Source organism: Acartia tonsa, chromosome 12 (genome assembly GCF_053477335.1).
Source record: "Acartia tonsa isolate MP-2025a chromosome 12, ASM5347733v1, whole genome shotgun sequence".
NCBI lineage: Eukaryota > Metazoa > Arthropoda > Copepoda > Calanoida > Acartiidae > Acartia > Acartia tonsa.
The window spans coordinates 16,521,309-16,585,101 of record NC_137271.1 but is presented as its reverse complement, the minus strand read 5'-3'; the positions used below and the strand labels follow the sequence as shown (position 1 = coordinate 16,585,101).

Genomic DNA, 63,793 nt, shown 5'->3' with positions numbered 1-63,793 from the left:
TGTAGAAATATTTTTATGTACAAAAATATTTTTTAAAGTAAATACTTCACACTTCATCAACATGTAAAAGTGCAGGGAGTTATCAATGGATGATAGATTTATCTTACCCCCAAAAACTGTAATTGTTAGGTTAATAGTGATCAAATCCCAATGTTGATAAACATAGTTCTCCCATCTGTAGATTATTATCTTTTGTAGAAAAGTTTAGACACTGCGCTGTTTGTTCCCACTAATCATCTTTGCTAAAAGGTACTCATTGCCAACGAAGGAGAAACGCTATTTTAAAAACTTTGAATACCTGTGCCCTTCCTCATTGTATATTAAGTAAATGGTTATGTGCCTATACTTTTGTATAACCCTTGTCTGTTTATCCTAATAATTTGGGCCTATTTACATGCCAAGGCATTCCACTTATCATGTTTTAGCATAATAAGCAGTAGAAGGGACCATTTAAGACTTAAGGACTGAGACTTGAACCAGATCTTAAAGATGCTGATGATGCACACATACAATCACACACACGGTCCCCAGAGAGGGACATTGGGCTGTTGATTACACTAGTCTTCAAAGTTTTAAAATAACGTTTTCTTATTCATTGCCTCAATAATTTTGGGGGCCTTTATTGAACTTTGATTGCTTGGTTCACTAATTGTAACCGACAGAAGGGTTAATTTTGTTTATCAGCATGGGGGATGTACATCAATTGATTGGCCATTGTCTTATCCCCTTAGATTCCTGCACGGACCCACACACACACACAAACACACACACACATACACATACATACTCACATAATATTCAGACCTAATAGTGCGAAATGTCACAATGCCTTAGAGCTTTTGATACAGTTTAATCCAATATAATAGCACATGGATAATTATTCTGGAAAAAAAAGGATAAATTTTACAACAATATGCCTTATTATTCTATGTATAACCATTTCAAAAAACAATTGTGTAGGAATGGGACAATCAGATAGGATATAGTTGGCCAAAAAGCTTAAAGTTATTTTAACTCCAAATTATTTCTCATTCTTAAAGGAATCATCTGACAAGGTTTGAAAACAATAGGACGATATGATTTTAGATGAAATGCGCATAGTATGGAGAATAAAAGTACTGCCTAATATATGTGCTAGATAAAAATTAATACATGCTCTTATATAATAAGAGGGGTATAAATGAATGTAGAATATATGCGCATATTTTGACAGTGGAAAATTTTTGCCAATTTATGTTGCCTTTTCCTTTCTAATTCACTGGCCAGTTCATTCATCCAGTAGAAGGAGAAGGGATGGAGTAAAGGGGTGGAAGGCAAATGCGTTATTTTTAGCCCGCTGCATGTTTCACTTTATTAGAGAGCATGAAAACCTGGTGTAAGATCCAAATATATAATTTAGCTATTGGAGGATAAAAACATAGAATTAAGTTTTTCTGTAGATTCATTATCTCAATTCATGATGTACTGAAGTTTTGAGATTAAATTAGCCTCATTATTAGACATTTTACCATACAGTTAACAAGTAAATAAACTAACAAGGCATTTTTGAAAACCAAGGACATTATGTTAGCACAGCATTGAAAGTTAAAAATAGCTTGCATGAAAAAAACAGTAAACTGTTATTAAATATGAAAACATGTAATTTTTAAATTGACATATTAATTAAAAGGAGTAAATATGTCGTCAGTTTAGGTTGCTAATATGTACCTCATTTATTGTTCAGTTGGTTCATCTAGTAGGAATGAAGGGGATTGGTCGTAAAGGGGGTGTTTGAAATACATGGGGGTTATCGTTATTTTATCCAGCTGCGAGTATCACTTTTTTAGAGTATAAAAAAGCTGGTGCAACATTCAAGTGATAATATATCGATTAAAATATTACAAACTAGGAAACATTTTTTAAGGGATAAATAAAATAGAAAAATTTAACCTCTCCCTAATTTCAAGTACATTTGTCATGGTACACCTTGAAACATTAGGGGAGATTAATTTACTCTCAATTAACCTATCCCTATATATTACATCCAATGCCCCGTTACTTAAGCTAGACATAAGGGCAAAAATAACATTAATACGATGCTGTTAGAATGTACCCAAATATAATATTTTTAATAGCGAAGCTATTCTAAAATCACCATAAAAACGAATATTTTAAAATGTCTGATTTCTGTCGGGAAGGTCTCGTGTTCTCGAGTCTTGAACACATCGCGTCATACAAATGACTTAGCGCAACATCAGTATGAAGAGTATGCCTTGGCCCGTTAACAGGTGCACCCCACATTACCATGCACATTTAGGACCTCAAGCCAAAGGTTATGCAGTAAAATGGTCTTTAGATAATCATAAAATATAAGTATATTAAGTAAGTTATAATAAGGTCTATTTTTTAACATTTTTTGAAAAACATTAAATTTAAAACATCGCATCCGAAAAACGGATTTTCATTGTATTATTATCCTTCCCTCACATTCATAAGGAAACAGACAAATTTTATGTTATTTAAATCATATAATGTTTGTAAGTTTTTGTTCAAAATGGGGATAGAACTTAGTAAGGTTCTTTCCCTCTTTCCTTCTTATACATCGATCGAGCACTGAAACCCCCTTTTCTCTTATTTAAAAGTAAGAAAAGTGGGAGTTTTGGAATAGGGGAGCCCTAACCCTGCGGGGCTTTTACCTGTGGAGCATATGCGAAGTACCCAATATAACCTAACCTAACCTGACCTAAAGTAATGAACAAACCAACGAAAAACTAACCCTCCCCATTATTTTAATTTTTTTCAAAATAAGGCAGGGGGTTTCTGTGCTCGACAAGGCTCTTTGAGAAAAATTGACATTAAAATGACTGAATTTAAATCTCTGTTCCTTCAAACACACAATCTTCAAATAAACATAATTTGTTTAAATCGAAGGTGGGGGGGGAGAGGACAATGGAGCTAAAATAAATCTACATCCTTTCTTCAGCAATAAAAATAAAATAGCATAAAATCATTCTGGAAATAATGTGAATCTTTCCTAATATAGAGAATAAAATCAGTAGTTAGCGAGATATTAACGAACAAATAAAAAGACTACTTTTTATAAAATCCTGAAAAAATTATATTGCAGTCTTTAAACTATGGAAGGGAGGAGACATTGGGCTGTTTATTACAATAATCCTCAAAGTTTTATAAAAAAAAAAACTTTTCATCTTCGTTATGTTACCAAGTTTGGAGGCGTTTATTAAATTTTGATTGGTTGGTTCATTATTTGAGTGTACAAACAATTCAACCACTAATTAAAATATTCAGAAGGGTAAATTTTGTGTATAATAATCATTATTGGGGATCTACATTTATTTATCGGACATTGCCTTATCTCTTTAGATCCCTGGTTCGAATTGAATTCACCAATTTTAACATTTCAAAAACCTACGTCCTACATACCCTCTTTTGAAGAAATGGCTCGCTATAAAATTAGCAAACAGGAATCTTTAACGGTGCATAACCTATTCTAAAAGTGTCTTTAATGTATTTAAAAAAAACAGAGGGTCGTGTATTCTTTTTAAAAATCAACCAGAAAAAAATAATAACAATACCAAAGTTGTATATAAAAAAAAACTGGTATTAATTTTTATTATTCTCAATAATAAGATACGATACATGAGTTTTCAGTATAGATTCGATCCAGTTTTAATCTAGCTGATAATAATCAGTTTCGAAACCATACTGAAAAACTTTTTGTATGACCGTTTGTACTATCTATTCAAAAAGCTAATTACTTATCTTTGATATTCCTTTTTCAACCTTTTTCTAAAAACCTTTCCCTAGCATAAATACACTGTATAAAAATCGATTTATTATTGCTTGGATGTTGCACCAGATTTTCAATCACTCTAATAAAGTGATGCTCGCGTCTGAGAAAATAACGATACCCCCCTCAATCTTTCTTTACCCCATCCTCCCCCTCCTACTGCATGGACGAACTTACAAATAAATGAGGTTCATGATGGCAAGCTAAATTGACGATAAATTTTCCGCTGTCAATATATCCATGTATATACTATATCCATTTGTATAACCTTTTGTCTGGCTATGAATTCATTAAATATCTGCCAAAAATCTGAGGTGGATTCTTTAAAAAAAATTTGCCCCACTAATCGCTTATTGGAGCAAAATTGTTTTCGAAAAAAATCCTCCAAAATCACATTAAAAATCTACAAAAATTAAATAAAATCTTATGTTCATAACCCTTCTATGATTTTGTTTAATTTTTGTAGATTTTTAATGTGATTTTGGTGGATTTTTTACCGAAATAATTTTGCCCCACTAAGCGATTAGTGGGGCAAATTTTTTTTTAAGAATCCACCTCTGGTTCCATTCAGGGATACCAAGGGATAAGACAATGGACGTAGATTTATGTACATCCCCAATGATGATAAACAAAATTAATCCTACTTTAGATTGATAATATTGGTTAAAAAGTTTAAACGCTTCTAAAAAGAACCAACCAATCAGTATTAAATAAAAGTATCTAACGATTTGAAATCTACAAATGAGAGACAGTGCTTATAATTCACTGGGTATAAATATGATTTAAAGTCAATTGACTTTTCCCTCCCTGGGTTCCCTGTTTTTAGATTGGTAGAAAAATAATAAGATAAAATGATATGTAAGAAGATAAATTAAATAATAAAACTAAAGCTTTAATTTTATGATAAAACAAGAATATGAAAATAAAGGTAAAAAGACGAATAAAATCTGAAAAAAGTTAAACCTTTCAGTAAGAGTAATCCTAATATAGACAAATAGAAAGACATAAAAATAGATAGATAAATAAATGAATAAATTGAAACATCTGCCAAAAATTGTGTATCTTTACATTATCCAATGCACTTATTGCCGGCGCAACTACTATCATGAAGGGGCCTTTTTTTTAAATAAAACATTAAAAGGAAAACTTTTATTCATCCTATTCTATTTTTTAGTATTCGTTAGGTTACAAACTTTCGAGACTTTTAATGAATTTTTATTAATTGGTTCACTAAGGTGAGTGTCCAGACGTTTTAACCATTAATCGTAATCTACAGTAAGGTAAATTTATGTATTATTAATGGAGATGTACATTAATTCATCGGCCATTATCTTATCCCCTAAATCCCTGCTTAACAAAATCTTAATTCTAAGAAAAAAGTATTTTCTTAGTTGATCTTTAGAATGGGTTGAGTTAAGGAAATGACATAGCTTCTTTGTTTATGATTAATTAATCGATTGATTCATTCAGTCATTGATAAATAGATAGATAGATAGATAGATAGATTAGAGAGCCAGACAGTTATTACCTATAAACAGACAAATAAAGAAGAAAAAGGATATTAGGTTTGAATATTATGTTTCTACAATTTCGTGATTATCAAAAGATGTAAATACAGCAATTAATTTCACCAAGTTTTATACCTATGATAATAAGGTTTGGAAACCCACCCTAGAAAAGCATTTTTGAGACCTATCACCTTTTCATCTCCCACGACTCGAACCCTTCTCCTAAATATTGTACAAGAATTAAAAATATTGCTGTTTTATGCTTATTTAGGTAACATCAAAATTAAAGTCTTGGTTTTTGGTTGGAAAAACAATTTTCATGGTTTATACAGAATTTACAATATACAGGCAAATAACGCAAAAAAAATATTACTAAATTGGAATGCTAAATATGACTACTTGCATCTAGGGGCTCTTTAATAGAATGGGAGGAATATTGCCTTAATCCATCTAAAGACTTTAATTAAAAATTGGAAGAGCCTAAAACACCCCAAGCTTACTTTAATTTCTTTAATTCGATTCAGTGTCTAGCATGATGAATGAAAGACAAACAAAAACTTTCTACTTCATATAATAGTACACCATTTTTTTATTGCTAAAGTTTGGATATGTACAAATCATGGAAATAAAATTCGTTGATTTTGTTTATATGTTTAATGTTTACCAATTTCCTGTATTACCATAATAGCTTTTGATAGTGCACCTTTTCTAAAGTTAGTATAGTCCTAAAAATACTTTATATCCACCAATTCTTTTTAGTAGCGGTTACGCCCCTAGCATCTAGGTGATATGTATAATAAGGATAAGGAAGAAGTGGAAAATGTCCTAAAGCTCTTTACATACCTACATTTGAAAATAGAATATCCTAATTTCATCAACCAAAGTGATATCTTACAGCACAAACATAATAACGTTAGAAGTAGCTATTGTTATTGGTAGGGTGAATTTACCTTTCCCCGAAATAACTAAAAACCTTTCCTTGTCCTACAAATAGCTTTACTGTAAAGAAGCACAATATCGGGTTATCAGACAGACATCATGTTACTTTAATATAAAAGTTTTTTTTTCAAAATGCATGTCTAAATCCCAAATCAATTGAAAAAGAACAATAAATAGATTTTAAAATTTGAGACACGACTTTTGGTTTTATATTGGCATAATTTGAGGGTGGCCTGACCATTGTAGAAAAATCAATCATTATTTCCTTTATCTATCTATCTATCTAGTTTTGGTATCATCTATCTATTATTTACTGCCCTTTTGGCTTCTAGGGGCACTTGTGGTATGGGTGGGAGAGTCTATCCGCCCCTCTACTTTTAAGTAAAAAATTTTCTGAGGCGATTTATTTGGTATGGTGTTGGTACCCTCCCCTAAAATAGGTATAAAACTTCCCAGGATCTATAAGAAGCTACTTTGTAAAGGAGAACCATATCGGTACAGCAGTTGGTACGATCCTTTGGTACACACAGAGACACACAGATAGACCTCCTGTTCCTTTTAAATAAGGTTTTATGTGCAACATTTTGGTACGAAAGGTCGGATATTTCCTAGTCTGCAGAGGTTTTAAGATTTCGGTAAATTTTGTTTGTGTTATCCATTGAGGAAGATAATTAAACGTTTAGCACATCAATCTATGCGAATTTAATTACATAGAGCAACCCCCCCCCCTTCCTCTACATATATGGATAGGGGTATAAGTAAATAAAATAAAGATATCTAAAACTTCTTGATTAATGCTGTGATACTTACTTATTTACAATACAAAGTAGAATGATGTTGTCCGTCCGTCCGTCCGCCCGTCCGTCCGTCTGAAGCTTAAGATCTCGGTAACCACTGAACCGATTTGATTCTACTCTTCAGAGTATATACCTACTGGTCCTGTGGTGGTTTTAGGCTATTTTCTTGGGGGGTGGGACACCCCCAACCCCCCCCAAAAACAAAAAAAAATCCCCCCCCCCCCCTATTATTTTTTTCTATTGCAGAAGATTTTCTTGGTCCTTTTTTTGCAGGAGATTTCCTTGGTCCTTTTACGAATTTCACCTTAATTTCTTTGATCACCTCTTGGGGCAAAGCCCCTAGAGGCTAGGGGCGAAACCGCTAGTTGTTTAATAATTGAATCATTCTATCGACATTTTGGCTATAGAATATACGTGGATAATATGACAGGGGAAAATTGCTGTCAATATAGGTTGCTAACATAAACATCATATATTGGTCAGTTCATTCATCCAGTATGGTATGGGGGATCGTTAATTTAGCCAACTACAAGTTTTACTTTAGTTTATGATAATCTGGTGTAAGATCCTAGCGTTCCATGTCTACATGCCCATATTGTCTTTTTTTTGTCGAATGTGTCATTAGCTAAAGTGGTTATAACTGAATTATTATGGACATCGATATTCTAAAGATTTTAAAGCTATGTAACGATTCCAAACTAGTTTTGATTGGAGTAAATTAAAACTCAGTCTTACCATTGCAGAATGAGTAGTTCTTCCTTTATCCCATCAAATCTCACAACTAAACATTTGGCCGAAAAAAAATTAACATGTTGATAATTTTCATAGATTAGTCTTGGTTCATTTAGATAGGAGGGGTCATCTTGTTTGGTTGGATAGATAGATACACACTGATTCAGAAAAACAAGGATGATATCCTCGCATAGTTAGTAAATTAAAAGTTTTATAGACAAAGTGTACCAATGGGACATAGAAATTTGAAAGTAATATTTCGGTTGACAACTGTTATCTAAGTTTTGATGCAATTAGGCAAAAAAAACTAATAACTTTTTAAAGATTTATTTTAGAATTTATTGTAGGTATAGATAGATAAATAGACATATTTATTTAGTAGTGAAGCTATTCTATAATCACATTATGTCCGTCCGTCATTCGCTCAAATTTTAGTCTTTTTATTATTAATAAATAGACTTTATATTTTCAAAATATTTTTTTAAATTATGCATTTATTATTATGCCATCTTAAAAACTGTTATTCCTGCGCTACTTATGGACACATGTACCCAGGGATTTAAGGGATAAGACAATGACCGATAAATTAATGTACACCCCCAATGATAATGCATAAATTTACCCCTTCTGTATTATTTTAATTTGTGGTTGAAATGGATGGACACTAAACATAATGAACCAACTAATCAAAATTCCATAAAAGTCCCCAAAGTTGTTAAGCAAATAAATAAGAAAACATTATCATAAATCTTTGGGGACTAGTGTGATAAATAGCCCACCACTCCCTTCCCTTCATGCATGTACCATTGTTGTAATTACACTAGTTCCGAAAGTTTTATATTAAAGTTTAATTTTCAACTTAAGAACTTTGTGAACTTTAGTGAATATTTATTAGTTGATTCATTTAGTTGAGTGATGAAACGTTTTAACCACTAATTTTAATCTACAGAAGGGATAATTCTGTTTATGAACATTGGGGGATGTACATCAATTTAACGGCCAATGTCTTATCCCTTTAGATTCCTACTTTGTTGTATAGTTGATAGTAAACAAAATAATGCCACGTCTCGCGGTCGTATATAGCGGTCATGCGTCATATTGGATGGTGACGCAAATTTCAGATCTCGGTTTCCGCTGTTTGATTCACTATTTTTCTTCATAGGATAAAAGCGATGCTTGCAAGATTATTTAATTCGCTATAATATAAAGATAAATTTTTCTCAAATCGCGAAATCTGGGATCTGAAATTTGCGTCACCCTTCCAACCTGAAAGTGGGAAAACCTGACCAGGAACTTTGAAAGTTATCTTTTAAATTTGTAGAGACATTAACGCATAGATGAACTAACATCTGATTAAAACAGTTCACATAATGCGTCTATTTTGTTTTAAATAATATTTTATCTTAATTTTTGTCTTCTCTGTCTTAAATTTTAAGTAAGTTAACAAGAACAACAAGGCCCACACGTAGCGAATTTAATAAATTTAAATTCAATATGAATGTCAATATATGTCCATTTCTTTATTTAGTTTAAATATATTCTTTTAATTTGAAAATCTGTTAATATATTATACAGAAACTCTAGGGGCACTTGAGGAGGTGTGGGGTTTAGGGGGTGTTATTTTTTTGGAGGGAGGGATTTTTTAGGGGAGATTCCTCGTGGGAGGTTGGTCGTACCCTCCCCCAAATTACTTATAAACAAGGACCTAAGAGAAGCGACATTAGCGGTTAGCGAGATCCTTTGGTACAGACACATAGGCACAGATCCTGTTATTTTTATATAAGGATATATGTATGTACACAGCACTGGTTGACTTATTTAGTCGGACGTATAAGCTTTAAAGTTATAGAGTATCCTCGCAACTAAAAATGGAATTACACGCCTAATTTCATTTAATACGCCAAATACACGATCGATTGGTTTTCGTATAAAACTACAACATTTTATCTTTAATCGCCGTCCAAAAAAGGAATTTCAATTTCAAATAAGTGCTTAAAACAGCCTAAAACCTGTTAATTTATACATATATCATCAACTTAACATGTAGTCCTAATATCATTATTAGAATTAACATAGTTCGATACAAATTGTCAATTTAGCTTGCTAACATGGAACTCGTTTATTGGTCAGTTGGATATTCATCCAATAGAGGGGGGAGTTGATGGGGTAAAGGGAGTGGAAGGGAAAATAGTTATTTTAGCCCTCTGCAAGTTTCACTGTAGTGAATAACATGAAAATCTGGTGCAAGATCCTTGAATCAATATATCCATTAATACGTCACCTACAACCACTTTTAACAAAGGCAATACTGTCGACATCACATATTAAAATATTATATCAGCAAGCCATTATTAAAGCTTCCATTAAATTGTATTCTTATACTTTCTACTGTTTGTAAGATCTTACTGTTGAATGGGCCGGATATCCGGTTTGGCCGGATATCAGGCCATTTTCGATATCCGGCCGGTTACCGGATATTGAAACTATCTGGATACCGTATTTCCGGCTGATTTTTACTGCCGGATATCCGGTAATTTACCGGATATCGAGCGTTGGTTAGATATCCGGCCGGATACCAGATATTGAAACTATCCGGATTCCGGATATCCGGTATCCGGCCAAAAAAGTATCCGGCCCAATCCTACTTACTGGGCAATCATTCGAACATTCAGCTACTTTAATATATTGAATATGCTGAAAGGAATAAACATGCAACACTTTACAAGGAATTGATACAATTTTGGAGAGATGAGATATATTACTTCATACATGGGGATCTAAAGGGATAAGACAATTGCCGATTAACTGATGTACATCCCCCATGATGATACGCAAAATTACCCCTTCAGTAGATTACAATAAGTTATTGAAACGTTTGGACACTCAACCTAACGAACAAACCAATAAAATTTCAATAACAGTTCCCAAAGTTTTTAATTCAACGAATAAGAAAACCATATTATAAAACCTTTGGAATAGTGTAATAAACAGCTTAATGTCCCATTCCCCCCCCCCCCCATAATTATCTATCTATACTAGAGAGGGAGGGGATATTAGACTGGAAATTATGCTGGTACCCAAAGTTTAAAACTACTTTATCTTATTCTATGGCTCAAAAACTTTGGGTACTTTTATAAAATTTGATTGATTGGTTCCATATAAAGTGTCTAAACTTTTCCACCAATAGTTTCAATCTACAGAGAAGTAATTTTGTTTTTCATCATTGGGGATGTACATCAACTTATCTTTCTATTTATCCATCCAAATATTAATCAATTTGAATTGAATTTAACCGATGACTTTAAATTCCTAATGATATTCAAAACATCTCCTAACAAAATATCAAGACATATCAAAAATTGTTAGTGGTAAAAATACTTTCATACAAGGCTCAAACTTTTTGATATATTCTTAAAGGCGAAGATCTTTTCGTGAATTTATACATGTTAGAATTGTCCTATCGATTTCAACTTTGCATCATTATTCCCATAACAGTTTGGTACTGTTTAGGAAGCGTAGCAACTGTAAATTGTTTAGACTTATAAATTAATTATCTGCTTATTAAGTTCTGACACTCTTCAAGAATTGTTGTTCGTTTGTACTTCCTTCTGATTTTAGAGCTTCGCTTTTATGTATGTTGTCATCCTTGTTTAATCTAGAATAAGACTCACAAATATTTATGGGGAAGGGGTTGAAAGCTTCAAAATCGAATTATAAAGACAAATAAACAAAAAGTTCAAGCTTAATTTTACAAAGAATATTCTTTTCTCGTATTCATTCGAATCCGGTGGATAGGAACCGGTTCTCATCCATACGAAAAAAACTATGTCTAGCACCGAATTATATCCAGCTTTCTACGAATATAAAAATGTACAATCAATATCCGCGGAAAGCCGTTTACAATACGATACGAGAAATAACTATTAAATTTTATTACTATCAATCCATCTTTTTAAAATTCAACATTCTGAACAGGGTTCTTAAGGGAAAAGACAATAGACAATAAAAAGATATAACTTCGGCCGTGGAAAGCTGTCGGTAATATGATGCGATAAATAATAGTTATTTCTCGCATCTTAGCATAAACGGCTTTCCGCGGATATAGAATGTACAATTATGAGATTAAAACTGGTTTTAATCTTATAATTGTACATTTTTATATTCGTAGAAAGCTGGATATAATACGTTGCTAGACATAGTTTTTCTTATGGATGAGAACCGGTTCCTATCCACCGGATTCGAATGAATACGAGAAATATTATTTCATCTTTGTGCGTTATGGCTGTTTTCGGTTTTGTTTAAGTAAAACTTAATAAATCATACTGTGCTATATTTATTGTGCTTTTAATTAATCAAAATAGAAATTAGTTAAAACAAGAACATGTATGTCAAAAGTACTAAAAGCAAAACAGAAAAATGCAATTTTTATATCAAATGAAGGAAACTTATAAATGAGTTTAACCTGGTTATTAAGGGTACTCTTTTTGATTAAAAATAAAAACTAGTAAAAAAGAAAGAAAGAAATTTTTTTTTCAAGTATAAACCTCCTTTAAATATTCTATTATTTTTGTATGAGGTTAAGAATCTCTAAGAATACTTTTTCGAATTAGTTGTTCTTTTCTAGAAGGCTTTATAGATGTCTTGGGGTGGTTTTAGGCTATTTTTCTGACCTCACCCGCCAAACCCTAGATGCTACAGTACAGGCACAGGAACTAGTATATAAAAAAGGAGTATCTTCGCTATTTGAATTATGTAATACAAATTTTGCTACTTTAATCATAAATTACTATATTTATATGTAGATAAATGGACAGGTTCTTGCACATGTCCAGTAATTATCCTATTATATTAAGTTTAAGATTTTTTGTCTGAAGATTAAAATCACAATAACATCTGAACCAATTGGGAAGCTTATCATATGTACTGTAATGTTTTTCACATTTAATCTTGGATTCGTTTTAAGCTATTTTTAGCCCATCTCTACCCCTTTGAATACAAAGCCCCTGAAAGCTAGAGGCATAGCTGCCAGTATCTTCATGAATTATTTAGCTGATATTTTTTAAAAAGTATTCTACATATTTTAATCTATGTTAAAAAGTGAGAAGGTAAAACTAATGATAATGACCTTTTTATGATGATTATTATTTCACACTGCGATGCTTTCAACTAAACATTTAAATTAACAAAAATAACAACAAGGATGACAACATTCATAAATAACGAAGTTGATTACCACAATTGAAAAAATAAAGTCCAAAAAGTTAGAAAATATATTTAGAATTTGATAATTAAAAATGATGATTTATTATAAAAAGTACTAATTTGTTTTCTGTGTTTTGTCATTAAATAGCATGCTGTGCTCGCTATCAACACACAAGTACTAGTATGTTTTTAAGAAGCTTATTTGGTCGTGAAAAAGTTTATGAAAAATAGTCCTATTTTTAGATGACATATACCATTGCTAATTTTACTAATTAAACTAAATTAAAGCAATTATAACTAATAAGTTGAACTCCTTTATGCTTTTAATGATTACCAGTGGCTGTGCCCATTACCTCGAGTAGTGACTTTACGTTTCCAATGAAAACTAAAATGTATTAGAATCATTGACACTGTATCGTATAAATAGCCAAAAAGCTGCCCATGACCATTAAATGACATATATTCTGGTTATTGCCGTTTTGATATCTTACATTATTGCCTGTCTTTTTTTGCTCTGTTAAATTAGCCATTAACACTATTATTGAATCATGGATCCTAAGGGACAAGACAATGGACGATAAACTGGTGTAAATCAATGATGATTAAATTTATCCTTTCTATACTAGATTTAATAGGTATAGTCCCTTTCGTGGCAACGCTCCTTAAGGGGCGATTCTTCGTTATGGGGGGCTCTAACTTTACGGGGCCAATTGCCTAACCATGTGGGGCAATCACCTAAACCAATATAACCTGAAAATAACCTATCAAAAGTCATTTAAAAATACGACGAATCGCCCCTTAAGGGGCGTTGCCACGAAAGGGACTATTCCCGATTTAATCAAATAATCAAGATTTGATAATTAGTGTCCAAAGTTGTTAAGCCAGCGAATGAGAGGATGTGTAAGGGATGTACATAACCTTTGATTATAATAAAAGAGTATGCCTCCTCAAGTTCTGTAGATGAAAATTATAAAAAATATTTGATACTGTTAGTTTAAACCATTTAATCTAGATGTAATAAAAGGTTTAAAGCCAACGATTGAGAAAGACATAATAAGTGAACTTATCAACGCAATGTACATTATTATAGTTTGCCGTTAAACTGTTTTTAAAGGTATATTATAGAGTAGCTGCCCTTTAGTAGTAATATGTATTCCTTACAAATTTGAATTACAGAATCACTTATAGTCAGGCATATAAGGATAGGTAAGTTAAATTAAGCTTCCTCTTAATTCTTATATGGGAATTATTCATTTGAAATGTTGAAATGTTTTTGGGAAGGGTTGGAATGAATACTATTTTTCAATTATGGCTTCAAAACCGATAATATCCGCTAGATTAGAACCGGTTTTCATTCATACTTAAAAATCATGTATATCATCGTATTCCTAACAATTTTCCCCCCCAAAAAAATAATACCGGTTTTTATTTTTATATCTGCGGAAAGCTGTCTATAATACGATGCGATAAACTACTATTCCCCATTAATTTTGTTGACTATAATTAGAAATAGAAATATCTTCCATTACCCAATCCCTAATCTCTGCTTATACTACAAATCAGAATATAAATTACTTGAAACCAGTTGAAATCAAACAAAGCAATACATTTTTAGGTCTCTTTAAAACAGTAAAAAATAACTTTTAGGAAAATAAGGGCGAGGGGATTTTTTGGTCAAAAAATTTACTTTTCTTTAGTTTTAGAAGAAAAGCTTTTTTCTTCAATTTATCTATCAGGCAAAAATTACAAATATTCTTAAAGCACTGGATGATTGAATATTACGATGGATTTATTATTACTTGGATCTTACACAAGATTTTCTTGTTCTCTAATAATGTGAAACTTTTGACGAGCTAAATTAACGATCCATCCCTTTCCCCCCTTTATCCTATCCCCTCCTATTATCGGAACGAACTAACTAATAAACGATGCCCATCTTAGCAAACCAATTTTTTTCCTGTCATAATATCCACGTAAGTCTACATAAATAATATTACACGGGCTGTCTGGCCTCATAACATGTAGAGTTGTTTCGCTTTTGATAGAATAAAAAAATTTGCTACAATTATATTTTACCATTTTTGCACGATCAGAATATTTTGCACTTAAATTCAATCAATGCAATAATAAAAAAGGAAAGTGACAAATATTAGAGTAAAAAATAAAGCTCATTTATTGGTTAGTTAGTTCATCCAGTAGGAGGGGAGGGGAATGGGTAAAGGGTTAGGATGGGGAGTATCGTTATTCTGGCCAGGTGCGAGCATCACTTTATCAGAGTACATGAAAATCTAGTGCAACATCAAAGTTAAAATTTAATAGAAGGATAGAACAAAATTCTTTTTTTGAGGGGTGGGTAGGGATTATAACCTCTCCCCTTACCAATTACATGAAACTCACCAGAAAGAATCTTAACCTACCCTCCCCCCCCCCCCCCGCCCCTAAACAAATAAATTAGAAGGGGGGGGGGGGGGGGGTATAAACATCATCAAACTCAAAATCATGATACATTTTCAAGAATACTATTTCTTATTTAAGCAATGCAAATCAATACAAAATAAATTATCTATTTATCAATATTGTTGATATAAAAGAAGGTTTTGCTTAGATCAATAACAAAGTAAAGGGTTTAATAAACAGTATTGATCGCATCGTATTATAGACACTTTCAGCGGATAGTAAACGATGAATTATAGAATTAATTTCGGTTTTGTTAGCCCCGAAGGGCCGGAGGCCCGATCTAAAAAAACTGGTATTTTTATTATTTTTTTTTCTTCATTTTACTATTCGTAGAAAATTTGTCTGGCCAAAACCACGTCATAACTAAAGCCGTTGTAAGTTGTAATATACATACTGCTGCTATGTAAGATGCGCGACATTAATAGAAAGATTACGGGTAATGCTTTTTGGCCCAAAATAGGCACAACTCATTAAAGTGCACAGTTATGACATTCAGACAGAGGTTGTGCAATCAAAGAGTTGGGATGCTGTGAGTATTGGTGCAAAAAATATGACGTAACAAAAAAATTAGCCAATGAGAGTCCACTATAAATTTTACCATTGGTCAATAACGGCCTCTCATTGGCTAATTTTTTTTGTTCCGTCATATTTTTTGCACCAATACTCACAGCATCAAGAGTTGGTTGTCTGCAATAGTTGGGATGTTAGTGTGCCTTGAGACCTACCAAAAAATGTCCGTCCCAAGAGATTTTAATTAGAGGTATACAGAATGTATCACTTCTACGGATAACTTAATTCATAGAGTAGCTTTGATACTACAAATGATATTTGGCTGGTGTAGTGACAAATAAAAACCCTGTCATTAATTTCACTTGGCTTGTGGTGCGCCATTTTCAGTTTAACAGGAGACAATTGAGAATATCTTTTCTCGTATTCATTCGAATCCGGTGGATAGGAACCGGTTCTCATCCATAAGAAAAAACTATGTCTAGCATCGTATTATATCCAGTTTTCTACGAATATAGAAATGTACAATCATGAGATTAAAACCAGTTTTTTTAGCCTGTGCCTTCGGCACCTCGGGGCTAAAAAACTAGTTTTGATCTCATAATTGTACTTTCTATATCCGCTGAAAGCGGTTTATAATACGATGAAAGAAATAACTATTCCAGTATGTCTTCGAAACAGATTAATTTCTACTGGATTAAAACCGGTTTTTATATGAATTAAGAAATAAAAATAAAAAATAATCCCAGTTTTGTAGAACCAGGACTTTGGCCCCCTCGGGGCCAAAAAACCTGAAATTAATTTTATGATTTGATAAGCACTGTCCAAATTTTAAAGAAAAATTTACTTTTGTTTACTACTTACAGAATGGTTAAAACGAACTTATTTCTAGACATAATTGATTTTGCTAAAGTCTCAAATAGCTCCTTGAAGAATAAAGACTATAAAACAACAGCCAAATGCACAAAGTAGTAAAGAGTAAATACTCTTGTCTATCTCACATATGCTCTTACAGTGTTTTTACGTTTTAGTTGATTTTTTTAGTAAATATAAAATAAAATACCCAGTTATTTACCTTTTTGGGTCGGAATTATACTTTGATTTTAAGATATCATCTAGAGAACCTAAGAGCATTATCTGCTTATTATGGTATGTGATACTTTAACACCAACTAATGGATATTAGGTCAACATTGAACAGACAACCAACTCTTTGATTGCACGACCATTGTCTGGAGATACTAAGTGTGAGTGGTAATGAATTGCGCCTGTTCATGGGCCGAGACACTCTCATACTCTTACTGTTAATGTCACGCACCAGACATAGAGGCAGTAGGCACAATTAGAATGACGCAGCTCGAACCACAAACATTGTATTGAATCCCTTTTTTAATATAACTATTGAACTTCTTCTATGTTGGCCTAAAAACAAAAACACTTAAATTGAAAAAGCTCGCAAGGTCGAAAGGATTTATCTCAGCTAGCCACTTATGCTTGGGGTGGCGATAGGTATTAAAGAACTAGAGTTGGCTCGATATAATTATCTCCCTATTGGCTAGTTTTCTATATGCATATCTATTTCTCAATAAATCTATTTTCCTCACCCGGCATTACTATCTAAAAGAAAGTAAATATTTAATAATCTAAATGATCTTAAAAAGATCTTTTAAATTATATTTTTTTCTTTACATTACCATCACCTAAGGGTTAATGATGATGATTACAATTTTAGTTTAATATTTGAACACACAAAGTGTCGCCACAATCGAATTCTTTTAAAACAGAGTTTTCTTAAATTTATTATATTATAAATTTAAATTTTCTTTTTCATGATTAGAAATTAATTACATTGATATAACGTAAATAGCAACATGAAATTAAAAAAAAGGAATTTATTTTTAATAAAGTAAAATAATGGGTCTTATCGTTCTGGGCAATGAGAGTTTATTATGGATTACTGGAGCACTATGAGTTTTAAACAAATATTCCTTGGAAAACTTGAGCTCGTTTATAGACATTTATTTCCTATATAGATCTGACATGGATCTTGAAGCAATTAAGCAGGCCGTTTTGTACATGTTAAAAATTGGAAGATTTCATTAATTAAAAGTTATCGCTAAAAAATACTTAGTAATTAATAAGTGATGTTTTAACTTTAACAGACAAACGACCGGACGTCCTAAAAAAAGGGTTGATTTAAGCTGATGGACAAAAAAATTATATGAAAACTTGGATTTTATACAAGATTTTTTTATGTACTCTGTTAAAGTGAAACTCACAGCTGGCTAAAAAACGATATCCCCATCCACCTTCTTTATCCCATTCCATCACGCCGGATGAACGAACCGACCAATAAATGAGGTACTTATTAGCAACTTACATTGGCGACAAATTTTATTCTGTCAATATATCTACGTATATATTGACAAGAAATAACCTTAAATAAGACATAGAAATGGATGTAGAATAAGTGTGGATATTATGACAGGGGAAAAATTGTCATCAATTTAGCTTGCTAACACGAAGCTTGTTTATTGGTCAGTTTGTCTATCCAGAAGAAGGGAGAAGATGTGGTAACGGGGGTGAAAGGGAGTAATCATTATTTTAGCCCGCTGCAAGTTTCACTTAGATAACGTGAAAATCTAGTGTAAAATCCAAATAATAACAAGCTTTAAAAAAATGCAAATGTAATTTAGAAATTTGATCCATACCCTTCCAGCGTCTTAATTGATATATGACTGCTTTTAGATGCTCTTTCATTTTTTAGGAAACAGGGATGGAGCAATTGAGGATAAATTTGCATTCCCATATAAACGACCCCTTAAATAGTGGATGTAAATATTTATTTATTTCCCGGAGGTAGTCATTTATTTCCCGGAGGTAGTCATTTTTAGAAGATTTTTAATTTTTTTTGGAAGATTTTAGAATTTTTATTAATTACTAAAAGAAACTTAGTATCAGGGATATAAATGATCATAGCCGGGAAATAAATGAAAATTAAAAACCAAAATTAAACCACATTTTAGCATAAAAAAAATGAGTTTTTTGTTTAAATGAGAATGATATTCCTGTCCAGTTTTTTGTTTAGGAATGAATATTTCTTACCCTCGTGAATAAATGATGACCTATTGGTTTAATTTTGGTTTTTAATTTTCATTTATTTCCTAACCAACGAGTTAGCGGCATTCTTTGCGCTAGTACCCAAAGTCAGTCAGAAACTGCTAAATTCTTGCACATTCCCTTTAAGCCAGTATCCAAAGTCTGAGACTCCTAAAAATTGAATATTGGATCGATTGTCCCCTCCCTTACTCCCTGGGTTTATTTGGGTTATGTAAGCAAAAGGAGGATAATCTAATTTTTTCTAGTGTTTTTCGGATGACGAGACAATTGTCGATAAAGAGAGGGGTAGGTTTCTAGTAGAATCCGTAAAGGTTATGTGTTATAAGTTAAAAACAGTAGTAGAACGATAAAAATTTATGCTAACTTTTAAAAAAATTTTGTCTATAGTTCTTTTCAATAAGAAATACACATATTTAGTGAATATTATCGTTCTAATACTATTTTTAAGCCTTAAAACACACACCTTTACGGATTCTACTAGAAATCTACCCCTCTCTTTATCCACAATTATGATCAACACAATTTAAAGATTAAATTTATTGATTGAAAGGTGCTAAAATGATTTGATAAAAGTATCCATTACGATAGTGTGTTTTAAAACTTTGGGTGCCAGTATAGAACCTATATGTGTATAATTGTTCTTGTTTTACGATTGATAGAGAAATTTAACCGAGGTAATGTGTGTTTCTATAATTAAGCAGACTTTCAAGATAGCAAATAATATATTAGAGAATAAAGAAGTTACCTTTCCCTGGTTTTAAAAAGCAAAGGGTCGGTCCGAACGTCCCGTCCGTCCGTGTGTAAAGTGTTGCAACTCTATAATCGTTACCAGAATGTCCGTCGTCCATTTTAAACATGTTGATTTTTTATTTTTTTAATAACAAATTTTTATGTCATATAATAATGCGATTGATTTGATTTTTGGTGTACTGATTCCTGGGACAACAAAGTACAATATTATATTTGAAGGAACTCTATAATCAGGTCCTAAAACCGTAAGTATGTCCATAAACATTATTCTGTATCAAGCAGTCTTTCAACAAATTTACTTACAATTTTGCTTTGACTCTTATACATTTATATTCTGATTATTCAGTTCTGATACTATTTAAGTTTTAATGTCCGTTTGTCCTACCGTTTCAGTGCTACGCTTTTATGGATGTTGTCATCCTTGTTTTTTTCTGAATATTACCTTTTATTATACTAGTAGTTGCGCCACTAGCATCTAGGGTAAGATAAAACTACCCCAAGACATTTATAAAGCTTTCCCTAAAAGTGCAACAAATTCAGACCTAAACTTTCCGAGATCCTTAGCTCCAGACATTAAAAAAAACCTTACTACTTTATATAATTGGATTTCTTTAGGTATATATTTTGTAAAATCAAAATTAGGACTAGTTTTATTACTAAAATTGGTATATTATTACTTGGATGTTGTACCCTTTACCCCAACTCCTCCTAATGGATGAACGAACTGACCAAAAAAAGAGGTCTATATTAGCATGCTAAATTGATGACAAATTTTCCCCTGTCAATATATCCACGTAAATCATATATCCAATATTACAAAATATACACAGCTTATGTCCTACCATAATTCTTTTTTGCTTAATTAGAGGTTAACCGTTGTCACGGTTGATTTTAATTTGTAAATCATCACGCAAAAAATTATATTAAAATTTAGTATCAAAATAACGATTTTACTAATTTATATTCTGTACTGGCATACCAGAGCAAAGCCTGATCATATTTATCTATTACAACAACTAATATTATTGTTGTTAAAATTTAGCTGTTTATTTCAACGGTCCCCAAAGTTTTATAATAATATTTTTTTATTCGTTAGCTTTACATCTTTGTGGACTCTTATCGAATTTTGAATAGTTGGCTCATTGAGTTGAGTGTCTATACATTGTAACCACTATTTTTTATCTACCGAAGGGATAATTTTATGTATAATCATTTGGGATGTATTGTATATAAATTTATAGGTCATTGTCTCATCCCTTTAATATTTCTGGGTTACTGGAGTCTTTTGCTCTAGACAGACATTATAGTAAAGTTACAATGTGAAAATCTGTAAGTTCATTGTCAAAATTATACTTTGTTATATTTGTGTCATTTTTGAATTGGTAACTTTTTAAGAAAAAATTAGTAAATCCAGTAAGTAAAAAACAAAAATATAATTTATGAAATCCATTTCCAGTATGCCTCAAAACCGGTAAATATCCGCTGTATTGGAACTGGTTCCCAGTCATACTGAAAATCATGTATAGCATCGTATTACTGACAACTTTCCATAATTTTTGTATTATTATATTTATGCTCGATTGTATATGGTAATGTGTTTATTTGTTATTATAGTATGGTTTATATATGTTTTGTATATGTAAATGGTTAATTTGAAAATCCTCCAATAATTTTTTTTATACAAAGACAATTATGTCCATAAGTAGCGTATGTCAATATCAAACAAACACAAAATAATGACAGGGCAGGATCTTGGGCAGGTTTTATTCTATTTTTAAAGTATATTTATGATATAACACAGCCAAATGAGTTAATGAGTTTAAAACATGCTTTACATATAGATAGACAGCTGCACACACTACTACTTTAGATAAAAAGAAAATTTTATTCCAGTAAGGCTTCGAAACTGATTAATATCCGGTGGATTAGAACCGGTTCTCAGCCATACTGAAAAATCATGTATAGCATCGAATTACAGACAATTTTCCACGAATAATAAAATAAAATCGTAATATTAATACCAATTTTGTTAGACCTTACGGCTAACAGAACTAGTTTTAATCTTACAATTTTTCATTTTAATATCCACGGAAAACTGTCTATATTACGATGTGATAGATAAATACTATTTCATTAATATTCTTTTTATTATTTTAGTTGTTGTTATTATTAATGATATTGGAAGTAAGTGTGGGCAGACGAAGATTGGACAGACTTAAATACATCCAGGGAAGCCTGTAAAATAGTGCCTGTAAAAAAAATTACGTCATACTATATGAAAATGACCAATGATACAAATTATTTGACCTATAACAGGCCAGTATACATTTTAAAAAACTAATGGCAGAACAGTATACATTTTAATTGACTAATGGAAGGCTAGTTTACATTTTAATTGACAAATGGTAATGCAGTATACATTTAAATTAACCAATGGCAGACCTGCATACATTTTCATTGACCAATGGTAAGCTAGTATATATTGACCAATGGCAGCCCAGTATACAATTTAATTTAATTTAATGGTAGGTCAAAATGACGTACAGGCACTATAAAAAGCTTGATATCCAGGACAGGAGACAGTATGCTAGGTCACACACACACGAAATTCAATCTGTCAGGTAGGTTTTAAATCACCCAACGAATACAAAAATATGTATTAATTTCGCGCACCTGCCAAGGTAGCAGAGAGAACTATTTTTAACGTCTTTAATTTTGACGCGTTGTTGATCCGAGAATGAATCCCATCACCTCCTTGGCGATGATCGGCTGCGCTATGTGTTAAGCTACGGTTTCACATTTATGGAAGTCACAAAGAGAATTTGTAAAATAAAACAGAAAAACCATATATTATTTATCTAATTCAACTAAAAATCAAGTGCTTTGATTATAATTTTTGCAGTGCAATGTTACGAATGGTAACAAACCAATTTTGTTCATCTTTTTAACCAATTATTTTTTAGTGAAAATAGGCGCCAGTTTAAACGTCAGCTAGGATCCCAAGATTTTGATGATCAGATTGCTGTTGAAAGCCACTCTGGAACTGATATCAAGGTATTTACATTTTTTCATTAAATAATTCGTATTTAGCCTTTAGAGATTTTGATATTGGCTGGAATGTAGCATAAAACCATCACAATATTCTTTCCTGAAAAGTTTATGTAAATCGGACAAGACATTTTAAAGATATTGTGCTATCCTTCAAAAGCAGAATTGTCCAACAAAATTATGTCAGACTTTTTATAGATATTAAAGAATATAGAAATAGACAAAAAAAAGATTAATATGTTACTTAAGATCAAGAGAGAAGCCTCATATTCGTCCTCCCGCGAAATTTTTAAAACTTGTTTTTAGACTTTGGTAAAGCCCCCTGCAGAATTCCATGAGAATGCACCTCTAATCAACAAGGTAAGTTTTTTTTTAATTAAGTAAAACATGTAAAAAAAAGTGAGACAACGTCCAAAAAAGCGAAGCTCTAAAATTAGAAGGAAGGACAACCAAACAATAACTCTTGTAGAGTGTCAGAACTTAATAAGCAGAGCATTGATTTCTAAGTATAAAAAAATGTACATGAATTTGTTGCAAAATAGCGTAAATATAGGATATAGCAAAAGGACATACTTTCATTTTTAAGATTTGATTATAGAGTTGCCTCGCTTATAATATTTTACCTTGTTGTCCTAAGAATCATTATTACAAAAATCAGATGCATAGGATAATCATATCATACAAAAAAATGTTGTCAAAATGCTTAAAATCAGCATGTTTTAAATGGACGTACAGACTTTCTGGTAACGATTATAGTGTTGTTTACCTTTCTAAATTGTACCTAACTGGCATAGGAATCATCATGCAAACTTTGAAATAGATAAGCCAATTCCAAAACATGATTAAATTAACCGAAAGTGCTAACTGTTACGATACTGTAAATAACTAATTAGATTCCTGTGACGAATGACGCTCCTGAGGCCATAATCGCCGCTATACCTGAAGATACCCCAGTGGATGGAGAGGTTCTGCTGGAAAAGCTGAATCATCAGATTGTCAAGGTAAAAAGGACAACAAAGATGACGTACTGTTCTGGTAAAAAAATGTATAATATAGAAAACTACCCGGCCCAAGTGGTGGAGACCCTTTTCGTTTGTTATCTAGTTGCTTTCTATTCTTTTGTAGGACATAGCTAAGTTTATATTTCCGGTGCTACGAGCCGATTTCAAAGACCGAATACAAAATCGGGGCATGGTTCCCACCCTGTGTTACATATAGCCCATGCCTCTGTATTGTTTTTACTTTAATGATGTTTTTACCTAAAAAAATTTACCATACTTTAGAAGTCAATTCATTAAAGATTCAAATTATAAATACCTTATAAAGTAATAATAATTAATTTTATAGGTTAACCCTGAGGTAAGCGATTCCGCGGACAAGTCCGAGAACCATGCGGCAGATATCGCCCCCGGCAGAAGACGGTTTTCCCCGCGGCTCGGCAGCGGATCTACCGGCGGCGGAAGATTTAGACAAACTTCCCACCCCAACCCTCCAGTTTTTACAGGTAGCACAATAAGATATCTTAGGAAAAAGACAATGGACAATAAATCTAAAATGATGATGAACAAGATTATCCCTGTGCATAAAAACTATTTGTAGAAACTTTGAAAATTTTTAAACTAACCAATCAGAATTCATTAAAAATTATCCAGAGCTTTTTGAGCCAACAAACATTGGTTTTTTGGGGTAGCGCTAAAATGGTGTACCTTGATAATGTTGCGCTACTTATGGACAAAAGTTTAATCTACTAGTTACTTCTATTCTATCCTTTAGGTAAGGGCGGGGGAGGTCAGGATCATCGCCTATAACCATCCAAAACCGTTTATAAATCTTCCCTAAAAAGTTCAACCAATTCAAACCTGTAATTTCTGATATTTTTAATTTCTGCCAAAAAACTATACTTCATTATATCATAGGAATATAGGATATACGAGCATTTATTGCCAGGGAAAAATTTGTCGTCATTTTAGAATAGAATAAAATTTATTAATTAGCTTGCTAAAATAGACCTCATTTATTGGTCAGTTCATCCAGTAGGATGGGAGTGGATGGGGTAATGGGGTCTTTATTTTAGCCAGCTGCAAGTATTACTTTATCATACTCATACATGAAAATATGGTGCAACATCCAAGTAATAATATTTAGATTATTATAGGATAAAGTGTGTTTAAGTCGTACTTTTGCCATAATCAATTCATTATTTAAAGCTACATTGCTTATTGCCAATTTTATCCTTGTTAAAATTGGCCAAATGGTTAGAGTAACTGATTTGTAAATATTTATTCTTTAGCGCCAAAATTTACACCTCCGTATTTCTAGCAGGCACATGGATGTTGCATCTGAAGTGAAAACAATTTTGCTACAAACTTAACCATCAATTAGGAATTATTGCTTAAAACAGCAACTTGTGAAAAAGTTGGAGGCAAATTAGTATTTCCCAGAGAGAGAGAGGACAATGGGCTGTTTATTACACTAGTCCCCAAAGTTTTATTGTGACGTTATCTTATTACTTCGCTTAACAACTCTGGGGACTTTATTGAATTTGAGTTCCAAACTTTGCAACCATTAAATGTATTCTACAGTGGGGGTTAATTTTGTGTATAATCATTGGGGATGCATGCACACATCAATTTATCAGCCATTGTCTTATCCATATAGATCCCTGGCTTTTCTTCAGTTTCTTTATCCCTGTCCATGGTTTTTAGTTTTAACAATAGAAGTAGATTTAATCATACCATAAGAAAAAACGCCATGGACGATTACATCCATTTCTTGCGAAGCTTTATGCACAAATTACCATTCTGATACAATAGCACCTATTCCTCTAGAAACTATTAGGGACACTTTGCATTAGGGGATGAGTTAGGTCGCACTACAACCCGATATTCAATTTTTGATAAAAAAAAACATTTATTTCATTGAAAGAAAACAAAGTAGCGGGTTTCGTCGTATTTTCATAGAAGTTTTTGACAGGATATTTTAGGTTAGGTTCGGTAAATGTTAATTATTGCCCTACAGGGTTAGAGCTCCCCGCAGATGCTAGAAATAGGAGATAAGCTACAGTGAAAATAAGAAGAAACTCGCTACTTCGTTTTCTTTCCTTGAAGGGTATTTCTCCTTAGTGGGTTTAAATATCCTTCCTAAAATTGAATTTAAACAAAAAAAACTTCCAGGGACCTAAAGTCTAAAAGAAGCTTTACTATCAAGGAGAGGCATAACAGCAGGGAGTAAGGGAGGGGACAATGGGCAATTGATTCAATTTAAGAGTTTTGGCTGAAAAGCAATGAAAACCAGATTTATCCAGAAAATTTGACCAAAATTGTAAGGGATCATGGTAATATAATATAGAACAAAATTAGTTCTGAGAAAAAAATCATTTACTTGGAAATTAAATTACCAATACATCACAATGTAGTAAACATTCTGTAATTAATCACTAGAAAAATCGTGTTTAGAACTTTGTCAACCCTTCTCATATATTTTTAACTGACACCTAAATTCAAGGGGTTCTTAGATTGTTTAATACATAAATATCACAGTAGAGTTTCTATTTATGAAATGACATTTTCTTGGGAAAATTTTTTGTTAAAACCAGCCATCTAATACAAATTTTTCTGTCTGCTATACCCAAAACTAATTCAGCTAGTTAGTGGGGCATTGATGCGCTAGTACCCAAAGTCAGTCAGAACCTGCTGAATTCTTGCACATTCCCTTTAAGCCAGTACCCAAAGTCTGAGACTCTTAAAAATTGATTATTCGATCCATTGTCCCCTCACTTACTCCCTGGCATAACAGGCTGTTTCTAAGCAGTTGGGCATTTATGGCGTTTGAAAATTAATCTATGGCATTTATATAATCAATGTGCAATATTAAAATCAGCTTTGTATTGTTTTCCACATTGCTAGCTAGATTATTATTGCTGCGTTACTTATCGAACTATTTTTGTTTTGTTTCAACAAGTATATTTCTGATTAGTAGATCCTAATGTATGAAATAGTAAGTTTTTTTGTCTAGAGCTTAAGTTTTCAATTAATACTGAACCTATTTAGGGAAGCTTAACATAGGTCTTATTTGGTTCTATTTTGATTATAGATTTGAGTCTTATGATGGTTTTAGGCTATGTTCTACCCCTTTCTCACCTTATGGACAACATATTCCCTACATGCAATGGGCGCTGCCGTTATTTAGATATTAATGCACTTTAGAAATTTCTAAACAACAGTTTGTAAGTTAAAAGTATAGATTTTCTAATAATTGCATTTTCTTGTAACAAACAAGAACAATAATGTAGCAAAGCAAACAAAACTTCGTCTGCTTGAAATTCCTTTATAAATTTGACGGATTATTGAGTCTGAATGTCCGTCTAGGATAATAAATCTATTGAATTGGTGATAGGGTTTGTGCACAGTTCATAGAACGCTCTTTGATATAAAAACGGACGTAACTCAATGCATAATTTAACAGCTACGCTTAAAAAACTTCTCTTTTATTTCCTTGCAATATAGAAGCTGAGTAAGAGATTGCGTGAATATGTATATTTCATTTAATTATATTTATATTTATCTAAAATTAGAATTCTATGAACCAGCAAAAAGTTTTTTGTAAGCGGATAACTTTTTTTATGGAAGAACTTTGGTTAGACAGAGAGACATCATGTTACTTTTACATAATTAAGACAATCTTATTTATTATTTACTATTTAGGCACTACCAATCCTCTGGCCGTATCACCCCCCGAAGGTCCCGCAGTTATTCTGGAACAAGATGCCAACAACAAGGTAATATCAAAATTTAGACATAGGCAGCCGCAGCTTTTTTCATCAAAGCTGCACTTAGCCGCAGCCTCCATAAAAAAAAACTGTGGAAGCCTTTTATAGTTCCTATACAAAAATGACGTCATACTGGTCAAACATTGGCCAATTATAATGTATACTGGCTTGCCATAATTTATTATAATTTAGTCTGTGTATTGGCCTATCATTGGTCATTTGTGTTGTATGGCGTAATTTTTTATAGGTACTATAAAGAGCTTCAATGATCGCTGCAATGATTCAGTAGATTATGAAAAGAATTTATTGATTAATTAATGACATTATTAGATAATGTGGAACACAGTAATAGTGTCTGACTGATTATGACGTAACAAAAAAATTAGCCAATGAGAGGCCACTATAAATTTTACCATTGGTCAATAGCGGCCTCTCATTGGCTAATTTTTTTTTTGTTACGTCATAATCAGTCAGACACTATTACTGTGTTCGATAATGTGGGCAAAATCCTTTAAAATTTCTTTGACTATCTTGGTAGTTAGAGTTTCCTAAGACTTGCATTTTCCTTAAACATATAAAGTTAAGGAATTCCTAATTAAGCTAGCTTTGGAACAATTAGAGGATTTGGGGATTTGGCTCTATATTTGTTGCCAATGTTTTTGATTGAACTAGGATCATTTTAAATATTTCAAATGAATTCAAACTTGATTTTAGGTATATTGATCTTCCTTTATATCTTATGGTTTTAATTATTCACAGCTAAAAACAAGCCTTTAAAAAGGGTATATTTCTGCCAAAATTGAAGATGATTCGTAATTCTATTTATTGACTTTTTATGACCTGGCGCTTTTACATGATTTTTGCGGCTATAAAGCAAGCATTATTTGCATATAGGATCAGGGAGAATGGAGGCACGTCCTTTGAAATATACAGTTAAAAAATTCAAATTCAAATACAGTTAAAAAATTGGTGTTTCCCTTAAAGTGTTAGTCGAGCATTAAAAACCACAACTCACCTTTTTTTAAATAAATAGAAAATAAGGTACATAGTGACTTTTCCTATGCCTAATTCCTACAGGGGGCCTTAGCCCTGCGGGTATGCCCAGCACATAAATTAAACCTAACCTTACCTAAAGTAATAAACATACAAACGAGAAGAAAAAAAACTACCCATCTCCCCTTAATTTAAATTTATTTCAAAATAAGAGTAGGGGGGATTCTGTGCCTGACAAGGCACTTTCAGGGGAAAAAAACAAAAATCCATGTTTTGCTTTGATTTACTTTTATTGTCTATAAAACGGAAATTTAAAGACAAACCAATTAAACGTGTTCTTTATAACTTTTTTTATTATTCCATAAAATCTTTGCTAATATGATATAAAAGGTACCGGAATATTTTTCTTTAAGACGACTTATAAAAAGTTCTACTTAATATATAATATAGCATTTATTGCAGTGGCATGCTTAGGATATTGCCATTGATGTTTTAAAAATGGGAAAAAACATATTAATTTTGAATTTTAAGAGGGTTAAGACACCACCCCCAACCTCCTTCCACATGCCCATGATTTAATGTACTATTAACAAGGATGACAACATCCATAAAAGCGAAGCTCTGAAACGGTATGACAGACAAACATTAACTATTGTGAAGTGTCAGAACTGAATATACAAAATATAAATACATATGTTTTGACCAAATTATACGTAAATTTGTTGCGAAAATACCGAATTCTGTTTAAGGACATACTGACATTATTAGGACTTGATTATAGAGATGCTTCGCTTATAATATTGTACCTTATTGTAATAGGAATCAGTTCTCCAAAATTCAGATCAATCGGATGATTATATCCCATAAAAATTGTTGTTATTGAAGTTAAAAATCAACATGTTTAAAATGGACTAACGGACATAATGGTAACGATTATAGAGTTGCTACGCTTTCTAAATCGTACCTAACTACCACACTACAGGAATCATCATGCAAAGTTTGAAGTCGATAGGACAATTCTAACATGCCTAAATTAACGAAAATAGCTATCTGTTACGGACGGACGGACGTACGGACGGACCGACACTAATTATAGAAAAGCTTCGCTTTTAAAAATGAGTCCGATTATTTTTTTTACCATTGGACTACCAACTTTTGGGGGATATGCATGCAGGGAGGGAAGAGACATTGGGCTGTTTAGTCCCCAAAGTCTAATAATGGTGGTTTTATTAAATTTTGATTGTTTGGTTTAATTTAGTGTCCAAACGTTTCAATCAATACCTGTAATCCAAAGAAAGGGTATTTTGTGTATCATCATTAGGGATGTAAATCAATTTTATCGGCCATTGTCTTATCCCTTTAGATCCCTGGGGATAAGTTTATGTTTGTATCTCCTTACGCCCTGCTTTTTAAGGAAGTGTTCATTTTTACGGCATAAATAATTGAAACCGGGTATATTTTAAACTTTTATGTAAATGCAATTTTTTAAAACAGCAAAGCCACTTTACATATCTTTAGATTGGATATGGCACTTTAATCTGTCTGTTGTAGGAATTATGTAGGGAGGGAGAGGATATGTTCATTACATTACTTATTGTAATTTACAGAAGAGGTAATCTTTTGTACCATCATTGTGGATGTACAATGTATTGTACATCAATGATTTGGCCCTTATGAGTCTGTCTGGTGAAAATCTTAAGATTAAAACCGGTTTTGTTATATCCCAGGTGACAAAGGCCCGGTCTAACAAAACTTGTGATAATTTTATCATTTTTATTCTAATATTTGTGGAAACTTGTCTATAATACAATACAGTACAGGATTTTTCATAATATCCATAATAGGAAATGTATTATATTATGACTTATACATTTTTGAGTGATTATCAATATTTCTGTCTCTAATATTCACTTTACATTTTTTTTTAAAACCTTCAATAAGCTACGCTATTTCAAACACAACCGTTTTTGGTTTCTTGGCCTTTAAACTTTTTACATGTAAAATATTTTTACATAATGTGCTATATTGTTTGTGTATTCATAATACAACAAGGATGACAATAATCAAAGCTAAACTAAGGAAAAAACGAATGTCTATTTGTCATGGATGGACGGCCAAACAATGATGAAATGTTTTCATGGGTGCTTTTACACAAAGAACCTGTTTATCACTAATAAGCCACTTCCCCCCTATTAGAGTAAAACTATAAATTCCTCCCCCCCCCCCCCCCTCCATTTTTTTAATGAATTGAAAATAGATGTAGTTTTTCCTGTGTCTAACCCCTGCTGGTGACGTAATCCTGCGTGGAAACTAAGTACTCAATATAACCTAACCTAACCTGAACTAAAGTAATAAACAAACAAACTAAACTCCCCACTCTCCTTGTTTTCAATCTAATTTAATAATTAGAGGTTTCCAGTGCTCAATAAGGTACTTTAAAAATTTAATGTTACTATTTGTTTAGAGAACCTTTGTCCCCCGTCGTCCCAACGTACCTGGACGAGGCCAGCAGACCACCCTGGAACAGTCAACAGGGATGACCAGTTACAGCAATCGATATATTATTACTTGGATGTTGAACCAGATTTTCATCTACTCTAATAAAGTGGCAGCTAGCTAAAATGATAACTCCCCCAATCTCTTCCCTTTTATCCAATCCCCTCCCTTTCTACTGGATGAACAAGCTGACCAATAAATGAGGTCCATGTTAGCAACCTAAATTGACGATAACTTTTCTTCTGTCAATATTTTTATATCTTATTTTTCAATGGAAAAAACGTCTCCTTGTTAAACTATTTGCTATAACTGACCACATTAGAAGATGCAACTGAAGATGAAAATGTTGACCAAAGAACAACTCTCCCCTCAAGGGCAACCACTAGACATAGAGAAAGGTAAATGTTAATGGATTAGGAAATTAGCCTGCAAGGTTAGAGCCTCCCCGCAAAGTTAGAGCCCTCCGCAGAGGCTGGAAATAGTAGAGAAGCTACTGTGAAAATACGACAAAACCCGCACTGTGGCGCCTAAAACTTTTATTCACTAGCCAATGAAATAATTGCCTAATTACTTGAAAGAATTTCACTTTAATGAGTAGTGATTTTTCCAAATAAAAGCTACGTTTGTACTGCAATCCTTGCAATTGTAACGGAATAAGGGAAAGGTATATTTTTATTAAATAATTTTATTTCGCTTAACATTTTTCCCCTTCACACACTTCGTTTTCTTTCCAAGATTCAGAACAAAATAGTTTATTTTGTTATAGACCCTTGAGAACTCATGACAGATCAGCAGTAAGTGAATCAGTTGCCAGACCCTCCAGACCTGAGCGGCCAACCAGAACCAGGACAAGGTTTGCCAGCAGACCTGTCACCAGGACCAACAACCAGCAACAGGATGGCAGTCAAGAAGAGGTAAGGAATTTAGTAGAACAGCTACTCTAAAACTAAAATATTTTTGTAAGTCCGACTGTTCGATGGCCTAAATTTCAAAATAAAACGTTCAGACAACATTCATAAACGTCCAAGATTGGGGTAAAGGGGTGTCTAACAACCTCAAATTTTGAAAACCCTAATTTTCTTTTCAATCTATTTTAAGTTCTGTTGTTTTCAAAAACATACTTTTTCTCCGCCCCTATTTTTCTTTTAAATCTATTTTAAGTTCTGTTGTTTTCAAAAACAAACTTTTTCTTCGCCCCTAATTTTCTTTTCAATCTATTTTAAGTTCTGCTGTTTCAAAAAAAAATACTTTTTCTCCGCCAGATGGGGTTAGTTATGTATTTTTTTACGATTTTTCTTGTGAGGATTGTGATACCCTTTCCAAAAACAGCTACCAACCTTCCCAGGACCTATGACAATCTATCTTGTCAAGGAAAAATATATCGGTTCAATGTTTATCGAGATCCTTAAGTACAGACAGATAGACATTCTGTTACTTGATCATAAGGATTGTGTTTTTTTTAGATTGAATCCGAGAGTTCAACCTCAAGTGTGTCAGAGACATCCTCTCGAGTAGTGACAAGAACTTCATCATTCAGACCAAGAATATCATCTGATGCTGCTAGAAGAAGAACTGCCGCCAGCCGCCTCAGAATTAGGTAAAGGTCGAATCTTAAGTAGTTAAATGGACATAGAATATACGTGGATATATTGACAGAGGAAAATCAAAATTCTGAAGATTTGAAAATTAGCCTAAACCCCTCCCCAGACTACGTGATATTCTAAATTGAGTAATAGATAAATATCAGAAAATTACTCATAAAAAAAATCACCAAACCTTTTGAACGTTTTTTCTAATTTACCCAAGAAATTTATTTTAAGTAATACATGATAGTACAATGTGAAATTTTGCACATGGTAGATGGTAATATTATAGTGCAGAAACTATTAATTTTTTTATTATTTTCCAGGGAAAAGACAATGACCTATGAAATGGTGTAATCCTTAATAATGATACACAAAATTACCCCTTCTGTAGCTTACAGTTATGGTTTAACCTTTTGTACATTCAACTTAAATGAATCAACCAAATTTCAATAAAAGTCCCCAAAGTTGTAAAGCCAATAAATAAGAAAACGTTATTATAAAACTTTGGGGACTGGTATTTATAAACAGCCCAATGTCTTCCACCTCCCTCTGGTTGTTTTTTTTACTTTTTCTTGTATGTTACATGATGACCTAAAAAATAATATCTTTCTCTTAGACCATCTAATGAAGACACTGAGGGTGATACAACTGAAACCAATGAAAATGGAGAGGAGTCAAACACTGAACAAATCAACAATGAACAAACTGAGCCAATTGACAGGAATATTGCACATATTTTTCAAAATTATAAACTCAATTTTTATATTGGTTTAAATAATGATCACACCATTAAGAGGTAACAAAGATAAGAAAGGTCTCTGGCAAATGTACAATCAACAATTATGGTTACTGTTGCTCATTTGTCATTTACAACTTATTTTCTGCTTTTATATTGGTTTAAATAATATTCATACTATTAACAAAATGTGACAAAAGCTTAAGGTCTCTGACAAATGTACAATCAACAAAATGTAACTAGTTGTACTTTTGTCATTTATAACTTATATTCTTCTTTAAGATTTGTTCAAATAATAATCACTAGTATAGCGCAGCTGTGGTATCCGCCTAGGGTAAATGGCAGACACCAGAGTTCGAATAAAGACTACGGCAGTGTGACAGACGTGGACACCTTACTATAGAGAAGCTACGCTTCTCTAGCTTTCACTAGATAATGATCAACATCTATTTCAGTTGTCACTTTATTGAAGGGTTGTAAGATACTGAAGTTATATACAACAAACAATAACTACATGGATAGGAATAAATGATCATAACATAAAAGCATTATAATACATATACAATAGTCAGTTTGGGCAATCATGATTCCCCATCCCTGGAAAGGGTGGGGGAGATTAAGAATACAGTTAACCATAATATAAATACATATGGATTAGGAATAAAGATGGTTAAAGATAAATCATACAGTAAAACATAGATAATTGCAATGGTTAGGTAGATGGCTATCCCTGTCTGGGGCAGGCAGGATAGCCCATGGAGCAGCACAATAGGTAGATAAGCATAGAGGGGTTGAGTGGTAGGTCTGGGTACTAAAGAGGGAAGGTTTGATGATTACTTGTGGCAACAACAGTCTGTGTGGGGGCAGGTTTAGATCCCTTATCCTCAGGGTTGAGGTGGTGCTGATAACTTGGTGGTTGAAGGGGAAGGTTCCGGTGCTTAAGATGGGAGAGGGAGGGTTAACACCCCTCCCTCCATTTGCAGGACAACTGAGGGATAAAATCAGTACCGTTATCTGACATCTTTTCAGGTGGCTTCATAATTGTAGAATAACAGGATTTAACTAGGTGCGTAGCATCACTATAATGTCTTGGTTTCTGCATGGTCCAGAGCTGCCGAATACCACAACTCTCCCCTCGGAAGGCTGGAGGGGTTGTCTGCACCGCCAGACTTCCGACAGTGGTTGCGGCCTTCAGTTTGTTGTCCTTGTGGAATGGGTCCGCCAGGATACCAGTTGCTGGACGGTGGTGGACTCCAGCCCTCCCCAGGTCTAACGGAATCGGCTATATCTGCTGGAGTAGCTGGTCCTGTTGGATCTTCTGGCCGTTGGATGTGTACCCCTGAGGCCACCCTGGCAACCTCCAGGGGTGGCACAGCACCTGAGGGGGCTTGGACCAACAGCCGCCTGGTAGACACCTCTGCAGGTTTCTCCACTGGGCTGGTGGTCTCCATCGTGTCGGTCACCTTGCTGCTGGCCGGCTGGCTACTGGATGCAGGCGCAGTTTCTTCGCCCTCGGGGCTGGTCAGGTTCATTTGGCTTCCAGGGTCTCTGTCAATGCGGGCAGGTGGTGGTTGCCATACTGTAGGAGCGTTGCCTCCTTCAGGCTCATTCTGGACATTGGCAGGGTGGTGCATGGCAACCCGACCTGCGGGGTAGGGAAAGGTAACAGTCCACCCTTGATGCCGGAGGCTGTCTTGGATCTGCAAGGGTGGCTCCGCTCTAGTTGGCTGGGAGACAGGCCCATCCACGGACACTACTGCTAGTGGACTGGAGGCACAAGGCTCCGGATTTCCTCCCCTAGCCTGAAGGGGTCCAGGCACATTGTCTCCATCTTGGGTAGACATAATTGTTGGGGATCCTCTACTTCTATGGTTAGGCTCGGCATTTGGCGCATCTAGTTGTGTTACTCCCCAGGCAGCGGTCAAAGCTTCTTCAGTTTGGCTGGTAATGGCTGATACCCTGGCTCCTGGGGCAGATGCAGGGGGCGCAGGCAAGTTTGGCCCAGCCCAAACGTCCTGGTACACCAGTGCAATACAATTACCCTGGCTTGGTTGAGGGAGGTAGACAGCTGGATGCAGTTGAGGGTGAGGGACAGCTGGACTCTCCCTGCTGGCTGGGGGCTCTGGCTGGCTGGGGGTGACGGGTGTCACCCCTTCCTCTGGGGCTGCGGGTTCATTCCGGGGTCCAGGTATCTCGGTGGCGGCGACGGTTGTCGCCCCAGGCACCAGTGTGGGGGCGCTGGATAGCACCCCCCAGTCTTCACAGGGGTCCAGGTCTCTCGGTGGCGGCGACGGTTGTCGCCCCAGGCACCAGCGTGGGGCGCTGGATAGCACCCCCCCAGTCTTCACAGGTGGCGGCGACGGTTGTCGCCCCAGACATCAGCTTGGTGGTGCAGGGAAGCACCTCTCGTTCCTTCCAGGTGGCGACGCCGGTTGGCGTCCCATACATTGACTCAGACTCGCTGGCTAGCGCCTCTTGTCTCTCCCACTCGGCGGCCGCCAGGGCCTCCCCGTACACCGTCCCGGTGGCGCTGGGTAGCGCCCCTCGGCTCTTGCTGGGGGTGACAGGGGTTACGGACACCGGTCCCCTGTGGTTGCGGCTGAGGTCCAGGCCAACCCGGTTGGGTTCAGCCGCTCCTCCCAGCACGTTGATCCTGGCCACCATGGTCCCAATCTGAGACACAGACTCCTGGGTAGCCGCGGCCCCAGCGGCGGCAGCTAGTTGGGGTGACGGCTGGGCATCTCCCTCCAGGTGGACCTGGGTGGCAGACTGGTTGCCTGCAGGTTGTTGGGCGGCCTGGTGTTTCTTCATTGCCCGGTCCCAACCGGTTCTACACTTGGCGGCTGTGTGGCCGTTGAAGCGGCAGCGCCCCTTCGTCCAGCTGGGTCCCATCAGGCCGGCTTCCCCAGGGTGTATCGACCTGCCAGGTCTCTCCTCCTCCAGTTGGGGCACCAGCTGACAAACAGGGTCTCCCCTACTAGGGGTCAGGCGGTGCTGGTCTGCTTGTGGTGGCTCCTTGGTTACATTCAGCCTCCTCCCCATACACACAGGTTCCTTCCATCCAACAGCGGCTCTCCTCCCCTGGGTGGCGAGGCCAGCCTCGGCCTTAGCTTCTGCAGGTGCTTCTCCACATGAGGGATCCTGCCTCTGGGTATGCCAGGTGGTTGGTAGCAAAGGCTGTTGATGGTGCCAGTCGGAAAGGGGGCTATGATCTCTGGGGGGTACCTGTGGCCAGTGTGTGGACAGGTACCCACAGGTGGACCAGTAAGGCCCAGAAGATGCCATACTGATGGTAGCCTGAACTGTATTCCGGACGGTCAGCAGACTGGTGGTAGCCACCTGAGTTGGGCCAGAGTTGCCAGCTAGTATTGCGTCCCTGCCAGGCTCCGTCAGCTGCTGGTGGGGAGCCCCTGCGGTGGTTCTGGTCTTGGCCAGGGGTGGCCTTCTTATTGACTTTCCTAGTTGGAGCTCTGCATCCTGGTGGGCCTCCATCTTCAGCAGCATGGGGGAACTTGGCTGGGACATGTGCAGTGGTTCAACAGAGTAGCGGCATCTGGTCTTGGAGTGTGGGGGAACAGCCTCACTGCTGCTGGTCAACCCTGCTCCCTCCGTGCTGGGTAAAGTCTTCCACTGCAGCAGGTCACCAGTCCCCATCCTTAGGCCGGTCCCCAGTCGTTCCATGCCTGGGGGCTCCCAGGGAGGCTTGGGTGGCGGCTCCCCCACCCCCAGGTACGCGTCAGGCAGCTGGGTGAAGAGCCTATTCCCCTGGGACAGCTCCCCATCCTCCAGATTGGTGAGGCCAGTGCCAGGGAGGACCTTTCCACCCCAGAAACAGGTGGTACTGGCCCTAGGGCTGGGCCCCTTTGAAATATCAGTTCTGGGAGTAGTGTCCATCTTGGGGCTGGCCACTAAGTCTCTGAAGCTTGTCACCTTCTCATTAGGCTCAGTTGCATCGTTCAACACCCCCAGGGGGACACCTACAGGTTCAGCAACCCCCAGTCCAGTATTGCTATTTCTCGTACGTTGAGCACCAACTGAACAGGAGCTGTGCAGCGGACATTCAGTCGCCCTTCCAGACAAGGGCATCTCAGGGACCAGGGGTCTGTGACCTGGCATGTGTTTGATGTTCACTGTACTCAACCCAGTAGGCCAAAGTAATAACAGAAGCAGTATCTTGTAGATATAGGAGCCGAGTAGAGTAGCCGCACCGCAAGGAGGTTCGAGCCGGCTCACCCCTAGTATAAATACTATAGCTGTGTAGTTAGGGTGGTAGTCCATGTAGCCGTAGGCTCGGTCCTCCTGGCTCAAGAGTTTCTGTGGCTGGCGCGCCCCCATGATAAGTAGTAGGGGGTTGGTTTGTTGGTGCCAGCGTCTTGTTTAACTGTTGAGCCTGAGTTGTTCTCCTTTCCAGTATAGCTCTTGATTTCTGTGGTAACCAGCGGATCTTAGCTTAAAGGTAACAGGGAATATGTTAGGTATCACAGATGTCTCTAGGAGCGTATCCGCTAGTGGATATATGGATAGGTAGGTTACCTATATATATACATGGCTACACGCCCATATATATATATATACGTGTATAGGAATATCCCAGAGCTAGCTAGCTTTTCCTCCTTGCTTCAAAAAAATCACGCTTCCTCTGTATATAGTTCACAACTATGAAGGTCGATGGTCCAGGTACACACCACCACTGCCCAGTGTGGGGCAGCAAGTCAGGCTATGTCCACAGGGTGGGCGTACTTTTGTTCAGTTACCATATCAGTTTCCAGTGTTGGTTGGTGAGGTTAGTATTCACTTACTTGTACCCAGGATACAAAAAAACAACCTCATTTATCACTTGGGTATTTATATATACATATATTTGTTTCACTAATTTATATATACATATATTTGTTTCACTAACCATTCAGCTTTGAAGTAGGGTTGGCAGGCTAGGAAGGTGTTGAGGGTCTGAGCGGGTTTAAGGAACTGGTTTAGTTTTCCTTATCACACTGTAGACAGGGAGGGAGGAGCTTGCAAGTTTTTCTCCTAAAAAAATATCTCTGATGTATGCTATAGAATGACCCCTCTCCTGTGTGGGTGTGTGTGTGTGTGTGTGTGCGTGAAATCTCCTGTCCTTGCAACGCGCGTCCGCACCGTCAAATCCGCGCACACGGGGAAAACGCGCTCTCACCCCTCAACTCGCTCTCTCATTGGTCAGCTTCGTCCGTTGGATTTATGATATTTTCCGCACTCTGTTGCGCTACCCGTGAATGGCGCTCTGTGTGTCCGATCGCTAGCCCCACACTACAGACGGACTTAATCTAGTGTGGGTAGGAAGGGGGAAGCGCGTAAGGGGACGGGGGTAACTCCGTCCGTTCCCCCTGTGAGAGAGGGGGGTAACTGTGGGCTGGTGTAATATTGCCTTTTCTTCTTAATCCTAGGTTTATCTATTATATCACCCTGATTGTATTTGCCTTCAATGGAGAGGGGCTTCTCCCCTTCCCTTGGAATAAGGGGTGTATTGTTATTGTGCTGTGGGCTTGAGATATTTTGATTGTGTATCAGGGTCCTTGTTTATATTGCATCTAGCTTTTATTATTGTCCTTATCACAATTGCATAACAAATTTGTTTACCAACTCTGTCCTATTTTTAGTTGTTATCACAATACCCAATAATCCAAGCCTGTTCTATTCTTAGATTTATCACAACACAACAATTTGTTTGCCAAGCTTTGCTCATAAATCTATTGTTTGGCCATAACACCAGGGTGGTAATCCTTGCACTGTAATATAATATCTGTTTTTTCTAGATGGGTGGCTGCGTTGTAGCCTCTCAGGACACTTAGAGTTGACGTAGTTTTTCTCTGTTCTGGGGCACTACACTCGTATGTTGGCTCGCAGCTTGCAGCTATGTGGCATGTTTCAGCCTATCGGCGGCAGGGAATGTCCCGTCCTGCTAGCGCCGCTTATCCAAATCCAGCTGATGGCGGCAGGGAATGTCCCGTCCTACTAGCGCCACTGGTTCGGATCCTGCTATTTCTTGCAGTAAAATTGGCCTATTTTCAGCCGTTTACACTTCTTTGGCTTGTTTCAGCCGGTCCGCAGGCCTGTTTCAGCCCTTTTGGCGCTCAATTCTCCGTTAGATATCAGCGCTGCTCGCGGTTATTCATCAAATTTCGCTGTCTTGCTTCCACAACTGCCGGATGCAGAGTTAAACTTTGCTATCCAGGGTGGGTAATTCAGGTTGCTTGCGTCAGTTTTGCCAGATTCACTGCTGGGAGTACCTTCGCCTCAGATGCGCGTCTGCTCTACACTTGTGGTTCGCCGTAATCTCACACAGCTGTCACCAAAATTGTGGTATCCGCCTAGGGTAAATGGCAGACACCAGAGTTCGAATAAAGACTACGGCAGTGTGACAGACGTGGACACCTTACTATAGAGAAGCTACGCTTCTCTAGCTTTCACTAGATAATGATCAACATCTATTTCAGTTGTCACTTTATTGAAGGGTTGTAAGATACTGAAGTTATATACAACAAACAATAACTACATGGATAGGAATAAATGATCATAACATAAAAGCATTATAATACATATACAATAGTCAGTTTGGGCAATCATGATTCCCCATCCCTGGAAAGGGTGGGGGAGATTAAGAATACAGTTAACCATAATATAAATACATATGGATTAGGAATAAAGATGGTTAAAGATAAATCATACAGTAAAACATAGATAATTGCAATGGTTAGGTAGATGGCTATCCCTGTCTGGGGCAGGCAGTATAGCCCATGGAGCAGCACAATAGGTAGATAAGCATAGAGGGGTTGAGTGGTAGGTCTGGGTACTAAAGAGGGAAGGTTTGATGATTACTTGTGACAACAACAGTCTGTGTGGGGGCAGGTTTAGATCCCTTATCCTCAGGGTTGAGGTGGTGCTGATAACTTGGTGGTTGAAGGGGAAGGTTCCGGTGCTTAAGATGGGAGAGGGAGGGTTAACACCCCTCCCTCCATTTGCAGGACAACTGAGGGATAAAATCAGTACCGTTATCTGACATCTTTTCAGGTGGCTTCATAATTGTAGAATAACAGGATTTAACTAGGTGCGTAGCATCACTATAATGTCTTGGTTTCTGCATGGTCCAGAGCTGCCGAATACCACACAGCTACTCTATATTAAGGGCATGTCCACATGTTAAAGTACTGGATGTGTCATAAACAGTTACTTAAGATCAAATTAACTTTTATGATTTTAAAAAACATTGAATTATTAGTATTTGAATAAAATTATTGTGGAATCACCATTTAGAATTGACGTTACTGGCCGCAGAGCAGTTGGAAGACGACCTATTCCCGCCATTACACGGATACAGGCATCCAGCGCTGAATCAGCTGTTTCCAGCAGCAGAGAATCAGCTGATGGCAACAGCAGAGAGGACCTCATCAGAAATAGAAGTAGGATAAGGTTAGCATGACCTTTCTTTCTAACATTTACTGATATTACTGAATATGGAGCACCTGCCATAAATTGCTTGTCTATGCTATAATCTAATATGAGTGGGCTGTCACAAGGGAAAAAAGTTATATTTTATTTACTGTTCTTCCCAAAATGCAGTATTTTTAAGAGTACATTGGCAATTCCTTCAAATCATTTTTACTTTGGGGAAGGGGGGTTGGGGTTGAACTCGTAAGTTTTGCTCCCTCCCTCTAAAAGGGGACCGTTGCTTTTTACAACTATGTCTGTTTACAAAGGGTACAAATGTTACAACGTTTGGCGAAACTATATGACGTCAATCGGGATACTTCGGGATACTTAAGTTTTTTTATCAATTATAGAAGGAAAGCTATTTATGTTTGTTTCTTTTATTAACAACCACAATATTACAGGGAAGCTCTTTATAGTGTCTATTAAAATGACGTAATACATTTCAAATGACAAATGACAGGCCAGTATACATTTTAATTGACCAATAGTAAAATGTATACTGGCCTATCATTGGTCATTTGTATTGTATGACGTCATTTTTTAGACACTAAGCTGCTTCGTTTGTTTCTTTTAATAACAGCCAGAATATTACAGGAGACCTCAGAGGTTTCAGGAAGCAGCAGCCGCCGTGGCAGCTGACAGAAGAAGCAGCATTAATAGGAATAAAGTCAAATGGAATCAATATGAACTTTTTCTGACCCTAAGATTTCTATTTTTTTCTCAAAAAAATGGTTTTCCAAATTTTAGATATTATGATCCTAATATTTTTATCGCATCGTATTATAGACAAATTTGCGCGGATATAAAATGAAAAATTATAAGATTAAAACCAGTTTTGTTGGCCCCGAAATGCCGAGAACCAGGCTAACAAAACTGACATTGATTTTAAGATTTTTTAACATTAGTGGTAAATTGTCTATAATACTATGCTTTACATGGTTTTTCAGTATGGCTAAGAACCTGTTATAATTTAGCGGATTCAAATCCATACTGGAAAAGATTTCCTATATATAGCTTACTGTTGTTGCATTAATTAGCTACAAAATTGTTCTTTTAACATTTTAAATGTGTTCATTTAAGTCCCTCATAGTTACCATTACTTTGAAGACATGTTAGGCCAACAAATATAAGAAATAGAAACCTCATTATCAGACAGAGAACAAGACAGAATGCTGTACAGGTATTTTTTCCAATATGGCTTCCAAACCGATTGATATCCGCTTGATTATAACCAGTTCTCAGCCTTACTGAAAAATCATGTATAGCATCGTATTACAGACAATTTTCCACGAACATTAAAATAATAATCATAAAATTTAAAGAGTTGTGTTAGCCCGGCCTTTGGTTTCTCGGGCTTACCAAAACTGGTTTATTTCTAATATTTTTTTTCAATTTCCACGGAAAGCTGTCTATAAAACTATTTATGTATGGTTGTGAAGCATCTTCTCTATAACTTACTTTGTCCATCTGTCTGTCAATAATGCTACTGTAGAGATTTGATTTTTGTGGAACAGGAATATGTAAATAGGTGTTTATTTGTTAGGCTTTTTATAGTTTTACTAACAACCTAAGTAATCCTATTAAAACATAAAAGGTTTAAATTGTGACAGTTTATTTTAAAGTTAGTGTGGTAAGCCGAACGTTTCAGCTCACGGGTTGCGAGTTCGAGTCCAACGAGCCTTAGCCTTAAATTATCCAAAAACAAACTAGCAGGATTTAGTCATACAGAAATTATATATTTAACTGAATAATATTTACAATGAATGTTTACTATATATATACAACAGATTATAACAATGGTTAGGTTTGAAGGGGGTGTGGGACACAAGGGCTTAGCCCACGGCGGTAGACAGGCTGCGGGGGCAGCTGTGGTAAAAGGGGAGGCAGCGCCTCCCGGTTGTATAATTGCGTGAGGGGCGCGTGATAGCTGCGTGTTCGTGCCCCTCCCCATATTTAGGCAGGCCAGTTTGACCGCTGGATAGCGGGGTCACCGTCGGTCATGAGGTAAATGGTGATATAATGGGATTAGTGCAGAGGGCTTGTTATGATAAGTCACTGCGTAGCAATTCTGTAAACTGCCCGTCCGTCTGTTTGCCGTATTACCACAACCTCCCCTTCAAGGGCTGCGGGGCTCTCGAGCCACCAGGCCTTGAACCTGGGGATACGGCAACCTATGTCTGCGCAGGACAGCCTCTTCCTGGGGCACAGCTCGGTGGAGGACAGCTCTGGCTATACAGGCTCCGCGGGACACTCGCTGCTCTGTCTGGCTGTGGTTGGATATCAGCATTGTCAACTCCCGGTTGGCTTCCAGCCGTGGGTTAGCGACGGCCAGGCCCCGTCGTTGGAAATTTTGCCTTGTCTGCAGAACTAATTCTGTCTCGGCGGGTAGCTGGACACGGAGGCCTAGGCTAACTCTGGAGGCTCCCAAGGGGGGAATAACGATGGATGAAGGCGCATAAAATTCCATGGGGGCGCCTGCCTGGTCCAGGTTACTTGGCCTCCTAGCTCCCACTCGGATGGGGACGGCTGTCATCAACAGGGGGCACATTGCTTCAGCTTCGTCCTCTGGGGCCGCCTCTTCCATCTCAGTGGCCGCCTCTCCTCCTGCAGGCTCGCTGCTGGCCGGCAGGTTCTCCATGTCGGTATCAGGGTTCCAGATGGCATCTCTAGGTGGCTCTGGAGCTGGCGGCGGCGGCGGTGGTTCGTTGGGTTGATGCTGCAGGTTTTCTTCTACCGGGTCACGATCCTGGCCGCTAGGCTGTGGGGCGGCGGCGGCTGGCTGGTACACTGGGAACTGTACTGGGTCACTAGCTGGCGGCGTCGCAGCTCCGGCAGGCAGCTCGGTGGCATCCTCGTCGCCGTCCAGGTCGCCTTGAATGTCTGTTGGAATCTGATGGGCAGTTACATCTCCAGTGTATTTGCGCAGTCGGCCTACATGCGCGGTGACTTCCAAGATCCTGGCTGTTGGAGAGGCAGGTTTGATGACATAATGGACGTCTGTGGCCTGTCGCACTATCTTCCAAGGGCCAGTCCATCTCTTGGTAATCTTGGCTGCCTTCCCTGGCACCAGGCGGGGGGCCAGATACCAGACCAGGTCTCCAACCTCGTACTTGGCCGTGCCTTCGTAGGCGGACGCGCTCCTCCGGATGGTTCCCTCCTCTCGCTGCTGGATGGCGTCGTACACGGCATGGTAGCGTTGCAGGAGAGCTTGGACGTTGGCTGGAACCGAGGCATACTCTGTGTCTGGCAGCCGGAGCACCATGTCCACCGGAAGTTTGGCCTCTCTCCCAAAGTAGGCCAGGAACGGGGTCACGCCCGTGGATCTGCAGGCCTTGGTGTTGTAGGCGAAGGCAATGGCAGGCAAGTGTGGCTCCCAGTTGTTGTCGTCTCTGTCTAGGAACAGACGCATGCCTGTGTTGAGCGTCCGATGGAACCTCTCCACCCGGTTGGACTGCGGGTTGTAGGGCGGTGGATGTGTCAGGCCAATCTCAAGCTTGGAGGCCAGCTCCTTGAATACCTGGCCGGTAAACTCCATCCCATTGTCGGAGTGGATCTTCAGGGGACATCCGAACGTGGCCAGGTGGCGGTGCAGAAGGGCTTCAGCCACCGTGAGGGTGCGCTTGTTGGGGATGGCGTAGAGGCTGACAAACCGGCTGAACCCATCCTGACAGGTGAGGATATAGCGGTTTCCAGCTGGGGTCTCTGGCAGCGGCCCCACCAGGTCAATAAACAGGACTTGCTGTGGATACCCCTGGCGGGAGGGCACATGTATCCCTAACTTCAACCTTTCCTTGGTAACCTTCTGTACACACTCAGGGCAAGTCTGAACCATCAGGCGGACGTCACGGGACAGGTTGGGCCACCAGAAATGCATGGCGACGCGGGCAATAGTAGCGTCCATTCCAAAGTGCCCAGCCATGGGGGTCCCATGGGCTAAAAAGAACGCGTCCTGCTGGAGGGCCGAAGGCAGCAGGTATCTTGTTCTTTCTCCTGTCAGGGTCTGGTCAGTGGTGGTGAGGCAGCCATGCTCGTCAAGTCCCAGGGCTGAGAAGCGGCTGGCGTACTGCTGCTCGTCTCGTTCCTTGCCGCGCAGCTCAGCCTTAGTTGGGGCTTTGCCATCGGCCACCCACTGGCGGACACGGAGCAGGAGAGGGTCCTGTGTCTGTGCTTCTAACACTCTAGCCGGGTCCAGTCGTGCGGCAGAGGGCCGGCCAGCTGCGGACTCCCCTAGCTGGCAGAGGGTGTGAATGTACTCAGCTTGCTCTGCTAATTCTTCAGCAGTAGCTGTCGGCATGTTATCGTCCTCCCGGCGGCTGAGGGCGTCGGCGTTGGTGTTCTGGGTGCCAGGACGGTGGCAGACAGTGAAATCTAGGGCCGCTAGCTCCTCCTGCCAGCGAGCCACCATCCCTGTGGATGTGTTCAGCGACTTCATCTGTAGCAAGGCTGAGGAATCAGTGTTGATCTGGAAGCTGCGGTAGGACAAGATGCCGTGAAATTTCCGAATTCCATACATAATGGCGGCCATCTCTCCCTTCCAGGACGGGTAGCGAGTCTCGGGGTCGGTTGTCTTGCGCCCCACGGCGGCAATCAGCCTCTCCTTGCCGTCCTGGCATTGACTAAGGATGGCAGAGATGGCGCGGCTGCTGAAGTCTGTGGTGAGCTGGAACACCGCCGGCAAGTCAAACCTAGGCGGCGCTCGGATGGGGGCTTGGCGGAACTTGTCCTTGAGCTGTAGCAGCTGGGCTTCCATCTCAGGCGTCCAGGTCAGTGTCTTGGCCGTTTTCTGCCGATTCATCTCGTAGGTGAGGTCGGCATACTCTGGGATGAACAGGCGGTAGTATCCAAAGAACCCCAGGAGCGCCAGCAAATCCTTGGGGGTGCTGGGGGCCGGCCAGTCCAGGATACGGTCAATATAATCCTCTTGCATGGCTATCCCCTCACGGCTGAGGGTGTGGCCCAGATAATCCACCTTGGCTCGAAACAGCTTGGTCTTGGCTGGCTTGAGGCGGATTCCTCCCCTGCGGTGGGCTTCCAAGACTTCCTGGAGCCTAGCCAGGTGGGCCCAGGTATCCTGGTGAAAGGTCAGGACATCATCAAGATATGACTGGAGGTTGGCCGTGCCTAATGGGTTCAGGACCCCTGCAATAAATCTGGAGTAGACAGATGGTGCCGTAGCGAGGCCAAAGGGCATCCTTTTCCATTGGTACAAGCCCCTGGGGGTGGTGAAGGCAGTGCAAGGCCGGCTGTCCTCGGACACACGGATGGTGTAGTACGCGGCCACCGCGTCTAAGGCACTGTAGACGCGGTGTCCTCCCGCTCGTTCTACCAGCTGCTGGATCCTGGGCAAAGGGTAGCTATCCAGTTCCAGGCACTTGTTGAGGGCTCTGTAGTCGACGGCCCAGCGGGTGCTCCCATCCTTCTTCTTGATGGGCACCAGGGGGCTACTCCAGGCAGAGTCCGAAGGCTCTATGACTCCCTCTTGTAGCCAGGTGTCCAGTTGCTTCTCCAGCTCAGCCTCCTGCCACGGGTTAAGATCCCTAAATCTCTGGCGGATCGGCTGGGTCCCTGGTTTGAGGCGCAGCTGCAACTCTACTACGTCAGTGCAGCCGGGGGTAGAGTTGGAGAAGACGTCCCTGTACTCTGATAACATGGTCCAGACCTCCTTCTTGAGCAGGGGGTCCTTGCGCAGGAACTCGTTCTCCTCCATCTCAAGGGCCTCCCACAGCTCCTGCATATCTGGGGGCTCAACAGGCTCTTGGAACGAATGGATACGAGGGGGAGGCTTATCAGAAACCTCCAAAATGTCAGGCTTGACCAGCTCCCCAGCCACGGGGAGGCCAGCGTCCAGCAGGAGGGGCGTCTCCCCTTCATTTACCACCAGCACTCGAAACACGCTGGCGGAGCCAGGCCTGTGGGCATACAGGCCTTCTGGGATGACAAGATCCTCCCCAAACCTCTGTTCTGGGGCAGCTAGTTGGATGGCATCCTTAGTACGGTGCCCCACTAATTCAACAGGGACAGCCATGACACCGCGGCCAGGCAAGACCACCCGCTTGGCCGTACGGAGTTGGGGTGGTTGGCCATCAGTTGGAGTGACAGCGCTTAGCCTGTACGTGGCTGGCGCGGGGTCAGCTTCGGCTCCGGGACCCACCGGCCGCGACTCGACGGGCTCGGCCTTGGGAGGGGCTGACGTGTCGGAGTCAGGCGTGGCTCCGAGGGCGTCCGGCCACGATTTGACGGGCTCGGCGCTGGGAGAGGCCGGGGCGCTGGGAGAGGCCGGGGCGCTGGGAGAGGCCGGGGCGCTGGGACCAGCCTGGGCTCCGTGGGCGTCCGGCCGCGACTTGACGGGCTCGGCGCTAGAAGAGGCTGAGGCAGCGGAGCCATGCGTGGCTCCGGAGGCGGCCGGCCACGACTTGACGGGCACGGCGCCGGGAGAGGCTGATTCCTGGGAGTTGAGCGTGGCTCCGGGTGCATCAGACCGCGACTTGACGGGTCTGGACTCGGACTCGGCCGGTTGAATGGCTGGGGGTCCCAGGTAGAGGGGGCCAGGTGGACACGGCTGGCCGTTGATGAAGGTGTCGGCGGAGAAGATTGGTTCTGGAGGGCTGGCAATCTCGGGAAACGTCGTTGGCAGGTTCTCCAGCGGCACCTTGGGCACTGGGGTCAACCCCATGGCTAGCAGGTTGGTCCCCCTATGGGCGTTTAGCGCAGTATCCACCCAGTGCGTGCCTTTCTCAACCACACGCGGCTGCTCTGGCAGTGGGCCTGGCAGAGGCCCCTCGTAACTCAACTCTCTCTCGGCTGTCTCCCGGTCGATGGGGACACCACGGAGTGGGATGAACTCCCCACGCACCCACAAGCAGGGGGGTTGCATGTCGAAACAGAGCCTAGTTCCGAACTCCTTGAGAAAATACCCTCCTAGGTTCAGAGGGTGTGAGAGATTCCGTACCACAGTCACGTGGTACAGATGGAGTATAAGGGTGTGTGAAACTGCCATATATAATTCTTTTAATTTTCCTATTACCTGGAGGGGCTGGCCTTCCTTGTTAGCAGTCAGGATTTGGGTGTTGTCTGGAACCAACATGCGTTGCACGCCCATTGCGTGCATGAGGTGTTCAGAAATTACAGCAGACCCTGGTACACGGTTGCCAGAATCGACCATGGCATCAACCTGTACGTGCTGGGCAGGGTCAGGAGTGGGGAACCTCACCCTGATATGGCAAGGGAAGTGGAGGTCCTGCCCTTGAGACAAGGGGGCCTCCCGTTCGGCTGGGGTCGGCAGAAACTTCGGCGGTGGCCGAACCGCAGCTATGGTAGTATCGCTTACCATGGTGGCTTAGACTGTAGCTTCGAATCACTAGAACTTGTTAATTATCACTGGGTCAACAATTTTATATTTCTTTTTATCACTTGGTTGACATTTATACACACTTATGTGTAGTTATCACTAGGAGCTCTAGGTGTGATTCTGGAAGCACTGGCAGCAGGGAATGTCCGTCCTGCAAGGTTCAGAGGGATGGCGGCGGCAGGGAATGTCCCGTCCTGCAGCGCCGCTGGTTCGAATCCCGACAGATGGCGGCAGGGAATGGCCCGTCCTGCAGCGCCTCGGGTTCGAATGCTGGGAGGCAGCGGCAGGGAATGTCCCGTCCTGCCGTGCCTGTGGCTCAAATTCTGCTATCCGCCGCAGTGGTAGGCCTTACTTGTGTGCTGAAGCTTCGCAGCCACACATTGCCTTCTCAGGGAGACCAGCACCTAGCTGTCCGTCTCGTAGGTTTGGCCTGGGTGTCCTGGGGCTTGTCCCAGCTACACTTGCCAATTTAGACTCAGTTTTGTAGCCGTTTGAGCTAAATTATCCGATTACCGTGGCTGCGCACCTAGCGCTACTCCTACACGGTACGGAAAAAGCGCCGTAACTGGCGCTTTTAGCAGGCTAAATCTGCTTGCCGTAGGCCAAAGGCCCACACATTGCGTTCAAAATGATGGAAATTCGACCTAAAAAGGCCGTCTCACGGGTCAGTTGGCTTCTCAGTTGGCGGCTGACTGTCCCCTTACTTGCCAAAGGGTCCAATCAGAGGTAGAATAGGCTAATTTCTGTAAGGCTCGATTGAAACACGCTGACACCAAGATGTGGTAAGCCGAACGTTTCAGCTCACGGGTTGCGAGTTCGAGTCCAACGAGCCTTAGCCTTAAATTATTCTACCAAAAACAAACTAGCAGGATTTAGTCATACAGAAATTATATATTTAACTGAATAATATTTACAATGAATGTTTACTATATATATACAACAGATTATAACAATGGTTAGGTTTGAAGGGGGTGTGGGACACAAGGGCTTAGCCCACGGCGGTAGACAGGCTGCGGGGGCAGCTGTGGTAAAAGGGGAGGCAGCGCCTCCCGGTTGTATAATTGCGTGAGGGGCGCGTGATAGCTGCGTGTTCGTGCCCCTCCCCATATTTAGGCAGGCCAGTTTGACCGCTGGATAGCGGGGTCACCGTCGGTCATGAGGTAAATGGTGATATAATGGGATTAGTGCAGAGGGCTTGTTATGATAAGTCACTGCGTAGCAATTCTGTAAACTGCCCGTCCGTCTGTTTGCCGTATTACCACATTAGTATGTTTTTCAACCTATTTTTTAAAAAAAATACACTATTCCAAGACTATAAAATTGTGACGTGATATGATGAAATGTTTAGGATAATGAAAGCAAAGAGATCCATGAAAATATAGACGAAAATGAAACAGAGAATGAAAATACAGTACAGGTGATTCATTTATTTTAAACGAACGTCATTTTATTTTTTTAACATACTAGTCGCTTTGCCTCTAGCCTCTAGGGGAGGACAGGAGATGTTATAAAATAGCCTATAACCAAACCAAGATATTTATAAACTTTCCCTGAAAAGTGCAACAAATTCGATCCGACAATTTCAGAGATATTAAACCTTAGACAAAAACCCTGTGTGTGTGTGTGTAGCCATAGTTTCTTAATGTTTGGACCTAAGTAGTCATGGAGTAGGAAGAGACACTTTTGTATGCTAGCACCAGGGCCAGCTCAAGGGTCACGCTTAAGTACAAGGACTTGACCATCTGTCACCCTCGCCGAGTATGGCAGGTGTCCCAAATTAAGTCACCGTAATGAGTGATGCTCTCCACAGAGGAGCTTGGGTAAGGGTCGCACTGATATTATGTACTTGACCATTGAGTATCTAAACTACCCAATTATCACCCTTCTTACACAAGCAAGGGAAGTTGCGTGAATGAATTGCAACTGAGAAATTCGAGTTGTCACATGGGGACTTGAACTCGAACCCTTATCACCGTAACTCAGTGCGTTACCACTGAGCTACGAAGCCCCTTACTTCTTATACTATAGGAGACTCTAGAACAGAACCTTTAATTTATAGGGGATCTGTTCGAAACTAGAACGAAAGGAGTTGGACAGACCCTGTCAAAATTTTACCTTTTTGTCAACACATGTGTGTTGTTCGAATGTCGACATATACCCTTAAATTTTTATATCAATAGTTTTGACGTAAGCATAATAGACTAAAAATCACCCGAAGACTAAAAAATCCCAGGGTATATATGAAGCAAATGGAATATCTCAATTTAATCGGTTCAGTGGTTAGCGAGATCATAGAGGTCAGACACAAAAACTCAATAAATTATATTAAATATTTAATGAAAATGTTATTGAATTTAGGTACCAGAAAGTGATAGAAGTCAGCAGGCATCCTCCCAAAGAAGAGATTTCTTACTCAAATCTGGTTCAAGGTAAATAAAATATTCTAGTTATAGAGTAACTGTTCTACAAATCAACAATTAAAAGGCATCTGCGTTTTCCCTTGAAAGCCCCTTGTCAAGCATAGATAACCATTCCGGGTTTTTTTTTACATAAATTGAAAATAAAGTTGACATAGTTTTATGTTTATTACTTTAGGTCAGGTTAGGTTAGGTTATATTTAGTAGCCCCGCAGGTTTCGGGTACCCAAGTTATAGGCCCCGCGGGGTTAGGCCCCTATTAAAACTACAAGTAACAAGGCAAAGAAGTACATAAGGACGAGTCTTTAAAAATGTTTATTTTAATTCAATTCTTTTTAAAATACATATTAGTTTTCAGCAAAAATACTTTTAGTATATTCTAGATTTTTTTAGATATAAATATCAATTCACAAAATCACGAAACCTCTTTCTGTGATGATTTTTCAAGTGTAGCTCCGAATCCGATTAATTTCTGCAATATTAGAACCGGTTGTTTTTAGGCATAATGAAATAAACATTTTCTTATAAAAAATATTCTATCTTAAAATTTATTCGTATTCTATCTATCCCGTTTTTTATGGCCTGGGCCTTCCTATTCCTAACCCTTGCGGGGGTCTATACCTGACAATTAGTGGTTGAAACGTTTGGACATTCCACTATAAGAACCAACCAATAAAAATTCAATAAAGGTCTCTAAGGTAATAAATCCAACGAATAAAAAAACGTTTTAAAAAAACAGTCCAATGTACCCTCCCTTCCTGGTTGAAATGCCTCAATTTTTTTAGACATGCTCCCCCCAGTAACAAGGTTACCAACAGATTTCAACAAGAAGATGAAAAAGAAACGCCAGCTTCAAATGTTCATGGTAATCTTTATCTTAGGGATAAGACAATGGACATTAAATTGATATACAATCTAGAAGTTGGTTAGAATTATTATTAGGAAGGTTTAGACACTGCTAGTATGTACTTTGCTGTCCTAAGAATCAGTATTCCAAAAAGTAGTTCAATAGGATAATTATATCACATAAAAATGTTGTTAAAAAACTAAAAAATCAATATACTTTCAATGGAAATTCATGTAACGATCATAGAGTTCCTACGCTTTCTAAATCGAACCTAACTATTACAGGAATCACACTGGCAAGTCCAAAATCGATAGGACAATTCTAACATGCCTTAATTAACGAGAAAAGCTATCCGTTATGGACGTACGTATGGACTAACCGATCATAACTATAGAAAAGCTACGCTTTTAAAAAGATGATCAGCTCTTTTTTAAAATAAATGTTTTAGTGTTCAATATTGATGAGACCAATGACCAAGATGAAGCTGACTACCAAGACAATCAGGTAGTGGTGGAGGAGGAGGAGGAGAGAGAGATGGTGAAGCTGGAGGATGCTCCCAAGTTTGTTCCAGAGATTCCTCTGGCGATTGGGGAGATTATGAAGAGTGTGGACTTTATGTCGTCTGCTGTACCTGACTTTACCACTGCCACTATTGTTCAAAGTAAGTTACGTGCTTTACATCAAAGTGCCTATCGAGCACTGAACCCAGTACCCTTACTTTTAATTGGGGGTGTTTTCCTTTTAATGTGGGTAAGGGGCGGGAAAACCCTCCGGGGATTATAAAATTGCTGTATCTATTAAGTAAAATCAGCTGAATTCTTTTGTGACACATTTTTTCTATCACATTTGCGCATCTAATCAATACAATTTTTATCTGTCTGTCTGTCGGCAATGCATTAAAATACAAAAGCATTATTATTTAAACGTTTCGTTATTTTCTTTTTTTTCTTTGTCATGAGATATGAACATCTGCTTTGTGCGATTGTTCATTCAATATTATTTTGTGCATAGCTACTTATGGATTTTATTTATCGACCTTGTTGAAAACAGTAAAAGTGTCTGACTATGACGTCAGAAAAAATTTACAATTAACCAATGGAAGCCAGTATTCACAATAGTAAAATATATAGCGGCCTCTCATTGGTTAATTGTTAATTTTTCTGACGTCATAGTCAGACACTTTTACTCTTTTCGACCTTGTTTCACTTCTCTGATGCTGTACGTATTGGTGCAAAAAATGGGGACAAATTTCAAATTGTTTTGGCGTGTGACGTCATACCCCCATCTCTTTTCTAGGGGGTTTCTTTCCTCCTTCCCTTTTCTTTCCCCTCACTTGTGACGTAAATAAACAGCCCCGTCAAATCAATTTAAAAATTGTCCCCATTTTTTGCACCAATACGTACAGCATCATTTCTCTTTCCTAAAGGTTTGAACTATATTTAAAGAATCGACATAATATTACTTTGCCCCAGATTTGAATGAACTCTGATAAAGTGATGCTCGCAGCTGTCTCTAAAAACAATGTCCAATATCACCCTTTTATCCCCTCCCCTCCTACTGGATGAACTGACTGCCGATAAATAAATTCCATAATAGCAAGCTAAAATGACGATAATTTTTCCTCTGTCAATATATCCATGTATATCTTATATCCATTATGTACAGGCACCTTCCCAGCTGCCCCTTCCACTACTGAACCCTCCTCTACGATTTTCTCCACTGAAGAGACAATTTCAGCCGACAGCTTCGAAACTGTATCCTCTGCGGACTTCCAAGATTTTACACTTAGCAACAGGTAAATTATCACTATGCTATTAAACCTTCTTGTTTTGTTGTTATTACAGCAACATATGATATGGTCATGACCCGCTACTGTGGCTTAACACGTAGCGCTTCCGCAAGGCGTCGGGGGAGTTGATGAGTTCCAATCTCGGCCCAGTATCGCGTAAGTACTAAAGACATTAAAATGGTTCCTACTGATACTTTGTCAGATGTACGACTTTGATAGTTAGGGTAGTGGAAATGCCTTGGCCCTAAACAGGCGCAACTCATCAACATGCACAGTTAGGACTTCCGGACAAAGGTCGAACAATATAAAAGTTGGTTAACTGATGGGTGTTACTGATGGGTGTTACGATGTCGTGGTTCCAAAAATTGTTATTGTTATCAATATAGAATGTTTTCAAAAAGAAATTTCTTTAAAACGATAACAACAATCTTATAAAAAGAAAATAGGACAATTACATCAATTTGTGTAAATAATTAGAAGTTCTGAGAGAAAATTAATTAAAGAAAATTACTACAATAAAATATTAACAATACCTCTTAATATGAAAACAGTTTAGTTTAGTCATAGGAAAAAAATAGGTCAATTTTAATTAACATAAAATACTGTGTATGTTCATAAAATCATTTCGAGGACATTCATAGATAAGACAAAGAGGTTAGGAAAGGTGTTCTCTAAAGATAGAATTTATTTTTGTAATGATTTTAGAACTTTAATGCTTAAATACATGAGACATTTCACACGTAAAAAAAGACATAACTTTCTGAAAGTAGATATCCAAATATGACAGTTTTATCAAATGCTTTGATAAATTGAGGAATTTTTATGTAAAGTTATTGTACAGTTTTACAAAAATTAATTAAAAATTTACAAAATGACATGTTGAAATGTCTTGCTATTACTAGAAAAGTTTGTCCAACTTTGTTGCTGAATGGGATATTAATATCTTCTTTTTCAGAGTTAGACCTGTATTTTCACCAGTAACTACTACAACCACAACAACAACAGTTGAATCTATTCCAACTGAGTCAGCTGATTATTATGACATTCAAACAGCTGATTTTGAAACAGCCTCGACTTTGGACCAATCAGAGTACGAGGATCATCTGACGTCATCAGATCAGGATCAATTAGAATACGAAGAAGCGTTGACGTCATCAAACTATGACGAATCAGAGTATTATGATGCTGTGCAATCAGAGTTGGACCAATCAGCGACTACTCCAGACAATGCAGTGACGTCATCAACCTCTAGTGCTACTTCAAGATCATTAACAACTTTGTTTGCATCAACAAGAGCTGCTCAGTCAAACTTCATCACAAGGTAATTTGTAATTTAAGTTATAAACTAGATTCTACCATAAATCTATAAATATAGATGTATAACCAGAAAACTACCTGGATCCCTCTGTTGGGAGCCTTTTTCGTCTGCTAACAAATTGTTTTCTGCTCTTTTGTAGCGACTTGGCTGTGTTAATATTCCCGACGCTATTTGTTGTTTTTTAAAGACCAAATTGAAAGTCGACACAGGGTCTACGGAGTGGACATACATTTAGTTCACCCTCTTCCCCTCTATTGTTTTACTCTGATATATATAGGAAATCACATATAAACACAAACTAATAATTTGTCCAATTCTAGACCTTCCTCATCCGTGACAGCAGCCCCAACTTCATCACCAACAGAAGAGCCAGCCATCATTTCTTCTTCTGTTTCAACATCAGGCATTACTTAGTTATTAGCATATTCAGAAGCACAACTTATATTTTCTTAGCAGAGAAGGGGTTATTATCTACGATTTAAAAATAGAAAGGGAAAAAACTAAAATGTATGAAATTGTGTTTTTTGTACTTTTTGGTAATTTTATTATTATGTAAAACTGGCGGCTGCGCCCATGACATCTAGGGGCTTTGTAATGTATCTAGGGCGTAGAGAAGAAAAGAAAAATTGCCTAAAACCATCCTAAGACTTAAATAAAATACTGTCGGAATAAATGCATGTTTAGAAGCACATATGTTATTAACCTTAATGGCTTCGAAACAGATTAAAATCCGCAGGAATAAAACCGGTCAGCCATACTGAAAAATCATGTTTGTCACCTAATTGCAAACAGTCATCCACGGATGATGTTATTAAAATAATAAAATTTATTCCTTTGAATTCTTTATTTTCATTTCCGCAGAAAGCTTTCTAATAATACGATGCGATAATTCTGTAATTGTTTAAGTTTCACAAAGTTAATATTTTATAAAAAAAAAACAAGAACATGATAAACAAAGTAATGTAAATTTCCTAGTTACAAAATCCTCTAACGCCCCAACTATAATTACCATGGAGTCCCAGACTACCCCTCAGATTACAGTTGTCCGGACCTTAGCAACTGTTTCAGGTAACACATTTCCAGTATGGCTTCGAAGCAGTTAACTATCCGCTGGATTAGAACCGGTTCTAAGCCATACTAAAAAATCATGTATTGTGTTGTATACAGTTTTCTACGAATATAAAAATGTACAATGATAATATTAAACCCCGTTTTGTGACTTCGGCATCTTGAATCCAGCAAAACTGGTTTTAATCTTAGAATTGTACATTTTTATATCCGCTGAAAGATGTTTATAATACGATGCGATAAATAACTATTATCTATCTTTCTTTCTTTCTATCTATCAATTTACCCAACTAATCAAACATATGGATTTGCTTTTTTTATATTTTTTTTATCAAGGTCTTTAAAAAAGTCAAATTTCCATCATTTTACTTTTTAAAAATAAAAACAAAGTTGGAAGGGTATTTTTTCTGAGAGGGTAAAGGTAACCTCCACCAAAATAGTTTTAAAACTTCCCTTCCTTGACCTTTAAGAAGCTTCATTGTAAATGACAATCATTCCAATCAAGAGTGGTTAGCGAGGTCTTGTGCTAAAGACACACAGACAGACATCAAGTTACTTTCATTTGAGGACTAGCGGCTACGCCCCTAGAGGCCTCTAGTGGCACTTTAAATTTTTTTTATATTTAAAATATGGCTATGTTGCGTTTGACGTTTATGTTTGTGTTTCTCTTTCCAAAATCGAGAAATTTAAAAAAAAATTTGATTTCTCTAAGGAGGGTGGTGGTACCCTCTCCCAAAATAGTTATAAACCTTCCAGGGACCTATGCGAATCTACCCTGTTAAGAAGAACCCGATCGGTTCAGCGGTTAGCGAGATCCTTTGGTACAGACACACACACAGACAAACAAACAGACAAACATCCTGTTACTTTTATATTAAGATTGTAATTAACAAATTTTTCAGATTCTCAAGAGATAGCAAGAACCGTGGAAAGCACAGTTTCAGGAAAATATTCTTTATTTTAACTTTAATAACTTCCAAGGGAGGGAAGGATATTGGCCTGTAAATTATACTAGTACCCAAAGTTTTGCATACATGTTCTCTTATTATTTATTGGAACTTTAGTAACTTCCAAGGGAAGAAGGGAGGGAACATTGGCCTGTAAATTATACTAGTACCTAAAGTTACACTTACATGTTCTCTTATTCTTTATTGGAACTTTAGTAACTTCCAGGGAGGAAGGGGACATAGGCCTGTAAATTATACTAGTACCCAAAGTTACACTTACATGTTCTCTTATTATTTATTGAAACTTTAATAACTTCCAGGACGGTAGGGAGGTAACATAGGCCTGTAAATTATACTAGTACCCAAAGTTACACTTACATGTTCTCTTATTATTTATTGAAACTTTAGTAACTTCCAGGGCGGAGGGGGACTTTTGCCTGTAAATTATACTAGTACCCAAAGTTTTGCATACATGTCCTCTTATTATTCATTGGAACTTTAGTAACTTCCAGGGAGGGAGGGAGGGGATATTGGCCTGTAAATTATACTAGTACCTAATGTTTTACATACATCAGGGACTTTCAAGGGGGGGGGGAATGATTCAACCATTATTAGGGCGTGTTTACACCCCCCCCCAAAAAAAAAAATAAGGTGGTTAAAAAAAGCTTGAACGTCCTTGACATACATATTCTCTTATTCGTTAGGTCAAAAATTTGAGACTATTTTGAGTGAAACATTTTTTAATAATGAGAATATTGCTTACAGAACCTGAAATTTCCCGTGCCATGGTTGTAAGACGACCAGAACCAGCTGTTTTCAGGTAAAAACCAGTGCTTTAACACAAGTACTGATGATCCATCCTCCCTTAAATTTGAAAAATAAAAATTAAGGGGGATGGGTAGTATAACGTCAGAACTTACCCTGCGGGGCTACCCATTAGTTAAGAATACCTAACTTAACCTAATCTTAAGTAACAAACATACAAACAAACAAAATACTCCAATTCCCTCTCATATTTTTTATTTATTTTAAAGGGTATATCGTTGATCAAGAAGATACTTTGTCAAAATCATAAAATTCATGAATTCACAGATGACTTTGATTATTTATGTGACTTGAAGCTTGGATAAAGTGTCACTTTGGTTCAAAAGCCAGCAAAAAAATCATTAAAGTTTTCCATAATTTTGCTGAAGGGGGTGTGAAATAAAAGAATACAAGGCTATTGCTTTCCCTTTCTCGCACGTCAATAAAATTTTTTTTTATATTTTTTTGCTCTTTTAAGAACAAATTAAAAATTAATCTTTTTAGACCTCAACCTGGAAATATTAGAAACAGAATAAGAACCAGACCGAATGTTCCATCACATAGGCAGGTAATCATTTTTAGCCTCTTGATTTTTTATCTACGGATGTGCCTCTAGGGGCACTTGTGAGAGGGGGGAATAGAGAGAGTCAACCCCACAATATACAAATTTATTTGCAAAATAAAAAGAAGAAAAATCTTCTATTGCTTGGGGGGGGGGGGGGTTCTATTGCTGATTTTTTTGGGAGGGTGGTGGGCTCTCGGCCGCTGAAGTCTACCAAAACTGTGATTGATTAGCATTGAGTTTCGGCATTAAACCACTTTGAAGCTTTTTATAGTGCCTATAAAAAATAACGTCATACAAATGACCAATGACAGGCCAATACTTAGACTAAATTACCAGTGGTAGGCCAGTACGACGTCATTTCTTATAGGCACTATAAACAGCTTCAACCATTATTCAAAGGCAAAATAATAACTATTCCAATTTTAGGAGCCTGAAATAGAAATCATTGAGGCTGAAGGTTCAAGTCCCGGCCTCACCATTGTCCGTCCTGTTCCGTCAGAGGACGCAGAGTTTATCAAAACTAGCGAGGAATAAAAATGTTAAATCTCTATAAATCTAATTTTCCAGTATAGCTTAAAAACCGTTAATATAAATCTGCTGGATTTCAGCCATACTGGAAAATTATGTATAGCATCGTATTACAGACAATTTTCTACTAATGATTTAATAAAAATTATATAATTTATACCAGTTTTAATCGTACAATTTTTCATTTTAAAATCCGCGGAAAGCTGTCTATAATACGATACGATGAATAACTATTCTATTTCTTTCAATTCAGTAGGGCAATTCTATCAATGTAAACATTAAAGAATAACATTTTTGTTTGATACTACAGACAAGATCTCAACCAGCCATCGTAGACAAAACTAAACGTTTAAAGGAAAATATTCAGAAATATTTTAATTATATTTTATTTCATAATTTATCATTAATTTGAATTGAGATGGTTTTTACTGGGAGGATGGTTCATTATATTATAACCATGTTATAATATTCGCTGGATCAAAACAAAAAATAATAATTTTTATATTAGTTTTAAACTGATATATGTAGTTTAAATTTTTCAACCAATAATATTAATCTACTTTAGAGTTGATTTTGTTTATATCATTGGGAATGTACGTACATCAATTAATCTCAAATGTCTTATTTTTAGGATCTTTGATGTTTTTACTGTAAAATTTCCTACTTATCCTAAGGAAACCTTAAACCCTAGGCCAGCTTGGTAAATTTTAAAGGATTTAGCCCATTAAAGAGTTTTCCAAAATATGATAAAAGATTGAATAGATTAACAATATTAAAATTTCAGAATATCAAAACTGACGAAAAATTAGATGTCTGACCTCCCCCTCCCCCATGGTGTCTTCCCCCAGTCAACACTGCTCATCATTAACAGTCAAAACCAGGAGTAAGCAATCAATCAATCAACCAATACAGCAATCAATCAATTAACTATTATTATGTTAACAAACAATTGATATAAAAAAGGCATTTTATGTTTATTTAGAAATAATAAAAAAAGCAAAAAAATATCTAGCTGACAAATCATAAAAAATTCCACAAATATTTTTTTCAATTAGTACCATACACAACACATATAATTTCTTACTACTTTTCTTATAATATATTTTCCAGTATGACTTCGAAACTGATTAATATGTCCTGGATTATAACCGTTTCTCAGCCATACTAAAGAGTCATGTATAGCATCGCATTACAGGCAATTTTCTACAAATAACTAAATGAAAAATCATAAAATTACAAACCAGCTTTGTTAGCCGGGCCTTAGGCCCCTCAAGGTTAACAAAACTGGTTTTAATCTTATAATTTTTTATTTTAAAGCTGCCTATAATACGATGTAATAAAAACTATCCTAATTTTTTTAAAGTTTTGACTTAGCAGCTAAAATTGCACAAAACTGCCTATATGAAATTAGATTAAAAACAAAATATGCAGCTTTTTAAAACAAATTATATTACACAAAATTACACAATGCAACTTTTTATTTTTAAGAAAAAAAAACAATAAAATAAAATATGTAATAAGTTAGATAAAATATAAATTAAACTTGCCATGTAAATATTATTATTTTTGTTAAAAAATCATATCTAGTCATTTTCTGGTCTTTTAAACAAATTATTGGTTGCTTCTAAAAAAAAGAAATTTTATATTATAAGCTTTCAATTTTCAATCAAACATAAAAAATATCGAAGAAAAAGACTCTTATTGGAAGCAACCTGTATTTTTAAACTAAATCTTTTCAAAAATTAAATTATGTGTTTTACTAACTCATAATGTGATATTTTTCATTTTTTATTTGAATGTTAAAAATAACTTTTTAAATTACTAAAATCATGTTAAAATGTATACAAAATTATAATTTTCGAAGCCATATTTTTTTGTGTGACTGATTCCTAGGTTAATGAATGAAAAATAGATAAATTTTGTAATATTTTTAAAATATATTTATAAACATTTCAAATTTTTACAGATTTTTTTGCAATCAACCAATAAATAATATTAAAAATACTGTAAATCATATAACTATAGTATGAATGTTTATGGATGATTTTTATGTTTTTTTATCATTTATGTAGTATAATTAATTATGAGTATATGAATATGGAAAATAAATGTTGATAAAATATTAAATTGAATTATTGTTTTTTTATTCCATAATATAAAGTAGTATTTTTTTTGTCTGTAGCTTTACAATTTAATATCTGCTGATCTGATTGGATTTTCTTTTATAGGTAAGCTTCAAATAAACCCTGGGATAGTTTTAGGCTATTTTTCTAGGCACTCTGATTATACAAAGCCCCCAGATGCTAGTGGCGTAGTCCTTAGCAACTTATAAGTAACATGGATATAGAATATACGTGGATATTACGACAGTGTTACAATTGTCGTCAATTTAGGTTGCTAACATGGACAACATTTATTGGTCAGTTCGTTCCTCCAGTAGGAGAAGAGAGGATGAGTTAAAGAAGGTGGATGGTGGTTACCGGCATTTTAGCCAGCTGTGAGATTAACCTTATTAAAGTACAATAAATTTGATACAACATCCAAGTTATAATATGTCGATTATTATGTCCAAAGAAACCCATGTTACATTTGCTATTCTTATTATTCCCGAATGTTACCTAACCGTACCCATACCAATAGATATAATATTACTTGGTTGTTGCATCAGAATTTCTCTAATAAAGTGATACTCGCAGCTGGCCTAAATAACGATACCCACCATCCAATCCCCTCCTCTTCTACTGGATGAACAAACTGAATAATATATGATGTCCATATTATTAGCAACTAAAAATGGCGACAAACTTACCCCCAAGTCAATATATCCTGGTATTTTATGTCCCTTCCATTACCACTCAAGCCAATCTATATCTATTTCCCATAACGTTTTGTTTTGTGACATCATTTCCGGGTTCACTGTTGCTTAAGTTCTTTCAATGAGGAAAGAATCACTTTCCATGACAAGGTTTCGTAAAGTTTCATTGCTGTTCTTTACATCCAAGATGGCGGACTGGTGGTGTCACGTGACTATCGAAGTTAACTCTTGCTTGATGCAGGTTTCTTAGACAACGAATCTTTGATCAAGTATAAAACGATTCCCTGACACAAGAAACCTGAGTGCACAAGAGTGGAAATTTTGATTTTGTACTTTCTAGTTTCAATTTTGTACACTTGGTCATCAATTTTCTGGTTTTAGAGGATTTTTTCACACAGCTTTCTTCAGATAAATAACATTTAAATCCTTTAACATAACTATTACATTTTCATAAAAATTGGTTAATCATGGATATTTATTTATCACATCCTATTATAGACAGCTTTCCGCAAATATTAAAATAAAATTATAAGATTAAATCGAGTTATGTTAGCTAGGGCCCCTCGGGGCTAACAAAATTGGTATTAATTCTATTTTTTTTTATTTTAATATTCATGGAAAAATGTCTATATAAGATGCTATACAAATTTTTCAGTATGGCTGAGAACAGGTTCTAATCCAGAGGATATCAATTGGTTTCGAAGCCATATTATAATAATATACTAAAATATTTTATACTAGTGGCTATGCCCCTAGAGGCCTTTAGGGGCACTTGAGGTGGAGAAAGTCGAATTAAATAACCCAATTTTTTATTTTAGATTTTTTAAAAAAAGTAAAAAAAAATTTTGAGGTGCCCCCCCCCCCCTTATTTTTAATTTTAGTTAAAAAACATTTATTTGTTTTTTTTTGGGGGGGGGGGGATTTTTCATTCGGGACCTATGAGAATCTACCCTGTTAAGGAAAACCCGATCGGTTCTTTATTTATTTTCATATTCATTTTCTTTAAAACAAAGTATTTGAACAAGAGGATATATAATATTCTCGTATTCATTCGAATCCGGTGGATAGAAACCGGTTCTCATCCATACGAAAACACTATGTCTAGCATTGTATTATATCCAGCTTTCTACGAATATAAAAATATACAATCATAAGATTAAAACTAGTTTTTTAGCCCGTGCCTTCGGCACCTCGGGGCTAAAAAACTGGTTTTAATCCTATAATTGAACATTCTATATCCGCGGAAAGCTGTTTATAATACGATGCGAGAAATAACTATTCATGCACCATATCTCTTTAAAATATCCTGGGACAAGGGACTGTGATTCTAGCAAATAATTATTATAATTTGTGAACAAAACTTCTTTTGGATAAACAATCTGGAAATATATGAAATCTTCCTAAATGTATTCAAAATCACATTCCCTTGTTCCTGATAATATCTTACTTAAATAATTTTCTGAAATTTTATAAAATATACTTTTCAGAAATAAGATTAAATATGAAAATTTAAAATTTTGTTTGATATATAGGTACTAAAATTACATCTTCGAAATTATTTGTATACATTTATATTTAGAAGAATTATCAAAACTGCCTGGTTATCTACTACTCATTATGACCTAAACTAACCTGATCTATAGTAATAAACAAACAAACGAAAATGCTCCCCCCCCCCCTCCCTTATTTTTAATCTATTTGAAAAAAATAAGGGGTGGGGCTTCAGTGGTCATAAAAAAAGGAAATCAATCAAAATTCAAAAACGAAATATAGAATAACATAACCGTAAGTTGTATACTGGATGCTCTTAGGAAATAGTTATTCTCTCCCAAATAATAAAAGCATTCTATCTAAAATAGCATCATAGAAAATCCCATTTCCCCTATAGATTTACGGACGGACAGAAAAGTTAATATTTGCAACAACAAAAAGTGAATATTTCACTGTTTTACACAAATTATAAGAAAGCTTACTGAAGATATACAAAAATGATCTATATAAAGTAAAAATTTAACAGTTATTTAGGCGTTATAACATTAGACTTTATTACATCATAATTATAAAATGAATGGTTTTTAAAGATATTATACCTAATGAAAAACATTCGTAAAAATCTAAATAAATTATTGAATTATCGGTATAGAATTACTAAATACTTTTTGACATCTTTTAATTTTTGACATATTTTTCTGAAAAATAAGATAAACCTATTGAATTTAAATGAAGATTTATGATACAAAGAAGTATGATGTCTGTCTGTCCGTCCCTCAATCTGGGGTTTATCAACGCCCATTCTTGGGGAAAAGCCACTAGAGACGAGGGGAGAGCCATTAGTATTAAAAAAAGTGCAAATATTCTAATTGTGACTAAACCTAATGTATGCAGAGGGGTGTGACAATATTGAAATAAAACTAAGTATAGTGTAGCATATTCTAATTGTAACTAAACCTAA

General features: G+C 37.3%; 1 protein-coding gene across 1 annotated transcript; it reads left to right on the top strand.

The window, feature by feature from the left end:
- The first annotated feature begins 22,336 nt into the window (after positions 1 to 22,336).
- LOC145334375 (uncharacterized) lies at positions 22,337 to 60,653 on the top strand. The gene is made up of 28 exons (XM_080179829.1): positions 22,337 to 22,422; positions 22,765 to 22,855; positions 23,156 to 23,209; positions 23,743 to 23,850; positions 24,197 to 24,353; positions 27,553 to 27,626; positions 31,075 to 31,144; positions 31,429 to 31,504; positions 31,873 to 32,020; positions 32,570 to 32,703; positions 33,309 to 33,488; positions 40,719 to 40,874; positions 41,490 to 41,556; positions 42,013 to 42,075; positions 49,592 to 49,660; positions 50,602 to 50,672; positions 51,446 to 51,525; positions 51,956 to 52,168; positions 53,173 to 53,302; positions 54,252 to 54,617; positions 54,935 to 55,017; positions 55,590 to 55,682; positions 56,585 to 56,626; positions 57,395 to 57,449; positions 57,938 to 58,001; positions 58,425 to 58,526; positions 58,837 to 58,881; positions 59,336 to 60,653. The coding sequence occupies exons 1-28, from the start codon at positions 22,337 to 22,339 to the stop codon at positions 59,411 to 59,413; spliced, it is 2,955 nt and encodes a 984-aa protein (XP_080035955.1). The 3' UTR covers positions 59,414 to 60,653.
- The last annotated feature ends 3,140 nt before the right edge of the window (positions 60,654 to 63,793 follow it).

Bases quoted from the DNA above. Each gene is read 5' to 3' on its own strand.
- LOC145334375 (XM_080179829.1), top strand. From the start codon at position 22,337: ATGACGTACAGGCACTATAAAAAGCTTGATATCCAGGACAGGAGACAG. The intron at 23,851-24,196 runs GTAAAAAGGACA...TTAATTTTATAG, and splicing joins TGAATCATCAGATTGTCAAG to GTTAACCCTGAGGTAAGCGA. The intron at 41,557-42,012 runs AATAAAGTCAAA...AGACATGTTAGG, and splicing joins GAAGAAGCAGCATTAATAGG to CCAACAAATATAAGAAATAG.